The sequence below is a fragment of the Mya arenaria genome, chromosome 3 (assembly GCF_026914265.1).
Source record: "Mya arenaria isolate MELC-2E11 chromosome 3, ASM2691426v1".
Taxonomy (NCBI): domain Eukaryota; kingdom Metazoa; phylum Mollusca; class Bivalvia; order Myida; family Myidae; genus Mya; species Mya arenaria.
In genome coordinates, this window is record NC_069124.1 from 72,553,506 (window position 1) to 72,625,594 (window position 72,089).

Below are 72,089 nucleotides of genomic sequence, written 5' to 3' on the forward strand. Positions count from 1 at the left end.
GAGTAAAATACCTTCCTCAAGCTACCTAGTTCATGTACATAAAATGTCGACACATGAAAGATGGATTTGTTATATTTATTGTAGAACATTCCTCAAAGTTTGAGATGAAAAGTACACATTGCGGATACATTGTAAACACTTAATATACAAATGTTTACAGCTTACAGTGTGTTCTATAGATGCTCTCCTATGCGAGTAACGTTACTCCGAGCAGCGCGAAGGGGTAAAACAAAACACAGAGGTACAAAAACATGATCCATTTATAAACGGGCAAAAGGGACTTGAGATTTAATCAAATTTTAAGCATTTCATTAACCATACAGCGCTTGGTGAGTCACTTAATTTTGAATTACTGATTGACTGACATCGTATCTTACTTATTGATTCGAGCCTACTATAATGGAACGCCCGTTGCGGATAGTAATTCGCCAGAATGAGCGATGGAGGATTACGTAAATCGTTGTTCGGGTTTCAAGTTTAACGCTGTTTTTTGTTCTCAAGCATCCATAAATGAGCATCATGAATTTGATTAATTTCCTCTTTTTTCGGAGGCGTGCTGTGGCACCTCCTAGTGCATCCACCAAACATGATAGTATATGTTGTCCCAAAGTACATATTTCTTTCCCAATTTACGAAAGCACAGGCGGTGGAAAGAAACACTGTTGAAGAGCATGTGTATGGTGATTTGTTATGTATATACGTGTTTTATTCCACTTCGCACCTTAGCTCTTCAATACTGACATGTGTATAGCGTCACTGAATGCTTTGTTCTTGGTGTGAGAGGCAGATTACGTACGCAGTCCGGACGTCACATGTGTGTTTCAGAAAAGGAATAATTAAAGTTCCAATCGCAACATCTGATCCTGAAACCCGACTACCAAAATGCGACTACCTCGACACTCGGCATCCAAAAAAATCGATTATTGTCGCCTGTAATAGCCTACGAACTCATTATTTCGTGAAACTTGATCCCATGGAAGTTTCATGAATAGCATATAACTAATTCGAACTTCTGATAACGGCTGTCCATTGCTAGAATCATTTTACTGCATTATACGCATTTGTGTTTTTGTCCGGATCTAAAACTCCGGTCCAAGGGTACGGGTGATAACTGTGTTTAAAAATATTAAACGGCTTTAGAGAAATTTGTATCATGTTTTTCCGTGTGTATCGTGTCAAGTAGTGTATCTATGATGCTGATCTCTGCCTGTGAGAAAAGCCGAAGTCGAGGACAAATCACGAAAAATAATACTGTCAGGCTTTGCAAGACGGAAACAAGACAAAATGCATATTCGCCTTCCTGTAGACATGCACAAACGACTGCATGTACATAATTGATACACAATGTTTTAACAGTTTCCCTCCCTTCAAAGAAATGTATACGAAAGCAATAACATTCTGGAAATACTACTTTTTCTATTCGAAAATGTAGCAGCATGATTTGTATATATACAGTTTTTCGCATTGAATGAAGGAAGGCGAAAATTATTGACTTTTTTTAGATCAGCGTGAAATTCTTTAAATAACTTCAACTCGCAAGTGGCCCAAAGACGATTCCTGTAAAATTGAATTGAGATAGATCAAGCGGATTAGATGAGTAATTACGGACAATGGGCGAACTTTGGATGGATGGACGACCGACGGACGATGGACATTCGGCGATCATAATAGGTTACCACGAGCCTTTCGTTCACAATTCATTGAATGAATCGTTTTGTATACAAAGGGAGATAAATGGTGAAACCAGGCAATCTTGGTTGTTTTAGAGTTATCTTTTTCATGAATTTGTCTACAAGAATGAAACAAACATTTTTGGCAAATCAGCTTAAATTATCACCGACTCTAGGCTGTTTAAACATGTGTCATTTTTTTACTTTTGGTTCTTTGTGAGATGTTTCTCTTCATTCGTCATCAATTGTAACATAAAGCCATAACAAATGAATATACACTGCTTAAAAATGTCTCTAAATCTGTCGAACTGCCATTAAATGAAAAAGAGGCACTAAACAATTACAAGGGTTACACAAGTAACGGGTAAGGTATTGCAACAATGACGTACCAGTAACCAAGGCAAAGGGAGCAGTTACAACGTCAACGGAAGGCGTAACAACGGCGACAGCAGGGGCAACAATGATCACGACAGCAGTAGCGAAGGCGAAGGGTGACGGGAGGGATCATCATCATCACCATCACCACCACCACCACCACAACCACCATTATTCTTCTAATGATATTATTAATATTATTATTTACAATAAAAATATAGTCTAAATTATAACGAAATTGAAAAGAGTGAAATTCAAAACAAATCGATAACCCTCAAAGCAACTACGATTAACTTAAAAGTTAAACCATCTCATTAAAAGTAGCATTTCAAAAAAGCTACATGGAAATGGATGTGGCATCATTGTTAAAGTAACCTCTCGGCCCGGAGCAATAGTTCACTGGTTCTACCCGACCTCGGCCAACATTTAGTTGACAGGCCAGAGTATATTATTTTATACGAATGTTTATTAAAACTATATAAATTTACAGCTACCGAATATTTCACTTATTTGGAATCTTGATCAATAATTATTCAAAAATTAAACATAACGTTTGATCGCATTTTTCTTGTACCTAGCAGGAGGGCAAGCTTGCAGATTTGCTCGAATGCGATCCATCCTTCATATAAACAGCATAAAACATGTAAAAAGAGCGCAATCCCTAAAGGTCTAGTTTTAAGCCTTATTTTCTTGGAGAATATACCAACTCAACGGCAGTTGATGCACGTCTGCTCCAAAAACAATGACTTGAACGAACCACCGACGACTACTAGATGTGCGAAACGAATGTCTTGCGTATACTGTAACCAGGAGTTCACGTTTGGCCCAGTACAAAGTTAACAGCTACAACGCTATGTGTTCTTGGTGCTGGTCCTTCCTCACCAAGAAGACCTGCTGTGCTTACGACACCTGTCTACAAGAATTTCTGCCATGGTGCTTGGCGGACTTAACATACAGTGAATGCGATGGATCATAAATGCCCTGGAATGGCATTATGCGACTTGCCGTTCCGAAAGTATTGCGATTTGGTCTCGTTGAGGAATTGAGGGGTGTCTAGCCCCTTTTAAAACCTTTATCGCTCAAAGATGATACCTGTACAATTTGGTTGAAATAGGCGATGTATGTTAGAAAAGTAATTGCGGACAATGAACGCACACTGACGGACGAACTACCGTGAATGGACAATGGGCGATCATAATGCACCAGTTAATTGTAACCAGCCCCCCCCCCCTCCCAGGTCCGGGGGTATACCGGGGATAGCCGGGGAAATGGGCAGTGTTTTTACCATCCAGGTGGCCCCGCAGTGCCGGGTGAATGCGGTGGTTTTGTCTTCACGCCAAATATAGCGGGAAATTGGCGTTATCTAGAGTCTCTGGGGTGCGGGGGCATTTGGCGGGGATTTTACCAGAAGTTCGTCCGCGCAGGGCGGAGATTTTGCCCGGGCTTGGCTGGACCGAAAGTCAAAGTCCCCGCTATTCCCCGGGCCTGGGGGCGTGGTTACAATTGACTGGTGCATAATAGTTACCACGAGCACTTCCTTCGCATGACATGAATGGATTTTTTTCGTATACACAGGGAGATAAATGGTGACACCAGGCAATCTTGGTTGTAATAGAGTTGTCTTTTTTTATAATCATGTATCAATTATAAAATAAACAGTTCTGGTAAAACAGTTATAATTAGCACAACCAATGTCATATGTTAGTAATTAATATGTTTTTACTTTCTTGTAAAGTTCATTGTGGCATTTTATAAAAAATTCTACATAATCAATTGTAGCTTAAAACCATAATATTTGAATAAATATCTCTAAATCTCTCACGCTATGGGGTCAAGCAGGGTCGTATGAGGTTGGGGTATAGAGGAATGCGGGTCTAAGTTCACAGACAGACTGTAACGGTTGTTAGAGGTACCCTGGTTCTTGGGCATGTATATTTCAGAACATGATTTAATTTTCATCTCATCAGTTTTCAAAAAAGAATATACTGTAGATTCAGAGGAAATTCATGATTTTTATTCCTGCTTTAGTTCTCAGTACAAGATCTTAACTTCAATGATCCATTATCCGTTCCCTGGATGTCTTTTTTTTACAAATTGTATGACATTTAAAATCTTGGAGCGCAGTCAAACTTGTGATGTAGGTGAAATCGTCAATAAATGTATTTCTTTTTCGTATGCTCAGCAGAAGGGCAAGCTTGACCTTCCGTGAACCAAGTCCTTTGCTTGCGTTCCCTCCTGCGTTTATATGTACAGCATGGAAACACAAACACATGAGATCAATCCATAAAGACCTTGTTTAAACCTTATTAAGTGGCATGAGTGACACTGACCATGAAAATATATTTATTTTTACATCATATGGGCTGTTCAGTACAGCATGAAACATTTTACGGTTCAATCAGAAGTGCAACTTATTTCTAAGGTCAAAATGCATGGCCTCTAAACGCCAGCTCCACCACTTAACGGTGATGCAAAGAAAATGAGCTGTCGACACATCCGTGGTGTAGCTGTGCCCTATGTTTACATGAACACACGTGAGTATGGTTTACATTTTATTTGATTATTTTATAGTAATATAGTGAATTCACTATAGTGAATATGGCTTTATTTTATAAATTAATTCACCAGTCAATCGTAAAGGTCCGGGGATAGCCGAAGAATTGGGCCGTGTTTTTACCCTTCAGGTGGCCCCGCAGTGCCGGGTGAATGCGGTGGTTTTGTCTACGCGCAAAATATAGCGGGGAATGGGCCTAACCTAAGGTCCCTTGGGTGCAGGGGCATTTGGTGGGGATTTTACCATCAGTTCATCCCCGCAGGACGGGAATTTTAGCCAGGGTTGGCTGGACCAAGTCAAAGTCCCCGCTATTGCCCGGACCTTGGGGGCCGTGGTTACAATTGACTGGTGCATAACTGGTTATAGGATGAGTTTCTAATACAGTATGCAATCTGGGCATTCATTATTTTACATGTAATTCTACACACTATCAAAGTTTGCTTGAACACTATTGTAGTTACACGAGCTAACTTGGTGGTAAGCAAGGAAGTCGACCGTAAGATATCGCCGCTTCAGCACGAGAATGCTTCACTCAATGATAGAATCGTGCAACTTGAGCGTCGGATTGACATTCTAGAAAAACAGGACGATACCAACAATCAGTACATCAGACGAAATTGTTTACAGGTCTCTGGCATCAAAGAGGAACAAGGAGAGTCTATCGATGCAAAAGTCAAGTGTCTGTCAACCAAGATCAAAGTCGACATTGATCTTCACGACATTGACAACATGCACCGTCTTCGCAAACCAAAATCATCCCCTGAGAGGTCCTTCTCTGGACAGTCGACTAGTTCCAACAAGCAGCTTATCTCACGTCTAAGAGACATCATCATCAAGTTCCGAGGTAGGCAAGTCGTCTTCTGAAACACTCAAGGACCTTTGAGCATGTATTCGTCAACGAGGAACTTACCAAAACACGTGGTGAAGTATATACCCACGCAAGACGTCTTGTGAAGAACAATCGGGTCCAGTCTGCCTGGACATCCGGTGGCCTGGTTAAGGATAACTCCAACAAAGTGCATAGGGGCGAGTCGATGGGCGAATTATCAAAATTGAAATAGTAAGACGTAACTTTCTTTACATATAATTGTTATATGCTTCGATTCCCAAGTGTTTATACGGATATACTATTTACACCAGAACCGATAGCATACTTGTGTTTATATTGACTATAATTTACCCACTGTTTGACGTGGTGGTGTCGCAATTTATGTCCGAGATGATCTACATGCAATTCAACGAAATGATATTCAAGTTAATGGTGTCGAGGCGGTTTGTGTTGAAATACATGTATGCCAGCGCAAATTACTTGTTGGTGGAATCTATCGACCTCCTAATTCAAACAACACACAGTGGCTTAGCATGGAACATTCACTCGACCAAGCATTCAACCAGCATGTTGACAACATACCTGTAGCAAACGATTTTAACATCAACATCAGCTTAAATCCGTCAAATAAAAAGTGTAGATTGATAGATTCCTTAAATTCAGAACAGCTCATTAACTCATCAATTCACATCACCGAGTTCACTTTTTGACCCCATGTTCATTAAACACTACAATCAAGTTCTTTCAAGTTTCGTTGCAAATCCTTTTGTTCCAAATATTGTCCAGTTTCACTCTCCGAATGTTGCTGTCTTGAAATTCACAAAACCTAAGCAGACTTACTTTCAGCTCCAAATACGGTTATATGATAAAGGCGATTATGTAAAATATAACGATAAACTCAAATCACCGACTAGTCGTTCAACGAAAACAATCAAAACCTAGATGCTACCGCAGACACAATCGCCAACTCAATCTTAAAATCAGCCTCTCAGCGCATTCCAAACAAAAACGTTACTATTCGTTCGGGTGATGTCCCTTGGATAAACAAAGAGGTAAAACAACGAATCAGAGAACGCAACAAATTACACCGAAAAGCTAAGCTGTCAAATAATGCACCGACTTGGAAACAATTCAGAAACTATCGCAACAAAGCAACAAACATAATTCAAAAAAAGGAATACGAACATGAATTAATCAACAAATTTAACTCTGATAACATAACAACTAAATTACGGTTCAAACAAGCTAATCAACTGACTCAAAAACAAGCATATTCACCAATTCCAACTCTTATTGATGGAATAACTAAGGCAGAGTCTAATGAAGAAAAGGCAGACCTTCTAAACTCGTACTTTAGCAGACAACCAACCATAGAAACCTCCTCTGTTTACAGTTGGGAACGTTCCATCCTCTTTCCTCCCAAAAATATTTTTGACAAGTCAGGACGTTCGAGATGCAATTTCCTGTTTTGATCCTAGTAAAGTAAATGGTCCTGACTCGATTACTTCTAAACTTCAAAGAGGGCAAAGACGAACTTGCTCTACATCTCTCGAATTATTTTAACAAAATCTTGGCAAACTCTACTTTCCCTTCCCTTTGGAAGTTGTTTAGCGTCTGCCCCATTTTCAAAAAATCTTATCCATCCAGTCCCTACAACTATAGACCAATATCTCTTCTAATTTGTCTTGGCAAACTCATGGAGCACCCACAAATACCTCTACGATTTCGTCAGCTCGAATAGAATACGTACACCCTTCCAATCTGGTTTCATTAAAGGCGATTCTAGCGTCAACCAGTTAGCTTTCCTTACCAGCGATGTCAGCAAAGCCTTAGATAAAGGGAAAGAGGTACGGACTGTTTATTACGGTGTATCAAAGGCATTCGACCGAGTTTGGCATCATTATGGCCCTATTCATAACCTCATCCAATTTTCGCCAAAAATAGTCTTCAAAAAAGGCAGTCTTTAAACAGGCTAAATAAATATCTTCTTAATATCGACTAAATTCGAAAATGATCTATTTCATTTTTACTCCTATTAAAAGCAAATAAAATTTGTCAATTCTGTTGACCAAACAGCGGCAACACAATCCATTGCCGCTGAAGCCATAAGTTATTTCAATACCTTGGGGCCGGGAACTAGGAGACCGAATGAGACCGGAGAATACGGTGAGAGACCGGGAAATAGTATCACCTTTACTTGTAATCATATTAATCCCCGGTCATTCTCTATAATTTTGAAAACAGAGACCAGATGAGACCGGGCCGGATGAGACCGGGACCGGGAAATAGTATCGCCCCTGTTATTTTTGTAATTATGAACTGAATGAAATATGTTTAAACTAAGGCAAGTCTTTTGTGCTCAACGTTCAAATATATGTGGTTTCGGCAAGCATTCATATTGGTCAATCAAGTACTTTTGTCCGTAGCAATGAAAAATTGAAATCTCCATCAGGTCCCCTGATTTCCACTTATTTCCTGATAATAACTAATAAATTAGTATAGTTTAGCCTTAGCATTTCTTTCTGTCAGTTTTACTTTTACTTCCTTATTACACGCCGTCCTCCATCTTGAATCCTGATTTGCAAAAATATTCTCCCTTTTGTGTAAAACAAAGGTAATTCAGGCGTACTTTTTAATCTAGGAGTAAGTCCTAGTATGTCTTTTGTTGTTACACAAATAGTTGCACCTGTTTTAAAATGCATACGTTTTGTTTTTATAGCACTCTACTGATAATCATTTAGAATTGCTTTTTGTTTGAGTAAAATCTGTCATACACTTCATAATATTGTTCTTTTTAGTATGCTAATTAAATGCATCAAATATACGCAATGGTTTGCAAGAGTGTAAAAAGTTAAGATTTTAAATTGAAATGTGCTTGTTGCAATGAAATTATCTGACTCAAAATTTTATGTCCCAACTTCCTGGTTTAGAAACTGATTCCAGCATTGTGATCTCTACCAAAAATGTTGTGGTTTATCAGGCCTGTAGTGTTTGTGTGCAAGCACAAGCCTCTCAAATAGGTAAGGTGTAAAGGCAAACATGGATTTATGATTTGGGAAATATATTAGCCACAATAATGCACATTCAGGGAGCTTGTTTTACATTTGGATATTCATTTTTTTCCTAAAAGCTACTAGTTCACCGATTCATACCAATGCAAAATATATTCCTTAGCTGTAACTCCACACTATTTAATACTGCATTGTTTAATAAAAGTTACACATCAATTTTTTTTAGCTAATACCTTTCTGATTATGAACCAGTCAGTTGTAACCACGGCCCCCCAGGTCAAGGGAATAGCGGGGCATTTGACTTTCGGTCAAGCCAAGCCCGGGTAAAATCCCCGCCCTGCTGAGACAAACTTATGGTAAAATCCCTGCCAAATGCTCCCTTACCCCAGGAACTCTAGGTAAGGCCCATTCTCCGCTATAATTGGCCCGAAAACAAAACCACCGCATTCACCTGGCACTGCGGGTCACCGGGAAAATAAAAACACAGTCTCTTTCCCCGGCTATCCCAGGTATACCCCTGGACTTTAGGGGGGGGGGGGTTACAATTGACTGATGCATTACACTTAAGTGTTTCATGAAACACTAATTCAGATTGATTTCTGTCAACAAAGCAGCGCTTTTTCAAACTATCCAGCATGTGCGCATTATTCCGCTCATCATACTTAGCGCTGAGATCTGTCATTCTTGGCAAGGAAAATAACGAGTGGGGTATGGGCGCGTAGAGTCACCAAAACAAAAATAGTCAGAGGACTCTGAAGCGGCTGTTTATCCCATTTCATTCTGAGACCCAGTTAGATATGATACCTTGAATATCTGGGCATTTTTCAATAACTGATAAGCCATCTGACTTTATATGACCATTGTGTTGTATAAACACTAATAACTTCTTTATTATTGATACAAGACCCAATAAAGATTACATATTTGGAAAGAAAATAAAAATCTGCACATGTTTATGTAAGTTTTATTAGCAAATGATTTTAAATAAATTATTATTTGCAAGTTAACCAGGTGATGATGAAAAAAAAAAACACCAAAAAATAAATATGCACAAATTGAAAGCAAAAAAATCACACATAATTTTTTTCAAATGTCACATAATCCAATGTATGAAAGTTTCTAAATTAATCTATCTTTAAAATGCAGAAAGAATTATGCAAATATTTTAAATCTGTAAAAAGTTATAACAGTTTATATCATCCCAAGTCCACTTCGGAGCAAATTGGGCGGGTGGATGTTCATCGCTATGTTGGTTGGCATAGCAGTTTGAATCCTCAACCAGTAAGGTCCAGAAGTCTTGCCCCCATAACAGTTTTATTGATAAATGACAGTAGTGCAATAGCCTGGCTTTCTTGGGTCATATTGTTCTTTAGGACCACCATTCTTTGTATTTCCACTTGGAAACCTTGGGGTGATCCTCTTTGTCATTCAATCATTCTAGAACTCCTCAAGATCGTCATAAAAACTCCACCAAATAATGCAAATGTCATAGTTTGTGATTTCTATCGATGTTTTAATATGTCTTCTGTTTGTATCAAACAAATTCACATAAACTTCGTCATTATAACCATCCCAATATCACTATCGTCACTGAGGTCAAAAGTCCCATTCATTTCAACCAAAATTTGCATCAAAATCGCAATAAAAAGCTTAAATTTAACTCGATTTTTGAGTTTTAAAATGATTTCTTCATTAAAATTTTCTGCGCATCTATCTGCGCATAACATCCGGTCATACCGGAAAACGTATAAACCGGAAACAATACAGTCAAAACGAAAGTAAATAAAGTGAAAGTTCAGTACATCAAAAACTACACCTTTTGGTGTATCCCGCATGTAAAGGGTAACTACACCAAAAGGTGTATCCCGAATGAAATGGGTTATATGGACTTGGAAATATGTCAGCCCATAGCTGCAACTCGGCCATGTTACAATGTCTCAGTCACCATGAACTTGACAAATTAAAGAAAGGTTTAGAACTTTTCCTGAAATATATTAATGGCGATAATCACTCATAACAATTGAGTATGAATGGATCACTAGCTATTTGTTGTGGCACTGTATATTTCTTGACTCTTGATCAGATATGAAATCGAAAACCCACACTTGCTCAAGAAGGTTTTAAAATACATGTTTTTTATGCATCAATTTTTTAACTAAATGTTTTAGATGAATGAATGATTCATGTTTTTTTTTATTAAAATCAATTGAAATTTTATTTTGAAGTCAAGGTTTTATTGTTTGGTTTGGGTATGGTGTAGTGCAGGGAATAAACCTGTCCTTTTAAGAAAGCCAATGTAAAAATCCAGCATTCTGAATCTGACCTGTAAAATATTTACAAGGCTTTAAGTCATAATTTTAAATATTTTAAAAAGAAACTCCAAAAGAGTGACCGCCAAGGAACAAGATTGCTTTCTGACTATGGGTTTGCATCTGCAAAACTATAACAACAGTCTGATTCCCACAAGCACAGCTTGGGTCGAACATCCTGTTAAACTCTTGTGTGTACCAATGAAAGAAAATCTCTTTGACAGGACACTTAATATGCATAAATGATGTTGTGCTGTCTGGTAACAAAAGTTCTTTCAGAACCAGAAAAGGAAAAACAAGAACATATTCAAAAGTTTCAGCTCATTCTCTAATACTTTTATATAGACGGAAATGTTCGGAAAATACAGAATTCTGTATGTAATTTTTTTTAACGAAGTGGTTCCCGGCAATCGTGTTCATTAAATATGATTATGAATATACCGAGTTGACACTCTTTTTTACGCTCTGTTTATCATTGCCAATAACAAGAACTCAATTTGTTTTTGCATAAATGTTGTGTCTGAGTTTCACTTGTAGTACAATTTGTTATATTTTATAACCTTTATGTATCTTTAATTTAAAGATGAATAAAAAGAGTAAGATCTAGCTGCTCCATAAGGGGCTTCCATTAAGAATTTGAAACTGGAAGTATAAACTTCCTGTCCATTAATTTTTGAAGTTTTTCACTGAAATGTGGAAGTTTAAGTCTCCCCAAAACGATATCTTTTTCCACTATTTTTCAACTAGTATGCTAAAAGTAAAAAACATATAAATTGCAACCTTAACATACCAAATTCAATGACTTATACTATAATAATTCATTTTACTTAAAGACTGATTGAAAGTGTGACTATAAAAGTAATATCAACACATTGTCTTGATATTTTGAACTTCCAATCTTTCTACTTAGGATTTTTTTTTTCAAAAAAAGAAGTTTTTGTACTTCCAAGGAATCGATTTTGGAAGTTTTAATCCTTTTCTAGGGAGTTATATACTTCCAAACTTCCTTTAATGGGTAGATGAACCGGATATGAGTTTTTTTTGGGAGGAAAAAAATAATGACTTAAGATCCAAAATATTGATTTTTTTGACCTGATGTTTAGCTTCTTTTTTGTATTTTATAATAGTTGGTCACATCTAACCAAGAAGATCTAAACCTGTTATAATGGGAAATTACAAAACTAATTTAAATAAGAGGCTTAAAATCAAGGTTTAGGCTGATGTAACTGAATACTGTTTGTAACATTGCGACAGGTAAAAATCTGGTGCGACAGGTAAAAAAAGTTTTCGCGTTGTCTGTCTGAACAATAAAAATATTCCAAATAAGCATGTTTTCTGACTGTTTTCCCCAATTATCTGTTTTTGCGACTTAAAATCCCAATCTGATGGGTACAGGACCTGTCCCTTAAGAGGTAGGAAAGAAATGCTGAAAAGGGACATTTATCGATAATTTAATGATCTAGATCAATACAAAGGCTTGCCTAATGACACTTGCGAAGTTTCATCTTGTTTCATTGACATGTATTTTTCCCCAAATTGCAAATCAATGTTCTAATAGCTTAAAGATCAAGATGTAGCACACAGGGAATGATATCACAAGATACATGCCCTTCTTTGAGGCCTCACAGTTATGTTGACCTACATTCAAGATATTTATAATTATGCCCCCTTTTGAAAAAAGTGGGGTATATTGTTTTGCACATGTCGGTCGGTCGGTCTGTCTGTCTGTCGGTCGGTCGGTAGGAATACCAAATGGTTTCCGATCAATAACTTGAGAACGCTTTGACCGAGGGACCTCATACTTGGTATGTGTATTGGTCATCACCAGCAGATGAACCCTATTGATTTTGAGGTCAGTGGGTCAAAGGTCAAGGTCAGTGTGACCTTTACATGAAAAACGGTTTCCGATCAATAACTTGAGAACGCTTTGACCCAGGAACCTCATACTTGGTATGTGTATTGGTCATCACCAGCAGATGAACCCTATTGATTTTGAGGTCAGTGGGTCAAAGGTCAAGGTCAGTGTGACCTTTACATGAAAAACGGTTTCCGATCAATAACTTGAGAACGCTTTGACCCAGGAACCTCATACTTGGTAGGTGTATTGGTCATGACCAGCAGATGAACCCTATTGATTTTGAGGTCAGTGGGTCAAAGGTCAAGGTCAGTGTGACCTTAACATGAAAAACGGTTTCCGATCAATAACTTGAGAACGCTTTGACCCAGGGACCTCATACTAGGTAGGCTTATTGGTCATGACCAGCAGATGAACCCTATTGATTTTGAGGTCAGTGGGTCAAAGGTCAAGGTCAGTGTGACTGTAAGCTGAAAAAAGGTTTTCTGATTGTCCATATTTTATTTTCTTATATAGTAGAAATTTATATGTCACTAAATGCATGAGTTGAAGTATCAGTTTTCAGTGAACATCTAGTTTAATTATGCCCCCCTTCGAAGCAGAGGGGTTATATAATTGCTTTGCACATGTCGGTCGGTCTGTTGGAAGACCAAAGCTTGTCCGAGTGATAACTCAACAATTCCCGGACCTATGGTCATCAAACTTGACATGAAGATTAGGTATGACCAGTAGATGACCTGCCTCATATGCATCCAATGACAAATCAGCTGTCATTTCAGTCCATGCATATTTCATTCAATTGTCCAAATATTTCTGGCAACTTGGCGCTCAGGGGGCATAATGTTTGACAAACATCTCTTGTTTAAAATCATTCTTTACATTTGTAAATAACGTGTTAAAGCACTCATCTTTTCCTCCATTCTTTTGTCAACATTTAGCAAAACCTTTTTAGAATGGTGTATTATCTTAGAAAAAAACAATAATTTTTAAGTGTTCAGTATTTGTGCCTTCAATAGCATGAGTTGAAGGGTAATTAACTGTCGTTTAAATGAAAGATTTTTGTCATTGGTAAGAATCAGAACCTGTTCATTTACAAACATTGGCATATTAACCAAATATATTCCATACAAAATTTTCATTTGTGTTCTGAACGTTTCCAGGTGTGTGACTTTTAACTCGCTTACATAGCAAGAGCAATCTTGTCCACATTTGATGGCTCATTATCAAAACACTGCAAAATGTTTACCTTTTTTAACAAACAATTCCATTTTGGAGAAGGGAAACATTTTGAGGGTTATTGAGAGGGAGGGGTGTTGCAAATTAGTGAGGTGAAGTTGATATTCCGTCATCTTTGTGACAGAGTTCCTTTAGTCAGTCACATATTCAGTCTCAACCATACTTATCATTATCAAGCTGTTCACAAGAAATTTGGCGTCTCGTCTGCAAATGATACCAAACACATGGTTGTCACAGTCTTGGACCTAATCGTCTAGCAGAAACAGTCTCTGGCTAGTGCTAACTACAAGGTACTAGCCCATACCATCAGATTAGCAAAAAACTAAGAAACTGTCCATGGCTACAGTCATGGTAATTTAACTGAGTTGAGGCCAGAATTATTATACTAACTAGTACTAAGTCTTGGTATCCAGTTTTTCAACAAGCCCTGCCATTTGAAATGCAGATTTTAAGCAAGCCAAGAAGGCATTTTGCCAGTGCAGGACATGTGGGTTTGCGCTAATCTTTGCATTACACATTATGGATTTCTTTTTATTTAAAATTCTGGTATGTTTAGTCATGCCAAAGGATCTGAATTATTCATGCTTCAGAAGTTGATCTACAGTACACTCAACGAGTTAGAGCCACTTTCCGTTTCCCTCCGCGGATTTTTGCTATCGCGGACTACAAAATGATTTTATCGACTGTCCGCGTTCCTCAGAGTTTGAATTTAAGGCCCTCGGAGGGTGATCAGTCGACTGAAGAATAACAAACTCGGTGTTCCTCGGAGGGGTTAACTCCGCGAAACTCTGCCGACACTAGATAAGAATCTACGCTAAAGTTATATTTATTTTATTAAAATTTTCTACCGATTACGACGGCTCCAGTAAATTGCAATTATTCTTTTTCCTCTGCCGTTTTGCATTAAGTTAGCTTACCACAAGAATGCAGTCGTATTTCACTAGTTGCACATGCATCTTATAAACGTGTTTTTGCTGATGACTGATAAACATATTTCTTCGGAGAAATTCTAGGTTACACATTTTCGGAAAATCAGGAGGTCAAACACGCGTTCCAAGTTCACTGCGCATGGTTTTGAAGGCCTTCTTGCCTCGTTTTCTGTGGAAAATTTCATGAAACGTCATAGCTATTTTTAACCACTAATAATAAATAGTATATTCTACATTGTATTGATCATGCGCTTGACGTCAGAGGTCATGGTTCAGAATCGTGTAAATAGTCGGCTGCTTTATGATGCAATAACTTAGTGGATATACTTTAATGATTCAATGTTTATAATTCAAGACAATATTCAATTGGCGTTTACGGACAAAAATACAAATTAAATGTTGGTACATGTAAGAATCTTTTACGCTTAACAATGTGCATAAGCATAAAAATAAATAACTTCTAAACAAGAATGATTTCTTGCTTATCTGATTAGACTCGGAGTTCCGCCGCAGGATCATAAAATCGGCCGATTCTCAACGCTATCGTTCATATTAAACTCGGCGGTAAGCCAGCCACTCGGAGGAACTCGGGGGGAATTTTAGCGAGGGCAACAGTTTTACCCTCTGAGGAAACCCGCGATCACCGACTTTATCCCTCGGAGTGAGCGAGGAAAGTGGGTCTAACTCGTTGAGTGTACTGTTTCTGAAATTTCATAACAAAAACCCTGACTTATAAAAAATATTGGTAACATTGGTAACATTATGGTATTATTAGTCATACATTATGATACTTGTCTGTGATGATTTATTTTTTAATGATTTTGTTTTAAGTTAATAATTAATCATAAAAGATATAATCAATGGCTTTAATCAGTGTTGAAATTAAAGGGTGGAGACTGTGTATAAAACCTATGGAATAAAGGTGTTGGTCTGCTAGGTTACAGTTTATGGATTGAGAACCAGGATCAATACTGCAGAGGTAGAGCCACTGTCAAGCCACTATGGGCTCTTGGGCTATTGATTTCTTTGTTCACTGGGATTGGAATGAGTATTGACACATTGTATCAATACCTGTACATTTGTCAGTGAGATCTTGTGCTAGAATTGCAAGGTTTCAAAAACTTAATGGTATGCTCACTGGCTCCTGGATATTTCTTTAAAAGAAGGAAATGTTCTTCACATAGTATTTTATCTCAGACTTCTGAGCTGAGACCCCCTGCTTATTTTTCTACAATAACATTGTCTGTACATAATTAGTCTCATTTTCAAAGAAAAGTGTCCTTGTTTTCTGCATTTTTGTGCATAAAAAATATGAGACAGCATTTTGAAAATATTTTGCTATTTTTGACTGGTATTACAACAATTAAATATGGATGAACTTATAATGTTACTTGGGTGAACTTATGACTGACATGGTGTTTAGGTATTCATGCTAGTTTGAAATACTGCCATATTGATTTCAGGTGTATACAGACAATCTCTCTGTGGTGTTTTACAATGAGCATGATCAACATATTTCACAATTCCCACATCCAGCTCAGTGCTCAACAATCTATTTTGTTGAAATGAATCAATGAAGCGCATTGCCCTTCTAATTGATAACATACTTTTTCAGTACCAGATTATTCACTCAGATTGAAAAGAGAAATTCCACCCAGTTTTCTCATTGTTTATTGATGAGAACTGAGAACTACTCTTTTCCCAGTATCATTGTCATAAACCTTTTAAAACTGACATACAGTTATAATGTGAATGCATTAAGATTTTTCTGAAAATAAAACTTTATCTTAGAATATCATCATTGATCCCTTATAAATGGAATTGAAATGGAATTGAATTTGATAAAATTTGTTTAATATTTTATTTTCCTGTTTCGTCTTACTTCATAAGTTAATAGATTGTCTAAAAGCTAAAAGTAATATGTCTAATAGGTATCTTTAAAAAAATCTTGAGATAATGACAGGAGCCAGACCTTTTTTCTGGGGAGAAAAATGGGATATTGGCATACATTTGTAGCCTTGGTGTCTTTAGCTGCAAAATAATAGTACAAAAAAATTAACCACAGCTATAACTAAAAATATTTCACAATTTTCAAATGAAGCTGACTGCAGTTGTCGCCAGAAACAATACACACGTGTAGATGAAGCCCCTTTACTCTGAACTTAATAATTGTTGAATTATGCTCGTTTTCACTGGAAAAAATCAGACAAGCACTTGCGTTTGCTCCGCAACATCCTTTTTCTTTAGTCAAGATACTATTGTTAATGTTTAATGGGTTAATGTTAGTTTCTTTTTCTTATTTTCAGGTCTTGAAGTTGTAGGGTTGGCATTTTTCACCTAGACAGAGAAACCATCTTCATTCAACATGTCTGATGGATGTGAGTAGTATATTTGAATTATTTTATCAGACCAACAAGCTTGTATTTTGGATAAGCTAGAATCATAAATCTTAGATCCTCATCTGGATAGAATTGAAAATGGGTGAAAGTTTTCCGTATTGTGACAGAATTCAGAATTTTCAGCCAAAAAGAGGTCGTTTTTCCAGACCGTATAAATCCAGGGAGATTTTACACATTAGGGAGGTGGTAGAGTGTCTGAGTTTGTCTAAGAGATATTTCATTTTGGGTTCCATTTTTAATTTTAAAAACAGAAATGATGCATCACACACGATTGAATACACTTTGATCTCCGCCATAAAAGCACCTACAGCACATCAATTCAAATCAAATGTAGTCATAAGTAGTAGTTCATTTTGGTATAAATGACCTATATTTTGTCGGTGCTCTTCGACCGATTAGGTTGATCAAGGAAATTGGCTACACATTGGGGAATTGCCCAAATAACTTTACATTTTACGACATACTGCAAATTGGTGGCAAAATTTTAAACATAAAAACTGTCAACAACGCTCATTTATGGACCTTGAGAATAAAGTTTTAGACTTAAAATTATCCAAAAATGAAGTTTCACCCGGTAGGTAAAATATTTATGAACACCCTGAGAAAAATAAAATTGAGGTGGCAGTGGCGCTACAGGAAGTACAGTAGATTCAAGGGGTTTAAAGTGGAGATTAGTGTGACAAAGTATGCCATTTTATTGATGCAACAACATCTATTGAACATACATTTATTTATTTTATTGACTGAAATGTGAGCAAAGTCTCTTTATTCATGTTTCCCCTGATACTTCTATTTGCTGATATGTTTTGTGATTTTTTTTTCTTACCTGTAAGATCACAAAATACCCTTGTGGCTCCCAGCAATATTTACAGTATTTTTCATATAAACCCGGTATATATACTTTCAACCATGTTAGTGTGAATGCAGTTACAGAACAACAACAAAACAGAAAATAAAACATCTTTGGGTCAAACAATGGTGTGTGGGTTTTTTTACCAAGCTAAAAACAGTTCTTGTGTTTGTTTCTTGTTGGTTTCTAAGGATACTGGAAAACTGAACATCAATTTCTTTGATGTGAGTATGCTTTGATACAGAGCCTTTTCTGTCATATTGTTAAACTGCTGAATTATTGATTTGAAAATATTGCTGATAAAATAAGCATTAAAAGGAGGTATGTCATTACAGTCCTTTACTTGCCATTAAATTGATAAAGTATTATAGTTCACATTAAGAGAAAGAAATAGTCATGCTCTGAAGTTAATTTTCATTATAAATTAGCATTTTGTAGCTTTCTCATATGAAGGAGATTATATATTTGATTAGGCGTAAAAAAATATATGTTAGTTTCTGGTTTCCTGACCTTCCCTACTTTTTGCCCTGACCTCAAACATATTGACTGCCTGGAGATTTTTTTTTTCATTTTTGAAAATATCAATAAGAAGTTGGCTAATAAAAAATATTCCTATAATAATGAGATTTTCCAACCTTCCAACCCTATTTTGAGGGAGCATGAAACTGAAAACAAACATTCTGGGGGGATCGGGGGTAGGGGGCTTATGTCATTTATCATTTTTATTCAGGCTAACTTTTTTATGATGATTACAAAACATATTTTTACAACATCATAGCCAAATGGTGGCCTTGTTTTTTGGGGTGAGTCTGGAGAAAACCCACTTGTCAAAATCACAAATCCAACTCTCACGCACTAGGCCAGGATGCCTTGGTAAGAAATTAGTGTTTTGACCACTGCCTACGGGACTAATGATCATTTCTGGTAACCTGAAGCTTGGTGATGTCTGTTTTAATGAAAATTTAAAAAAACATGCATGTTACTTTCATTTTACTGAAACTTGTGTGAAACTCATATTGTGGTTATATGAATGCTATTCAACATTTTACCTTTCTTGTGCTATCTGTGTCTATTTTGATAGACATCCAGGTGCAAATTTGGTCGGACACATTAAAGATGATAGTGCTTGTCTTTTATATATCTGGTCATCAATAATTCAGCTTCATTAAATAGGCTTTTTTCTGTATTGCTTGCTGGCAGAAGCCGATATTGATTCATTGATTGTTTCTACCCTGTGAAAGCCAATAACAATGTTAAGAATAAAGGCTCTAAACCTCATTTTGAATATAAACACCACATGCCATTGTTATGCCTGCATTACTGTCAAGCTGCTATGTATTATTATGTGTTTACCCAGGAAGCTTCTAAGTGTGTTCCTCGACCAATGGGCCAATATTTGAATTACATGTAAATTATTTGCTCGTGTCTGTATGTTTTCCGCGGCTTGCTTGCTCCTGTTGAGGCTTGAATACTGCTGCTGAACATCCACTATCAGCCTCTTCAGTGAGCCAGAGCTTGGTGGCACAATCTGATTGGTCGATTTCCAATTGCTAGGCAACCAGATGTCAACACAAGGTGCTCTGACAGGTACAATATGATGAAAGCTGTTTTTCCATGCCACTGTCTTCTGTGATGCCTATAAATTGGGTGTTGGCCTTCTATGATTTCCTGTAGAGAGTGGTGTATATAAACCTAATAATGATGCTCTCAGTATTAGGAAATTGCTGCGGTAATCTGAGCATTCATTGTCTAATAGTGGACATAAACTTTGCAGGAACTTGAAAATGACTGCACTTAATTATTATCTGCTAATAAAGTACTGTGATCAGATTTCTTGCCATAAAGTCTGCAATGACAGCTGGAAGACATTCAGTTGGGAAACTCTCCAGAGACTAGAGGGAGGGTAGAATCACTAGAGGGAGGGTAGGATCACTTGTGTGGCTTCAGATGTTACAATGATGATCTTACTGGTTTCTAAAATGAGGTAAGCTTTGCTTGTATTAGATTTTCATTTCCATGTGCTGCCCATTTCTTAAGACTAGTTTGTGGTACTAAAAATTAAATGCAATTTAATATATGTTGTATTAAATGCAGTTGCCTTCAAAAGTACATAGTGTTTGCCTCTATTCAACTGAGATTGCTATTTTCATGCTTTGGGTGATTTCTTGTGTTTGCATAGGGTCCATCGTAAAATGTGTCTCGGATTATTTGGTGTGTTCAGTCTGGTCCTCAGAATTCAAACTTGAAAGAATGTCAAGATTTTATTTGTTGTCATTATTGACAGTTTTGTTGTGCAGAAATTCTTATCGCTTACAGGTAGCATTAATGTAAAAACCATCTAATTTGTATTATAGTGACATGGTAAACATGTTTACAATGGGCCAATTGTTCAGAAATTAATTAATGTAAACAACAGTCATGATTAATGACATCGCTGTTAACTTTTAAATATGAAATATTTGATGATGTCCTCAATTATTTGAATAAAACAAGTACAGCTAAAACAGTGTCTCAAATCTTGATAGGAATACTGTAGATCACAAATGTGTCCATTAATCTTCTAGAGCAGTAAGATTTGACAGTTTTAAAACAGAGATGATGTTAACTTTAACGAATCAAAATAAACTGACCAAAATGTCCTTGTCGATCAGATAAAAAAAGCAATGTTATTTTGCACTGAAAAAGTAGTCAGTTTATACCACAATAGCGGCTTCAAGCAGTGACTTTCAGCACTTAAAATAGTTTCGTTAGTCACTGAGCTGTCTTGCGAACATACCTAAAAGGTTCAATTTCATTAGACGTTGAAGTGAAACTAATCCAAACTGCACACGTGTGGATGCTTTGTGCAGGTATGAGCCACCTCCTCAATATTTAGTTCCTGGTGGTACATCCAATTATAAAAAAATCAAATTAAAAGTCAACATTCACAAATAACTCGATTTTTTTTGTCAGGTCAAACATAAATTGCTTTTAATATTACCATAAGATGTACAAGCCAAACTAGAAGCAAATTAACAGTTATCTCTTGAAAATATGAAGGCAAAATTCATAGTTGAAGAGTTTCCTCTGTAAGTTCCAACTAAGACCAGACTATGACCATTAAAGCATTGACTTTGGGGAAAATACAAAATCAGAAAAATCAGGGAAAAAAGAGACATAAATATGTTCTGAAGCTATTCAAATCTTTATCAAATGGATAAGCAAATGCCAGCTATGTGTACCCTTATGATATATTTCATTGATAAAAATAAATTCAACGTCAAATGTGTTTTGTTTTCTATCTGAAACCTTGAATATACTTGAACAGCATCCTTGTCTTGTGGTTTGTAAGACCATCTATGAAAATGAACATGCTTTCTTTAAGTTTTTATATCGTTTTTCTGATTATCTTCATTCTTAACTTGTCTCTAATACTTGAGTGCAATCTATCAAGTGTTGACCAAAACATGGGATTTGTGCCCTGCCTTCCTTTTTAGTAATTCTCCACGGTATAAAGGTGTGCCACAGAGTTTATGAAGAGTTTATCTAGAAGCCCAGATTTATCTAGAAGCCCAGATTTATCTAGAACGGTCAGAAGTGTAATTATGTGGCATCAGGTATATTATCACTTTGATATCAGATTTGTCATTATACCTGTGATTATCTGCGAATCCTTACCATATTTAGCGGAAATCAATGTAATGATGTACACCAAACAATATTAATTTGGCTTCCTAAGCTTCGCATATCCTTTGTATTAGCCTTTGTCCTCTTGTTTGTGATGTTATAATTAATATCTAGCTTCTAATTAAGTGTATAAAGCTGAAATTAGCACCCTTTAAGGCTGCTGTTGATGGTCAGCGGGGTTTCTGAAGAATGACCATCTGATGTGCCAAATTACTGCCACAGTAGGCGGGCTTTACATGGAGAGATGTGGCACAGGCACACGTTACCCATACCTGTGTTTACCAGGGTCATTTTGTACCATGTACTTGTGACTTTGGCTTAATTAAATTTGCTCTATTGATCTCTTAAGCATTATTAAATATACATCTGTCAGTTTCTATAGCCTTAGGCTACTCTGACATTAGTTTATTAAATTGTTGTATGCAGAAAGAAGCCACTGACAGATTTTATATTATCTCTGGCTTGACTGCCTGAATGGAAATGAATGGTGATAATAAAATAAACAGAGTAAAAATCATTTTGGCCATAAAATGTAGTTAGTCTGTTTCAGAAACAAGAGTTTGTGTATTTTTGTACAGATGGGCTTTGTTTGCATAAATTTCAGTATCTGATGTAATTGCATTATGACTGAGCAAACAGTTGAATGTTGAAATATGTTCCGCTGTTTATTCAATGTTGATTGGCACCTGGCTGGGTATTCATGTTGGCTGCAGGGACAAGTTGGGTAGGGCCTTGATAAATTTCCAAATGGATTCAAATTGATATTGTTCATTCTGTTACAATAGCCTTTGGTGGGGTATAAATATGTTTGTTTTACTTGTGATACAGACATAGCTGGCCCCATCTTCTCTGTCAGCTCATCAGCCACTGGTATCACAATTATATATTTACCTGTGTTCATTAACTTGTCTGGCTGTGATGATATAGGATTCAAAACAGATAAGTGAAATAAGTTTTGCAACATAATTTGTTTTTGGTAAATGAGTATTTTGTAAAATTTATTGATTTTATTTAGGAAGAGGTGATTTTATTAATATGGCTTCTTAAATAGTACCTTTGTTGTAATTTAAGCATAGAACATACCAGGTGTATATGGTTAATTTTAATCAAAGAGATAACTTGTAAAGCACACTGTTTTTTGTATTACCTTAATACATGTGTATACCATAAGAATGGGGACCATCGAAGTGTTGTAGAAGTCACCTAGTCACATAATTAAATCATTTTCATTCAGTGCTCATGCCATAAAAAGCTGAATACTGGTGTGGTAAGGTCTATAATTGATTTTCGTTCAATAAACAGCTGTAGGGTAGCTTTTTCTTGGGAAAATGTTTCCGTTGATGGTCTGTTGCAGCACCTGTTCTGATTGAAGGGGTTCGGTTTTGTATTGATCTGTCACCCACCATACATGCTGTGACAATGATAATGTGGAAGGCTGGCTACCCCATGTATTCATGCTCATGTATGCTGTGAAATTGGTCCCACTTTGTGTGAAAAACTTTGTTAGTATAAAAATTGGTGTTAATACATAGGATATGGCATATTGTTATAATGCTGAGGTGAGAATTACTTTATAATGAAACATTGTAATGTTGCAGATAGTCAGTTACTTTTATATAAGAGTTCCATCAGAAACCAGCACCAATATAACATGCTTAAATCTAACAGGGGGAAAATTCATATTGGGATGTTTTGAAATGACAAAAGGAATAATGAAAGGTATTTCAATCAGATATATCCAAGTTTAATAATGGTATGGGGTGTCTGAAACATATTTCATAGAAATTAAATTTATTGCTTGCACCATGATGGGAGTGGTTAAACAGTTGTTGGTAACCAGTCTCCATTGTTAAACAAGTGTGAGTGGTCAGTTAATTATGTATAAGGTCGGAAATGGCAGCTGGCAGGGAGAATTACCTGTAACATTATTATGTGAGAGGGGACAATGACTAGACCAGCTCTTTGTGCATTGTAGAATGATTGTAGTGATATGGTAAAACAATGATTTATTTTGGCTTTGTGAATTAATAAAGGTTAATTGTGAAAGGTATTAGTTGCAGGATTTTCCATTGCAATATGGTATGTAATTACAGCAAGGTGATTGGATAGTATTATTACATAATTAACAGTAGCATTTGAAATGCCTTCATTTGCTACATGTACATAGTAAAATTGTTAGTCACAAACTATGGATATTCTACATAAGCGAGAGACTTTGAATACAGAAGAGAAGAGAAGTGGAAATAATGTTTTAATGGCAGATAGTAGTAATAATGATGACAATTGATTGTGTGTATATTTACAGATGGAAGTCACAAGCGTGAGCATGAGGATGACTATGGGGAAGAGAGTCACGGTGAGGGTCGCAAGCGTCACCGTGGTGAGGGAGACCGGGTCGACCTCCGCATTCTCCTCCAGAGCAAGGTAATGCATGTTGATATATATATACCTGATCTAGTAGTAGATATCTGGTTGTTGTCCACAAGGTAAGTCTTGGTACATGGATGCTGGCAGTATCATCTTAATGACTTTAGAAGGATTCATTTTTACTTACTCTGAATTAATCTTTAAAGAAAAATCATTTCAAGTTGATGTGATTTAAATTTACCTTCTGTTTAGATTAACTGATTTAAAATGTGCCTTTGTGAAAAAACGATTAACGTAAATGTTGAACCTTTGTTTCTTTTTCTCATTATATCACCATGATTCTTTACTGAAAGGTTTTCAGAAAACAATAATGAACTTTGTTTATGAAGGTAAATTGTTCTACGTCATTTTTTAAAGGAGGCTTGAAATTGAATTGGCTAAAGATGTTGGTCATACTGTATTTGTTTGTTCCAGAATGCTGGAGCCATCATTGGCAAAGCGGGCACAAACATAAAGAGGTTGCGATCGGACGTGAGTACGCCTTTGAATTTGTTAGATTGATGGATACATGTATTTTTTTAAATGATGTATCATTCAGTTAAATGTTCCAGCTTAATTAAAAATAAAAAAAAATATTATGGAAAGTACTGTTAATGTCCATAAAAACATTGAAATCTTGTATGTCAATTGTTTGTATGATAAAAAATTAATTTGTATTTCGGTATTTTGAAGCGCTGATTACGATTTTTTGAAAATATTACATACATGTACCAGTTCTTTACAAACCTTATCACACAGACCGTCCTTGACATCTGGCCATTGCCCCTGGTCTGAACAGTTGAACAGAGCCATGCAATACTGTGATCTCTGCTCATTATATTCCTGTGTCAGTTCATTTCAGTTGCCCAGTTGAAATAGCAAGTGTTGAACATTTTTGTATGCTAATCATAATGTTGTTTCCATGTTTCCTCCAGGAAGCCGCCATATTGCTGTATTACGTTTACAATCTGTTAAATACCTTGTGCTAAACTGTTTATTAAATTTTCCTTCCCCATATGCCCATCTCCCTGTGGCCTTAAAAAATCACGAAACAACCCTGACCCCGATTGAAAACGGCCTTAAATCTCCCCGCCCATCGGATGTTCACCCACTTGCGAACGACCGTGAAGTACAAAGCAAGCGTTACAGTTCCCGATAGTGACGGTCCCGAACGGTAAACCATCCCATAAATAGAGTATTAATTGTTTTATCAAAGTATATTTTCATTGAACACCTGTGTTTAATGTTCTTAAATCTTGAATTAGATTGACTCATCCCTACAGTATACTGTGATGTATGTATGCAGTCATTCCGGGGGTTCTAATGTCAGTTGAGTTGGTGCTCTGGTGCGTGATCCCTGAATGTATGCACTGTTATCCTTAAAACATATTGCCAATGCTGCATTGTTAAGCAATGCCCTTTCCATTCCTGCAGTTAAACTTTCACAATATTTATAAGTGAAGCCATATATCTAGTCTAAATTCAATAAAGCTGGAAATGAACTTATGAGCTCTCTATACACAATCCTTTTCTGTTACTTGTATTTTTAACCCACCATTTTTGCAATGACTTTCCTTTAGTGTTGAATGCATTTATGGTTGAATTAGCTCACTATTCTTGCCTGGCCTTTTCTGAAATCCTTAGCTGGAGCACCAACTAACCTACAGTAGGCTAAAATATTGCGTCCATTTTGGTCCATTGTTTCTACAAACAAACAAAAAACCATGTCAGATTGAGACTCTCATGGATATATTTTGTGGGATGGGGAATTGTTGTCCAAATTTTAAAATCTACATGGTCCAGAACCAAAAGAAGGTTCACAGTATAGTGTGCCACATTTTGATCTCACACCCAGTATACTGCCAGTATGTTGTCATGCTCTTTTTGAAATGCCAGTGTAGATTGTGTGATTTAACTTATAAGTTGTTATCAGATTAATTGCTCTCAGACTACAAACTCACCCTCTTTTGATGATAAAGTAATTGACATAAAACCATCTACATAGGAAATACATTATTGTATTGGAAACTCCTTTATTCCATAATCTAATTCCAAGATCAAATTTCCATGAAAGCAAAAATGCCTTTGAGTAGCCATGATCCATTCTCTGTCCATGTCCATGACCCTGCAATTAGTTCATCATTTTAACAGAAAATAAAGGTGTATTCTATCATTTTGTAGGATTTTGACTATCAGCGCTGAGCTTGGCACTGCATTAGACTGCCTTCTGGATGTCATTCCAACCTTAGAAGAGGTGAGAAAACACTATGCAGTAGATTGAATCAAGATCAGTATATTGTATCAAGATGGAATTCTACATTTTATCAAGATCAAATTTTACATTGTTTAAAGCTTGATTAACTGAAGTTTTGGATTGGAAACTTTCACAATTGTTTTTGTGTAAAATATACACATTTATAATGATAAATAATGATGAGACATCCTATTGGCAATATTTTCGCATAAATCCTCTGATGTCCCAGTCGCCACTCAACTTATCAGCATGCCCCATTATGTCCACTACAATGTACGCTGTTTCAGTATCAGAACATGAAAAGTAACGACTTCCAGTGTGAGATCCGCATGCTCGTGCACCAGAGTCAGGCTGGCTGTGTCATTGGCAGGGCAGGATTCAAGATCAAGGAGCTCAGAGAGGTAACATTTACTTTGTTATGTTATGCTGGTCATCAGTTATTGACTGCACAATGTTGGTGACTGTAGGCAAAACTTCATATGAGTGTTTGATTGTAGATAAGCTGTTCAGTTTTGATGGATGAAAATATGCCAAGAAATTATTTATAATGAGAACATTTCCAAAGAATAAAAAGCTAAAGGTAGATTGTCTTCAAATGTTTGCAAAAGGTTTTTGATTCTATTTAAGATTAAATTTATTTGTATTTAAGCTAAAACTCAGCATTAAATCATTTATTGGTTCACGTTTAAAGCTGAATTTTTGTTGTTTTAAGAAAACTGGCACAAACATCAAGGTCTACTCTCAGTGTTGCCCGAATTCAACAGAGCGTGTGGTGGCAGTGGCAGGAAAACCAGAATCCGTGGTCAACTGTATTGACACCATCTATGAGCTTCTTGAATCTGTGAGTATTGGAATATGATTATAATAGTTCTGAGGAATGGGTCTGTTATGAACCCACGTGTTAGAGTAATAAAAAAATTGCGCCTTGTGTTTTAGTTATAGATATTCTTAACTTCCAACTTTTCCTAGACAGTATCATATGGCTATTAATAGTAATTAATTTTGAAAGACTTATACCTAATTATCAGCTAATAATTTAATTTTATTAAATCTTCAAAGCTGTACAATCGCAAGAGTATGATATCTTATCCCCCCTTTGAACAAACTTTCCTACAATATGACCTAAAATTTCAGGCACCGCCCAAGGGACCTAACCAGTATTATGACCCCAACAACTTCGATGAGTACTACTGCCAGGAGTATGGTGGCTACACAATGGCTGACGGTCTCCGTGGCAACAAGGGAGGTCGTGGTGGAGGTCGCGGGGGATTTGGAGGCCGAGGTGGTGGTGACCGTGGTGGATTTGGAGGCCGGGGAGGAGGGTGAGTGCAGTGTTCTCTCAGATGATACTAAAGAGGGTCCGGTCAACTTGTTTTCACTATGGTGAATGTCATAAAGGAAAAACGGAATAATAAATTTGCCTGAACAAGCAATCTTAACCAATGTTGCACAACACTTTTGTACAGACAGAAATGACGAATATGTCAACAGTGCATAGCTATGAAGAAGCATTGAATATAGAAAATTTGCCTTAATATGAAAACAATGCTTATTTATTTGTTTAATTATGGATCTTGATTTGCTGTCATATACTGGTTTTGTTACTTTGTACCTTTTTTAACCTAGTTATGATTATCTTATTGTAAGAACATTTTATTAATGTGTACAAACTGAATTTGTGATTTTCCAGCTTATTTTGTTGAATGATAGACCATGATTTTACTTACAAGCTTAAAGTTGTTAGTTTTAAGTTTGTTATTTGTTGAGAAATGAAACTATAACTATAATGGGGTACATTGTGTATATTTTCAGTCGCGGTGGACGGGGTGGAATGGGTGGTGATCAGATGGGTGGAGGCGGTGGTGGTCGTGGAGGAGGCATGGGTGGGGGATTTGGTGGGCGAGGGGGCGGGAACATGGGAGGTGGGCGTGGTGGCGGTGGAAACTTCGGAACCCCTGCCCTTACAGACTTGAATACAAATATGGGCAGCAGCAACATGGGTGGAGGGATGGGCGGTGGCCGTGGAGGTGGAATGGGCGGCGGGATGGGAGGAGCCAGAGGTGGAGGTGAGAACAAGGCATTTCTCTGTAAAATCTTTGCGAATTATCTCTTAGCTTTTGTAAGATTAAAGAATAAGTAGTCTACATTCAGCATCAATATATGTGCTGTGAAAAGATGAAGTAATAAATTACATTATGCACAGTTTTACAGTGTTCAACCTGACTGTATGTGTGTTTATTATTCCAGGTATGGGTGGTAACATGGGTGGCTCCGGTCCTCGGGGTGGTATGGGAGGTGGAAACTTTGGTGGGCGTGGTGGAGGAGGCGGTATGTCAGGTGGGCGTGGCGGTATGGGTGGTGGCATGGGAGGCGGCATGGGCGGCGCAATGGGAGGGGGATTAGGGTAAGTTTGGATTAGCTTAGTACATGTTTATATGATAGTCGTGGTTTTGAGTTTATCAACATATATTTACTAATGAGTTTATTTTAGGGCTGATTGCTCATTTCAAACATGATATATGTACGTTGAATTTGGTATGCAGAGGACATCTTGATTTAAATTTTTGGCATTTTTATTATTGGTAATAATAATATAGATTGATTTAGTGTGAAATGATAACCAATTTCTCTTTCAGGGGAAACATGGGTAACCAGAGTGGGTTCGGCAACAACCCAGGAGGTTTTGGGGACAATATGGGAGGATTCCAGGATGACAACATGGTATATTAAGTTTGATTATCTACATTTATATTATATTAGTAGATGGTCAGGTATGCTTTTGGACTATCAGTTTTCAATCCCTTTTTTTTACTAAAAAGTGTTAATTTTCTTTGGTGTGATACTGTCTTTCAAATGTATTGAAAAGTACATATTATCTACAGACAATATAAAATCCACGCCATATAGCAATCTCATTAAAACTGTCTGATATTATATGTCACTCTAAAATATAGTTGATTCCTACTTCTATATGTGGATACAAATTAAAACTGTTATTTTATGCAGATAGCAAGATGATTGATAGAAACTTTCCCAATTTTACTAAAAAGAGTTATTTTATATAGTACTAAGTTCAAAATCATGATTGTCCAAGACTAATAAAACACAGAATAAGTATTTATGAGGTGAAAACTCAGAGTCAGGATTGTCCGAAACTAATAAAGCACAGAATAAGTATAAATGAGTTAAGCCGGGATTGTCCAAGATTAAAGGCAGAATTAGTATTTATAAGATGTTTGACTTTTTGCAGGGAGGTATGGGTAACCAGGGGATGATGTTTGGTGGCAATGATCCGACAACCAGCACACAGGTTACCATTCCTAAAGATGTAAGTTATATGATTCTCATTTTCCCTGAAAAATATAACAAATATATACACCCTTATTTCATGAAGCCAAATTAATCATTTAAAGTTTATTTTACAAAACAAAACAATATATTTACAGTCTATCTTGTTTATCTTAAGTTTCCAATTTCCTGTTAGTCTTCAATCTCGTTATAATGAGAATATTACACAATTTATACAAAAACAAATGCAGTGTGCTTCTAATCTTGATTCTGGAGCTTAAGATTGTGCGTGATAATGGGGCCAGATTTTCAGAGGATTAATAATGCAATTATTACTAAATGTTGTTTGTGCGATATTTACTAAAAATATATAAGTTAAATGTTTTGCTTGTTTTTGGTATTAATAGCAACTTAATTTCTATATTTGTAGGAGTAATAGGTCAATGTTACTTATCTTATTAAGATGTGTATCTTATATTTCTTACAGTGAGGGTTGTTAACTCTTAAATCAAGTTGGTGATTGTTCATTTCTTGCTTCCTCTGATTTTGTTGTAACAACATGTTGTCATGTGTTTGTTGTCATGTGTTTGTTGTCATGTGTTTTCCAGATGGCGGGTGCCATTATCGGGAAAGGTGGATCACGAATCATGGAGATCAGGCGACAGTCCGAGGCCCAGATTGTGATTGATGAGGCCCTACCTGGGTCCAACGACCGCATCATCACCATCACAGGCTCCGAGGAGCAGATACAGAATGCTCAGTACCTCCTGCAGATGAGGTGAGCTCGAATATTCATCAACCCAACTCATGGGGAAAACATTCATAACCTCCAGATTTTGTGAAGAGAAAGGGTTTTTAAACATTAGAATTGAATCTTATTTTTAAGATATACTTTCTTGAATATGTTATTTTCAATTTGATCTAAAAAAATAGTTGATGCAAAAAATAATATTTTTAATGCATTTATCGTTTTTAACTCATTTAACTTAAATGATCAAAATAAAAAATGAATGATTTAGGTACAATTTTTTTGTTTGGGTTTGTTGATATATTCTTTTAAGAGAAGCCAGCACTTTTCTTAAAGACAAAATAGATATACTCAGAAGCTGTTTGCAATATCTTTTGACCAAGATAAATAGAAATGTTTTCGATGAGCTATGATTTTCTCAACATTCATTACAAATCTTGATCATGGTTTAAAGTAACTGTCAATAACTAAATATTTTATCTGCTGTGAAATGAATTACCCCTTCATTAAAGCCTGGTTTTGTTAAATTGTAGTGCAAGAGAGCTTCAGGCCGGAGCAAGGGCCAAAAATCATTAGATGGGTAAGTACTCCTGAACTTTATAACACATCACAAGGTGTACTTTGACATATGTAGAGTAATACAGGCATTGATGTACATGCATCATGTTTATAAGGAATGTGCTTGTGTTGGGATGGATGGTGAAGGTTTTTAGGGTTTTAAAGGGTGATTTGTTTTATGGTGCAGAGTTCTCAATCATCAGTTTTTCGTGGACTGCACCTTTAGATCTCCAGTGAGCCATAATACATTTAGTATGGTTGTGGATATGTACAGATTGGGATGGAAGGCAGAGAAGCGAGGGATTGCAGTGCAGCTGATGCCTAACATGGCATGAAAATCATTAGTCTCTGGTGCTTGGAAGGCATGTTGTAAATTACTGTAAATTACCTGCTTCTGAAAGTTGAACATCAATTATGGGAAGGTTGAAGAAAGCCTTTGATCTCAGGAAGAAAGACATGCAGGAATGTTTTAGGATATTAGAAGATGAAAGACATCAAACAATGGTTTTATATGAGGGAATATGAATGAAATATGAGCATCTGATTGGAAAATGGGCTCTTAAAGGATATTTGCCTGTATAAGCCAGCTTGATGCATGTATAGCAAAATTTAGCATGAATAAACTAACCTAGAGTAAAAGCCTACTATACTAATCAATATCTATACAATAACTATAGAAAACACTAATACAAAGAACTTGTATGAAGTTAGTTTTTTGTCTGCTATGCTAAATGGAAATCTTGTATTCTTCTCCCCAACCTTGGTGATGGAAATAGAATGGCACCTAGCTTGCACTACCAACATAAAAGGTATTGGGGCTCTTCCATAATTCTCCACCTAGCTGAGCACGGGGACCCCAGGGAGCTTGCTACATAACCCAGGCCTTGGGCTCTGTGGAAGACTTGTGATTTTGTTGTTGTGGCACTACGTTAACAATGAAATACAGTCCTCCATAGGGCCTTGGCTGCTTGCTTCTTTACTAACCTGGCAGATAGTTTAGCTTCTCTACCATATAACCAGGAATGTAGCCTACTTATTAACAGGAGATTAGACTATTTTGATGCACTTTGCTAACAGCTAGCTTGCAGGAAGGACAACGTTCCAGGAACACATTGACAGAAAACAGGATGGAATCAGTATGCAAAAAGCTATGAATTTTAATTGCTCTAGAGAACTGGTGCATGGTCAAACTAAAATGCTTTGATTTATATATAAAAAGACAGCAAAGAACAAATTAAAAAGTACTGTTAACCAAGATAATACAAACAACAGTTCATTTCTATTCCAATTTTAAAATATGAAGGTGGAAATTTAAAACAAGTCACCAGACACCGGAGAGGCCATGGAGAAGTATAGAATTTCAACTTGCCAATAATGGAGGGAGAAGAACATAGGAGTTATCAGGATGTAATCAACATGAACTGCACTTATGTGCTGAACTTGCATGAGCAACTGTCAGGGGAAAAATTCTTCTTGCAAACATGAACAGAAAACATGTCGAATGAGATCATCAATACGCGCTACGCCACTTAAAAATCTTGATGTTGAAATGCATCCTTAAAATGATAAGCAATTGTTGCCTGTGATCATGAAATTAGTTAGATAGTCTTCAATATATTGTAATAAACAGATGTTATGTCGGAAATACATAAAAAAGATTAGTTTTTATATCAGTATGTTACATTTATTATTCCACCATATACCTGACCTTGTGATCTGTTGCATACTTATGATTGTCTTCATGTTCTACTTTTCAGTGTTAAAAAATGCAGCAAATAAAAGGAGAAACAAACAATGTGAATGGTAAGAATGATGTGATGTTTTACTGCGTTCTAACAGTTAACAAACTAATAGAATATCATATAGAATGGAATACTAGTCTTTACATTGATTTTCTCTTGGAAACTCTTCATTAGAATCATGTTAACTGAAGAAATATATCTTAATTATGAATGTGAATTAAATATTTTATACCATTTACTTTGTCTGGACTTGATTTATTTTTTACCTTTCTTATTTAGACTGAACTCTTAGTCACTACTAAATCAACACTAGTACCTAAATTACTTCCTTCTGTTGATGCACAATGTCTATGTTCTTGTGACATTTAACATATGTTATTTTCAGCTTGTATAATATTGCTGGTTTCAGGGACTCGATAACCGTTTTCAAGCTGGAAGATGTCGTGGAGATGTCTGATGTGCATCAGAGGATCATGTTTATACCAAGCCCATCAGCTATTTTTAACCTTACATTACATGGTGCACTATTATCATTTATTTTTGTGGAAATTACTCACTTTGTAAATTCATTACATTTTAATACCTTCAAAATTGTTTCCATTGAAAGATTCTCTTAAAAAAAAATTGTCAGGTTTTGTGTAAATTTTTCAAAGAATCATGTTTCATGTATTTCACAGTTTTAACAGTCAAATTGATGTTTCCATTTTACTTATCTACCATTTTGTATATATAATCCACATGTTGTCCAAATGAGAGAAATGTATCATTTGTATAATACTAGTTTTATTGCATTGTTACGGTCTTGTTTTCTGTTGTTGTCAGTAGGGAATAGTTTGGTGGAACAGAGACATACTTTCAGTTGTTCATCAATTTGTATAGATGGGTTTTTATCACAAGTACTATTGCAAAATATCGTATCCTAACTTGATGTGAGTTACATAAGTACAATCAAGTATCTTTTGCCGGTTATTTGGACTGTGAACATTTTGATCTGTGGGGATTGGTGTGAAATTTCTGCTACTGTGTGAAATTAATTTCACAGGTTAGGACTATAAACGATACCATTTATCACCTGTGTTTTAAATGTGAGAATTCACTCCAGTTACTGCCGAGGATGTTGTAGCTTTCCTGGAATCATGATTGTTTTCCAAAACACTCCGATTGTATAGGAGTCATGTACACTTCAAGTGATCCATTTTGTATCCATTGCAGAAGAAAATGCATCATGTCACTTGCAAATATTTTATGGTTTGAAACGAGAACAAAGTCTCTCATATATTCTGTCTTACATGTCATTTTATAGAATAAAGTATTTTGCAAAAAAATGTGTCCTATTATTTTGGATGAGTTTATAGTGAATAAATGTGGTCACTTGAAAGTCCAGGCTACCCATGAGGTTTTTGCGACACTTGCAGATGAAGGCATATAAATGTCTGACAAAAATGATTTAATTGTACACTATGAAGTCGAATGGCCATTACTCTGAAATTTTAACTTGAAAAAAGCCTTTTAACATCTTTTTTTGACTACTAAATACAAACGTTTTTCTAGGGTTCTTACCGCGGATAATTGTCCATCCTGTAAAATGTCCGGGGTCTGTTAAGTAGGAGAGATTCATACCAGAAGCAAGCAGGGTCAGGGGGCCCTTTTGAAATTGTTCAAAAAGTCATTTACTTTTCAATGAATCTCCTACCGTTTTTTATGCAAATAACCAAGCCTGTTTTAGAAGCCTCTCTTAACAATAGTCTGAAGTTCATAGCCCTCTGTACAAAAAGCAGTCAAAGCCCCTTTGCCCTGATATGGGTATAATTCCCACCTATTCAAACAGACACCAACCAGGCTATTTTTCAGGATTGACAATTATCAGCTGTTGAAACCTGTTTATATGACCCGACATTGGCGGAGAAATAAAAAAAATGCCTGAATATGTTAATAAAACTTATAATAATAGAGACAAACTAATGGTATGGTCCCAGCAGTCCGGTCTCCTTGGCAATCAAGCCAATCATTACAGGCAAATAACTGGCAATATGGTGTTGCTATATAGAATACAAGGATAATTGGATGAATGTACCACCTGTCAGATGAAAGAAGCTGTGATCACATGCTTCCAGGGAGGGGATAATTGGTGCGGTATCTAAAAATGACACACAAGACAGGATTGTATCGTCTTGTGGCATATGAACTACAAAAACACAAGACAAGCAGTTTTTTTAATTTATAGTTTTATTTATAGAAATACCATGAAAATGCATTTGCAAGATGTATTTTGGATCTAAACCCTGACAATGTAATGAATGAACATGAATACAGCCATGATAGAAAACTTGACAGTTCAGACTAGACTGGTTACAAAACTACATTCATGATGATGGTTACTGTTGTTTAACTAAATTAAATACTGCTGTATTTTGGCATTATGGTATATACTTGATCGTTAAAAGGTTTTTAAAAATCTTATAATTTGATTTTAGTCTGTGGAATAAGCTTAGGTTTTACAGTCATATGAACAAAAGTGAGCGGTTCTTATTTAAAAAAGAGGGTATGACTCAACAATTATTGAAGCCTTAACTATGGGCCTTGTATATGTGCGTCTTGTCTCTGGCAATAAGATTACTGAGTTCCCTTTGAAAATAATGAAAGGTTATTCAGTTAAGGTCAACGTTTTTACCAACAATAGAACCAATTATTTTTTTCAAAAACGGGTGAGATAAAAGTTTTGACAGGAAGGAAATCAAGGAAATATCAACATGCAGATGCCATAAGTTGATGGGCATGGAAGTGACATACAAAATGTGGCACTCGTTTTTATACCAGCATATCACAACTTGCTCGACACTCAAATGATGGCAGCAATAATGAATGGTGATATAAATATCTGGACATCAAACATAATGGACGGAATTGGAATGTAAAAGTTGCTTCTGAACTAACATATTCTATCTACAACACACAGGAAAACAAACTATATAGCATGTATATTACTATGGCTAAATGATATGGTAAAATACAAATGTATAATGAACTCGATGCCAAAAATGTGTGATACAATATCAAGGTTGGCACAAACATGTTGCAATTGACAAGAGGAGTGTCCCAACTAAAACATATACGAAATAAAATAAAAAGTATCTTTGATATAAATAACATTGGTAAAATTTACTTGCATGAAAAATACAAAACTCTTTGTAATATAAGATGACATAGAAACAGCTTTAAAAGATAAATCGATAGTTCTTGCAAGTACAACTTGATAAAAATAACTGACCCCATTTACAACAATAACTTGATGGTATGTAAATACAACATGCCATAAAGATTCCAATGTAAAACAACACGCGTATCACAGTGGAAGACGAGACTAACAAGTAACAAATAATGATTGTTCTACCTATGGGTAAGTTCATCTGGACCCCAATATTTACATATCATGCAATTCTATTTCACATGTGCCATGTAAAACAACACTTGATGCATATTTCAGCCACAAAAACTGTACCCGGGTGCAAAGAGCCAATGCAATTCTGGGCACCTGAATCCAAAAATGTACAAAATGTGGAATACTATTTCACACAATTCATATGTGCCATGTAAAACAACACTTGATTATATTTCAGTGACAATAACCAAACTTCGGTGTGATGCTATTTGGCATATTGTGACATCGAACAATAACAGCTTGAATGTTGAAGCAATTCTCATAATTTTGTGAAAAAAACGTATAACTCAGTAATAATGATCCTATTACAGTCATGGAAATTAGACCTTCTTACACTTGTGCTTTTTACCTTGGTATTCAATTTTGCACTCTGGACAAAATTTATACTTAGTGATTGATTCACTGGAGGTGTCAGTGTTGGCTATGGCAAACTTCTCTTTAAGTATTATTAAATGATTCAAAATTAATAGAAAACAAAATACAAAAAAACAAATACAGCATTAAAATTGAGAACAAAGGATAAGCTCTTGAAAAATCTTCAAAAAGAACTAAAACAAAAATATGAGTGAATTAAGATTTTTCATGCATTTCCTACACAAATGAACACACCGTTGTAATAATGAGCACATGAATCCTTTTCTTGAAAAAATCTTGTTTTATCGTTATTTAAGAATACTATGTCTTGCATTTTTTAAATCCAGAATAAAATAAACATGCGTCTTAAATTGAATTGCATCTATTCTTAACACAAAAGTTTGTTGACAGCACATTTTGACTGAATAATTATCATGTAGCTTGAAATATCTTAACATTAGAACAAATCAATGAAGTCTTGGAGGTGTATGACATATTCTAATTTTGATTATATTTGACTACATAAAGTTAACATACTTTTGGCAATTTCAATAAAATCTCTGAAAGTATTTAACCCTGAGTTTTTAACAAAAGGTAACTAAAACAAAAGGTGCTAAAAATATTGTTAATCTGTAGTGCAATACCAATCACTATAGCATTAATATTTTGTTTTTTATGAAAATACTAATTTATACATTTATTTTTTATTTCATTTGAGTAAAAAGATGTATAACTAGTAAGAAACAACGAGTGATGTTTGTCAAATGATATGCCCCGTGAGTGCCACTTGATCAGAAAGATATGATAATTCAATTCAAAGCATTGACAATTAACCTTAGACATATTGACCAAAATCATAGGGTCATCTGCAGGCCACTGAATTTCCATGGTCATAGATATCAATAAATTGTCAAGTAATTTTGTGGACAAAGACTGTTGACTGTGTTCTTGACCTTTAACCTACGGTAGTGATCCCAAAACACAAGTCATCTACTGGTCAAGGGCAACCTGCCACTAAAGTTTGATGGTCCTAGGTCAAACTGGTCTCCAGTTAGTGCATGAACAGTTAGGTAGTGCAAGTTTTCAATAGACTATTGACCTTGATTTTTGACCTAGTGACCCCCCAAACAATAGGGGTCATATTTGGTCAGAGGCAACCAGCCACTGAAATTTTATAGTTCAGAGTGAATTATTGTGCAGACAAAATTTTGTTCAGAACATACAAATGGAATGACAGACAGTGCAAACACTATATACTATCTAGAGGAGCATAAAAAGAATTTCATTCAAAGTTTTGGACTCCATTAATAAGCTTCAACATTATCTTGCAACCTCATAATTCAATTTCCAGAACATACTTCTCGTGCTGCATTAATCAACCAAAGATCCCTTTCACCCCTAGACTCCCTCCCCTTAACTCTCACACCCTCAGACCAGAACAACCATTTTTCGAATCTGGCTGATCTCCTTGCGTAGCTGGTCCTCGAGGAGTTTCCTCTTGCCCTCCATCACCGTCTTCATGTTGCTGATGCTCTCATGCACCGTTGAGAAGCCGTCTCTAGTGTCACGTTTCACCTTGGCAATTTCGTCGTGCTGCTGGCGGATAGCCGCATCCAGCCTTGTTATCACCTTGTTCTCTATGTGCTGGAATCATACAAGCATAATTACTTCCAGTGGCAAACACTGCCTCAATTAGGATGATTTTTATTTTTGCATGACCAATTATGGTAACTGGTTGTAACACACCTACGCCTATGGTATGAAAAATCATGGTGTTATTTAAGCTGGTAAACTATACAATTATAGGAAGTAACAAAAAGTACATTTAATATAACAGTTTTGTATACGTGTTTAACACCAGACATACCTAAAAAATGAGATGAAATAATTCTAACACCTATGTACAGAAATTCACAGTTGATTCCCAATATATCTAATAACTGCTATATGTCAGCATGATTTCACATGGAATCTGAACAATACACCTCAAAACTGATACCAAAATTAGACAAAACTGTGGAAAATATACAAAATACTGGTATAAAAGACACTGCCAGGCCAATGCATCAGTTCTGTTAATTACCTGCTGCATTTCGGAGAGGCGTTCACCCTCAGCACGGATCATGTTGTCAAGTTTGTTCATGCGTTCCTCCATCACATATTGTAGCTCTTCCAAACGACCATCAAGCTTTTCCTGGAATGTATACAGTTAACATGTTTGTAACCCAATATGTAATGTGAAGTCAACTAACTTCTCAGATTGCTAATACTTTGTTTCAGAGGATATGACTGGAGGATAATGGTACATGTAGAAATACAATACAGGATTTATCATGTAGCTGCTCACTAATTAATACCAGAAATGTACACCATTACCCTGGCATCAAATAGTCCTTGGATGTATATCATCATATGATGTGCAGACTTATCATTTTATAACATTTAATAAACATGTAAATTTATTTCATCATTATGTGACACCAAAACCAATATCCCCATACCACTGCCTGGTTCTGGACTTGCGCTTGACTGTCCATCATGGCAAGCAGCTTGCCTTCAAACTTTTCGCGCTCCACCTCTGCGTGCTGCTGGAATGTATTGATGCTGTGTTTCAGATCGTCTATCACCTGGCGAGTGCGAGCATCAAGTTGCGCCATCTGCTGTCCTGCGTCGCTCTCTATGTGCTGCATCTTCATCTTCGATTCCCCATGTGTACGCTCCAAACTTCCCGTGAGTGACACAATCTGGAAATAGGTAAATGATATTTTTATATGTCCTAGTTCAAGTAAATTCCAAACATTTGCTGAAATAGTTGACCATACATGGCCGGAGTCAATGTTATGTGATAAAACATGTGACAGTTAAATACATAACTGTGTTTGTGGTTTTCTTTAAAAAATACTTCATAACAACTGACATTTTTAAAAAAAATTATGATCAACAATATATTCCATAATAATTGCAAATATCGCAGTATTAATGGAAATATCATGTATTCTGGAAATATCAGCAAAACCCAGCTCTCAGCAAAACTTAGCCCTCAGCAAAACCCAGCCTTCAGCAATACCAAGCCCTCAGCAAAACACAGCCATCAGCAATACCAAGCCCTCTGCAGAACCCAATCCTCAGCAAAACACAGCCATCATCTATACTCAGCCCTCAGCAAAACCCAGCTCTCGGCAGAACCCAGCCCTCAGCAAAATCTAGCCTCAACAAAACCAAGCCCTTAGCAAAGTTCAGCCCTCAGTAATACCAAACCCTCAGCAGAGTTCAGCCCTCTGGCTCAGTAATACCAAGCCTTCAGTAATAGCCAGCCCTCAACAATACCTAGCCCTTAGCAGAACCCAGTCCTCAGCAGAACCGAATCCTCAGCAATATCCAGCCCACAGCAGTACCCAGCTCTCAGCAGAACCCAGTCATCAGCAATACCCAGCCCTCTGGAAAACCCAGCCCTCAGCATACCAAGCCCTCAGTAATTACCAGCCCTCAGCAAAACTTAGACCTCAGCTATACCAAACGGTAATTATAGTAGAATTATCTTATATCGTCATGTAGTTCATAATTTAGGCCACACCAAGTTGATAGTTCATTCATAGAATTTGCTGCTCTTCCTTTTTTTAAAAAATGCATAAAAATAGTGTTTAAATGACAAGATGGTTGACCAGCACAACAGTTACCTTTGACTCCATCTCATGTATTCTGTCCAGAAGTCTGTTCTGCTGGTCTGACTGCCCCTGCCCCACCTGTTTGACAGCCTCGAAACACTGCCGGATCTCCTGCGAGAGTTTTGCGAGAGAGGAGTCACACCGCACAACCCGCCCCCTTAAGTCGGTGAGGGTAGCCACGTGGTGAACCTCGAGATTCTTGACAGCTGAGTTGGTGCCCACGGCGGCATTGTCTCGGGCTTTTATCTGCTCCTCCAGATTCTGTTTTAATGACATGATATCACATTAAGCATATACAACCTGACATATGTATGTTTATGAAAAACAATGTGCATTGCACGGTGTTGGAACAGCATTGTGACATGCTGGTATACAGATATTTCTTTTAATTGCCTAGTTTCAGAATTTAATACAAACATTTAGTTAAATAATGAGTTTTTAATGATCATACATGTGTCTACAGTGCAGGTCCCCGTTTCAATAACATATCTGAGTCAAAAACCTTGAGCTGCTTAAGAGTGCTCGGAAAAACTTTATGGACAGAGTCTATTTGATAAATGACATAATGATAAATATGGGCTTACATCTTTAGAATCCTTTGCCTTACAATCTTCACTGAAATGGGGGCTAGATAAAACAATCTGACTGTTGCTGACATGTTCTCTGGCTGGATTTTCCAATCCCAATTGCAAACACATGGTATTAATTTATCTTTTGTAGCTTAAAGCCTTGGGGTCACTTACGGAAATATCACCATTGAGCCTGTTGACAACTGCCGTGATCGTGCGGATGTGTTCCTGTAACATGGATCGGGCATGTTTCTCTTCCTGCCACGTCCCGTGTGTGTAGTTTAAACTCTCAATCACATCTTCTTTTGTCTTGAATGCTCGATCCATCACGGCTTGTGAATTCTTCTCTTGTTGCGCAATCCTGTCCTCAAGAATGTCCAATCTTGATGGGTTCCTGGATGTCCCACGTGAACGAGGAAGTTCCTGCACGCGAGGTGAGTTGTATCTTGTGTCATACTCGGGAATACCATTCTGCTGTCTTTTAGGTGGAGGAAAGGAATCATAATCATCAGTTGTGTCATAAGGGGCACGTAACTGTTGCCTGTGTCTTCCAGCCATGGCGACTCTGACCTCAATAATACCTCCTCAATGCAGTCACTTGCACTCTTGTTAAGGTTTGTATGTATGTCTCCACACAATGATGTATAATAATATAATTAAAGTGTCCAATGCTCTCTGAATACTCGAGTCAATATTTCACATAGTTGTGCAGGAGTTTGAATGTCTTAATAGTTGAAATTTATCTGAAAGAAATTGAATAGAGAGTTTAGGTCCTTGAGCAAAATAAACATTATATATTGTTAATGTTTAGAATCTATTGAATAAGAAGAAATCATTCAATTGAAATCTTAAGTCATACATAAAGAAAAAATATTCCAATTTGCACAAATCTCATACGGTCATGTAAACTTCTATTTTCTCATGTACACACATTGTATGGCACTTCAATGGATAAAATGTCAAACAAATTTACAGGTGACCATTCTTCATTGCACAGAATTGCATAACAGCAATAGTAAATAGTTCAACTTCTGAGTTCCTTGGAGAAAACTAAGAGGTGCTTAATATCATTGAAGTATAATTGATCAATTAATTACACTGAAAGAAAAACATATCTCCATGTTAGTATTTTCAACTGTCACCATGCTTAAACAAAATAAAGCAACCTTTGGAATGGATTAATGATGTTTTTATTATACCTCATTTCAATGACAACTAATAACAGCTACCTTAATTACAAACATAATATAACATCATAAAAAAATACACTGCCTCATGTAAACACTCTTGAAACTTCCATGTAGGTTTGTCCCCAGAAAAAAGTACCAAGCTTTGTCATAAATAAGCATTTTAAGAGTGGCTTTATAGTCATTTCAAATGCATGTGTTATCTGTATATATCATATATAAATGAATGTATAAATGAAAGCATAATTTAGGGAGACTTTTCACTGCTAAACATTATATGGTAGATGTAGGTAGGTGGGAATATCTTCTTCTAAAAGTAAAGTTGATTCTCAGAATACCATTTTCAGATTGAAAATCCATCCAATTTTTTCTGGGTTCATTTATGCATTTATACCTTGCAAAAAGCTACTGATATAATTTATACAAAAATAAGAAAAACAAATAACTATCAGACTTTCTTTTGTCCATGGGCAATAAAACAATTGGGATCAGGTGCAAAGAGTTGTGGTACTGATCCAGTAAAAAAACAACAGCCTTGTCGTTCTGTCTGTGTGCTTTATATTTTATGACCACAAAATTGAAAATTAACTATTTTTTTCTGTGTTTTTTTCTGTTTTAAGTGTCATAGATTTGTTCCCTGGATTTAGTATTCATGAAAGTGAAAAAACACCTTAATAGACTGCTTGAGACATGAAAGCAGTGACCCTTTTCAATCTGTATTATCTGTTATTAATGTAAACAAGATCAAACTATTCACAACCATTATGGGTTTGAAGTGTGCAGAGATTATCAGATTCAAATTTGATCATTTGATTACCATTGATCACCATAATAGTGCATTCTAATGCATAACAATGGTTATAAATACCTATTTCAAGAGGAACTGCCAAAATACAACACTCAATTTCCATTTGCAGACCATTTAATAAAAGAGGAACTTATATTTCAACATCAACTTTAATTGCTTCTAAATGCTGTTTTATGTTTACATGAAAAGCTTATGTGAAGTTCAGACATTCTCATTCATCAGAGGTTTGATAGTGATAAATCTTAATGTTGTAAACATAGCATCATCACTCTAATGTGCGAGAATGAGTTCCGACAGCTCTTTATTAGTACACGAAACTATATTGTATGAAATTTTATGAAAAAAACGACCCACAGCCAATTGTATAAAAGTGGTTAAATCTTCAGTTTTTGTCAAAGTTGACTAAAATGTTATATGATTGGTCAATATTCATCTAATAATTAATATAAACCAATCAAATAATTTAGATTTACTAACAAGCCTACTAAGCTGCTGATTGCTACATTATAATAAAATATCTAAAATGCAAACTTTTAATACTAGTTTTCAATATTAGTCATAATCTCTTTGCATATTGTAAACTAACTAAAATAAATCAATTTAGATACATCTTCATAGAATTTCAGTGAAATTCAGAACTTTTTTTTTTAAATTGAAAATCAATTTGGCAAACATTAGCAGTAAACATCAATAAAAAGTACATCAGAATTTTAATGAATGCTCATCTTTCAGACAATTTTCTTTCAAAACTTGAGACCCAGGGTATATCTATTTCATATTATTTATCTACATTAATGCCACATTCAACAGCTTTCTATTGACTGAAAGCGTCAAAGGAGGGCTTGAAAAAATTGTGGGGCTCTCTCTATATATTGGCTATTGAATATCTCTGAAAACGTGTAAGCGTTCACTAGTAAACATCCGTAAATAATATGGATCTGTATCTTGGATTGACTAGATTGAGAAATTGAAAAGTGTACTTTAACAAACTTATCATCTTTTATTATGGTTAATTTTATTTTAAATGATAGGCAGTTTTAAATCATATTATTTCTCTTTCAGCTATAACAGAGTGATAAGACATTAGAAGGTAAAAAATGTAATAAAAAATAAAAGTATCTTTTGTGTTATTGGAAAACTGAGCATGGAAAAAAAAATATATATATGGTTATTTTGAGTTCCTACTATGTTAGATATTATTTTCTAAAATAACTTTATATACAATATGTAAAATATATCTATAATTTGTGGATTTACAAATTCTGTTTAGTTTGTATTTTATTTTATTTTTATTTTTGTTGAAAACATCAAGTTTTTAGTATAATAAGAACCATTTGTTTTGCTTTTATATAAATTTGTTGCTGTTTTCTTTACCACTGATGTTTGTTAAAAGGTCTTTAAGTATCAAAATATTAGGATAAATATTCTCTGGAATAGAAAATCCTTTAGACGTCAAACCAGATTTCAGAAATCAAAAGTCATTAACAAACTTAATGGATTAAAAAATGGTGATAAAAATATATTTTATTATACATTTATTTTGGTAAATCAGTACTCTGCTGTTATTGATTTTAATCATGTGAAGCCATATATTTAAAAAGAGGCTGGGTTAGTGAGCAAAATATGATCTCGACCAGTTAGCTGGTGAAAGGGTTATAAGAATATGTATATGGTAAATAACAAAAATAAATGTTTGTCACATTTAACAAATGTTTTGGTGAATATATGCGCATAATTTTTAATGATTATCTTATGTTTTACAGGCGACAAAATTGGTAAAATGATAGGCATTATAAGCCCAATTATTGGCTTATTTGACAAGATTATCAAATGTTATGTACATCAAAAACCTCATTTATTAGCTTTGGGACACAATTACATTCCCAACTATGGTAAGCCAGAAATAATCAGGATTTGTAACCCACACATTTCAAACTTATTTCAAATATAGAGATTTTCAAAGGCAGAAAACAAGTGCAAACAAAATCAAAAGTATCACAGAATTATTACAATGATCATTTGTCAAAACTGTATAGTATGCAAACTTTAACAAGGTAGGAAAGTACTACGTTTACAAATAAAATAAAAAGTGTAAATTGTTACTATAAACTTTCAGAGAACTATTTGTTTTCATTAAGTTCTGCCAATCATTATCTAATAAAATCATACAGAAAATGTGTCACAATTATATGTGGCATGAACATTGAATTATTTTTAAAATTGATTGCTGAAATTACAAAAAATGGCTGTATGACAATTTTAAATAATGATGACATCATTACTATATACAGCTAGCCAATCAAAATGAGCTACAAGACAAGCAGCAGCCAGGTGTTTCCCCATATTCCCCAGCAACCCCAGAACAACCAGCAAGTGAGAACGCGCATGAAGCAGGACTTTACAGCCATACAAGTGGGTGACCCACATGCAGACCAAGATAGGGACAGCCCAACAGTTCATGTCCGACAAACCCCACCCCACAGGAGATCCCAGCCTGTGGACAGAGATAATGGGACACAATCCAAGCTGGATGCTCTCGTGTCAAGACAGGTACACAGTGAGTTTGTTTTAGGAGATTTAATAGAATTGAAAAATGCTTACAAAGAATCCAAGCAGACAAGCAAAAAAATCATATCACTTTTCTAGGAAATGCTTGTTCAATTTGAATTGTTACTGTTACATGAAGTATTAACTTGATGAAGAATAGTGGTTCAACATCAATTATTTAATGTAATATATTTATTTTATTTGCAAACCTCTCAACTACAAAACTCTTTCTACTAAGTATGAATTAATTGCAAGCAAAATAGTTTACAAAAGCAAAAGCCGGCAAGCCCTGCACAAATAAAAGGTTTGCAGGGCTTGTTCAAATTCTAAATTTCATATACCCCGGTAGCAGAATTTGTTTTGATTTTTATGCGAAAAACTAATGTAAAATTTTGGGTCTGTTCATCAGAAATAATGATACTGACTGTATCATCCTCTCTCATTTGCCCATACTACTAAATCCGTGCGTCAGTTATTCAGGGAGGTTTCACACTACCATTTTGATTATATACACATCATTATAACAATTTAAGTTTAATTATAAACTTAATAAACCCGGTCATCTAGGACCAGCTCCTGCAACACCAAGAGCAAGTGTCACACAGGCAGAATGAGATAGCGGACCACCTGCGCAATCAGAACCAGAAAATGAATGAGGCTCTAATTAAACAAGTCCTTGCCAACAAGGAGGACATGATTGCAAGGTTCAACCAACAACAGGTACTAACTTAAAAGTAATAGCCAGACTCTAACAATGACAGTTACACACTTTGTTGTATTATAGCAAGGTTTAACCAACAACGGGCACAAACTAAGAAGTAATGGCAAGGTTCAACATACAACAGGTACATACATGTTCTTAGCTGTTAATGCAACTATTGCAAGGCTCTTCCAAAGACAGGTACAAACTGTTTTGTAAGTGCCAGACTCTACCAATGACAGGTACAATTTTAGTTGTAAGTGCCAGACTCTACCAATGACAGGTACAATTTTAGTTGTAAGTGCCAGACTCTACCAATGACAGGTACAATTTTAGTTGTAAGTGCCAGACTCTACCAATGACAGGTACAATTTTAGTTGTAAGTGCCAGACTCTGCCAATGACAGGTACAATTTTAGTTGTAACAGAATGAAAGTGAAACCTCTCTGTTATCGTTGTTGTTCTAAAATGGAACACTTTATGTACATCTGATTATGATTATTGTAGTCATTAATTTTTTAAATCTTACTTGAAAAACTTTGGGATAAACAATGACACTGATATTAAAGTTGATCACATGACATACCTTGTATGAGTTGAATACCACCATTATGTATTACACTTGTAACATAACTTCAAATGATGTCATTACGCCCTACTTATTTAAGGTCAAGCTTTTTACCAAGAAAAAAATTAGTGTCATTTTTGGTAATACAACATATACAGAATTTTATGAAACTTTTTCTGGAAATGTTATAAAGCTTGCCAATTTTTTGGCCAATTTTTCCTTCATTTTGTTGCATATTTTTTATAAATATTTATAGTAAATAGCTTCTTCATCTTATAATCCCTAGGCCGATGACTGGGACTCGTCGTCACGGGATCTTCTACAGCAGCACATCAAGTACATGGTCGCAATAATCCGCCGGCTCAACACAGACATTGAGGTGGGTAGAAACGTATATGGATAGAAATATTGCTATAAATTGCCACAGTAATAAGAGGGACAAGGAACTATATTTGGCATAGTATATAATTACTGCATTCCTTCTTTATTCAAAAGAACCATGCTCAGATTGGCAGCAAGTTTTCAACTTAAAAACTCAAATTTCCAAGTAATGCAAAATTCAGTGAATGTCATGTTTTACTATCAGGGGCTGGAAGCTGAACTACGAGGTCGAGATATTGCAGTGATCGGCACAAATGCAGCAGTCAACAAGCTTGAGGTCCACCATGTGACCATGTTACATGACCTGCGGGGACGTATCGTCCGCTGTGACACCTCGATCGCCAAACACACAAAGGACATCATCATGGTAATGGAAGAACTACGGAGATTAGAGGGCCTCATTTTTGGTACCAGAGAGAAACTGACAGCCGACATACACCGCCTTGAGGCTGAGGTTGGTTTCTTTGCCCTTGAATCAGTAACTACAAATACTTTTATCAGAATATCCTAATAAGAATCCAATGAACAGATTTTCAGACACCATCTCTTCATAAACAGATACAAAGTGACACAATCTCTTCATATAATGATACAAAGTGACACCATCTCTTCATATAAAAAAAGTGACACCATCTCTACATAATAAGATACAAAGTGACACCATCTCTTCATAATAAGATACAAAGTGACACCATCCCTACGTAATAAGATACAAAGTGACACCATCTCTTCATAATGAGATACAAAGTGACACCATCTCTTTCTAATAAGCTACAAGGTAACACCATCTCTTCCTAAAAAGATACAAGGTAAATATATAAAGATACCAAGTGTCATCATCTCATCATATAAAGATACAAAGTGAAAGAATTTCATTTTCAGCTACTCATACAGAAGTTCTGTTCGAAGAAATTAGCAAGATAACTAATGATACTGATTGTCATTTAAGGTAATGTCAATGACGAGTGAGCTAGAACGTCAGAACGGGGAACAGCGCAGTGAGATGAACCACATGAAAAGTGACACAGCCCACAGAATTACCATGCTGGAGGATCGACAGAAGGCTCGGATGGCGGAGATTCACGAGGCCATTGACGGTAACCGGGACAACATTGACCACTACTTGGAGAAGATGGATGCCAAGTTTAAGGCAATGATTGACAAGGCAACAGCTGGGTGGGGAGATATGATGGTAAACAGAATGTTAACAACTTTTTGTGTTATATTCACACATTATTATACTTTACAATAAAATGACACTTAATGCATGAAATGGACATATCATTGCATAGTGTTTGTTTCTTAAATTAGCTTTCTCTGACCAGAATGAATATAAGGATAAATTTAATGACCAGTAAAGCCCACAGAGTATTGGTAAAATTTGATTTGATTTTCCTGTGTTATCTGATGAGTTGTAAACATGATAACCCAAGACAATATGTATAACAATCAAATTAACACCACTAGTCGAGGGTAGATGCCAGAACTGACCAGAACATGATGTCCATCTTGTCCCGACTGAAGAGACTGGAGGAGCAGATGACTAGAGACAAACAGAACATGAAGACCGTACAGCAGGTACGAAAACTCTGGGTAAAACTAGTTAATAAAACTACAGGAGCTACCTCCCTTTGTTTCATGGAAAAGTATAGTAGTTGCTCCCCAATTGAATTACTAACATTATAATTGAGATAGTAATTAGTTCCAGTATTACACTGTATGTGATTCAATTCTATAAAACAATATTCTTATCTTAAAAATCAGTAATTCATTTTTTAAAATAATATGCAATCATTAATGCAACATCATCAATCACATTACTTTACAGGCAGAAGAAACAAAAATGGTATTGCAAAACATGGAATATGATCGTATTGATCATGTTATGAATTGATCATGTTATGATACACTTCAATGTCTTAATTGAACACTTTATTACTTAATTGAATCACAAGATCATTTACAACAAAACTGATTAGAATCCACTTCAATAATCACTGGATGTGTCACTCTATTGGGAGACAAAGATTAAAGAATATTTTTTTTATTACTGAATTTAAAAAAATAAATAAATCTCCTGTAAAAATCCTGAAGAAAGATTCCAGTCAGTTCCATCACTCACAGTTTATGCTCACTGTGTATAGTTAAATGTATCTATATATTTTCATCTAACGTATCAAAACACTTCAAATAAATTTGAGGGTCACAAAAGCACAAGATGGTGTAAACATTGTATTTTGTTCTATAATTATTGGTGTGCATGTTAATGTAATGAGAAACAATATGTCTCCACTTCTAAAATATATCATGAATGGTTTTTTTTCAAAATTGAGCAATACATTAGTTAAAGGATGCTTTTGTTTAAATGTATCCATCATTTTACTGAGTTTTGCCAGGAGACAGAGAAGGGAAAATGTCCAATCTTTTACATTAGAGTCTATAAAGAAAGAAAGATTCTTTCAGTAATTACAGAGAACGAAATATTTGAATGTTATTAGAAATAGCTTCTGCAAATACATTAAACATTAAGTCATTAAATTTTGTTCGGAAAAATGTTACAAAAACTTACTTGAAAGAAGAACACTGTTACACTGCTGTGATACATATGTTTCTAACGTAATTTCAGAACATTGAGGGCCAAGTGATTGCCACAATCCAAGATTCCCTCGAGTACCAAAATGCCGAGCTTGCCAAGGCTAAGAATGAATTCCGTAATGGATTCACAGAGCTGCAGGACAGCCTTGCAAACATGAAGCGTGTTGTTGAGGGTCGACGGAAACTGATGGGACACCAGGTGAACAAGGAACTTGGGATGGTGAAGAAGGCCCTTTTCATGGAGATGCCGCCACAAGAACAGCCAGGGACAACCTTTGTGGTGAAAAATATTGACCGGTCTATGGAGTGGTAAATCAGACCAGTGAAATACTATGTGTTAAATGTTTGGTACGGTCAATCTTTTCTCCCTGTTGGTGTTTTAAGGGTCTTTTGTTTTATTTATTTAATTAACCATTATAAAGGTGTACAAAGTACTTTCTTATTTGGTTTAGAAGTGAAAACCAATATAAAATTTTACTGGGACATGTATATATTGTTTTTGTAAAAGTGTAAAAAATGTGTTAGAAAACTATTTCATTACTTTTTAAAAAAAAGTACAATACCCTGCAAAAGATGTTTGTTAAGTCAGTGATTTTCTTTTGTACATGTAATACTACCTTATTAGGATCAATTAAAATGAGGATCAACTCTTGTGTACTTGATTGTGTATAAGAAATGAAAGTGTCTTAGACCTACTGGAATTATTTCAAATGGCTTTTCAAATGGCTTGCAAATTATTAATCGTAAAATTTAATATATATATATATATGTAGTTATGGTCTCTCTATTTTTGATATAACATGTTTGTTCAACTGTATTATTAGACATTCATCACAATTCAAGGACATTTTGCAAGCATTTATCTTGAGGGTCAAATCTTCACTGTCATGCTGGAATATAAATTAACTTTTTTGATGGGAAAATGGGGGCTAAATTTTGGCCCTAAACATCACAGATTGTGGGTTTTGTTGAGAATTCACATGGTGAGCACAAACAGATCTATACTGATTGATGTACAAATCTGAACAGGATACATTTCCCTAACACCAGGTAAAACAAGTTTTTTACAGTGATGGATAATTTGATGATCTAGATCAATACAGAGGCTTGACTTTCACAGTTTCATCTTGCATCATTGAGTATTTTTCCAAAAAAGCAATTCAATGTTCTAATACGCTTAAAATTTAAAATGAAGCATGAGTCCAAAGAATATATTAGAAGATGTTCAGTCTTAGAGTCACAAAATGAATGAAAATCTTCATGACAGTTAGGTCAATATCAACAGTTTTAAGCATTTATGAAAAGAAATTCTGTTCTATTTTCTTGACAACGACGAATTTTTGACTAGCTTTCGGTCTGCTTCTACATAAACTGGTTCACGTGCATTTATTATTAAATAAAGCCTCAAAATGAAAATATATAATGGACAGGAAAGTATTTCAAACTTAAACATAAACACTGCCATGTGGTCGAGCCATAAGGCACACAAACTTACATGATTTCTGACGTTACTAATTGATTGACGCCATGTTTTGTAAACAAGTTTGTGCTCGACTAGGTCACATTTATTTGTATACAGTCGATCGTTTATTTAAACCAAGTGAAAACCAGTCGAGTCAGTGGGCGAGTTCGTTTAACAAACTTACCTAGTACGGTTACTGTCCACTATTACTAACGCGTCAGATCTAAAACATATGAGAAGCATTTCGACATATGGATCCATCATTTCTAGCATATCCTTTTTGAGTTATATACAGTCTTTTTTTAAAAAGAGATAATGTATGGCAATAAAGTTTTCTTGTTAATATCATCATTATTTCACATTCTGTTATGATGACCTCGTACACATGTTATTACTATTCAATTAGTTATATATTTAGGTGTCAGTCAGTTCTGGCGTGCATTTTGAAGTTATAATAATATTTCAATGACGAACATTTGAGTGTTTGATTATTATCTTTTACTTTTGTAAAAACTAAATATGTGTTTATTATAATGAAAACACGCCATAGTCAATACATATGATGGTCATATATTACACAAGAAAATGTTGATATGAGAGCCCATTCGGAACACGTATCAGTTTTGTCCCGTATCGCATTATATCGGTGTATCGCTAATATAGCAGACCCCTAATTATAATCCAATTCATATTTGACTTTAGCGACAGGCCAGAGACTGGCTCCAGAGTTAACGCGTGGTTTTGACCTTCAGGACAGGGTTATTCCACCAGGTCGCAGATGAAATGGGCTTTTAGTATCACAAATATGAAAAAGAGATGCTAGGAAAGACGTGGCAATGGACAACACGACAGTGGGGCGTTTTATGGAGTGATCAATGTGCCATACATAGCACGATACTGGCAATAACAACAACACTAGTAACATTCCAAAGAGAAGACCACCCGATTGAGAGATGGCGATAGTGAAGATGAAAATATGCATGCTATACAAGACATTTTGTTAAATTTTAAGATTTCATGAAGGGGAACAGTTGTTGTGTTTTGCTATACACTGGTGCATGTTAAATAAACAGGCTTTCTCTAACCAGGGTTACATTTTTTTCCGTGCACTATTTTCCAAAAGCCTAAAATGACTTACAATCTTATCGGAGCACTCGCCGAAAGAACATTGCTCCAGAGAGAGTATAAATAACTTTACACACCCAATACCAATATTGCACTTCCAACGAGTCGACAAAGATCGCTCCATTTGAGTTGATGTTCGATAGGAGACCCACACTTTCAATGGTAACATCGAATGATTTTAACATAAATGACAAACAAAGACTCGAGCAGAATACAACAATGCGATGGCATAAGGATGAGGGAGAAGATTGTACTACAGTTATAGTGAAGATAATATAGGCATAGTATGTCAAGCACATATAAATGACCTAATTAAAGAAGATCTATACGAGCTGATGGAACAGGCAAAGAACGGGCATACTGGAGTGATAAGGAATGTGAAAACAATCCGTGGAAATAATCTATATATTCCCCGCCTTGGTCCCGTGAGGCGTAAACTATAGGTATGACATCGACGCGTTTGATGTAGACATAGAGAACATTGAGGAGAAGGAGGACAATATCAATGTTGACGAGGTTAAGGGAGTATAGGAGAATCGGGGATCAGAACTATTGATGTCACTATAGATGACACAGATTACCTAAATGCGAGTATGGGGACACCAGGATACATGTAGAAGAAGTAGCGGAAGAAGAGACAAAGATAACAGAAGATATCAACACTGCAAACGTAGGAAATATGGAATTTTGCTTAGCACCCCCTTTAATAACCAACACTTGGATACGATCGGAATTATTCCCCATATACCCTACTCAGACTGGGATACTTTTCAAATCGTTTTTATCGATTGACATCATTGTACTGACTGGTTAAATATTTGGCTACCCACTCGACCTTCTTTTATTAAAAAAACGACTTTTTTCCTCCGGCTTAACAGTCCTAAAAATGATCTTTAGCATTCAATTTATTTATTATCGTTCATTCATTGACCGATATTATATACTTGATACGTGGACTAATGTAGAAAAATAAATAGACCAGTATTTGGTATTGACAGTATCATTGTGTACTTTCAATAGCTTATATGCAACAAAAGATGATTCCCGCTGCTGCAAGTGTATTTCACCGGCTCATGTTGAGTGTAAGTGGAAAGGAGCGGGCTGTGGGCTGCTAGAAAAAATCGAACATTATTTTCCGAGCAGCAAATTGCGATTAATCTATTAATAATCTAGAGTCTAACATCATTGTCTATTGAAAATCCTGTAAATAAAATGCCTGAAAATTAAAATACACTTCAAACTAAAACTAGCGCGATATATGTAAAAAGTATTTGCGACAACTAGAGAACAAAACACCTCACCTTTAATTTATCTATCGCCTGCTCGCGTTGTCGGTGCGAAAAGCGAACGGACAAAAAGGCGGAAAATTGCATACCGGTAATTCAACTTCCATATAGTCTCGTATAATGGATATATCTGTTTTTGAACCAAAAAAATCACCACACAAAAATACATTACTTATACAGATTATATAGGTGTATGATTATTACAAATAATTGGTTATAATTACTGAACCAATCTTTCACATTTTGCTTTCAATATGTACAGGCATGCATACTATATATTTACCCGTCATATAACCCGAAGCGGTATTGTATTCGGAGCATTTAGATTATCTCAATTATTGACTTTGCAACTGCAATTTTCGCTAAACTCGGTTCAATTAAAATAACATGAACTTTCTACCGAAATTGAGATATTTATAAACAAAAAGTAAAAACATGTTTTCATATTTTCTAAAAGAATTAATTTAATAACAAACATTTGCCGGAAAACAATATTAAAAAGTGACTACAACAAAAACATTCATCAACAATCATACGTTTATAGTGACTTATTTCTTAAACCATTTTAAACAGTTAAATGCGTATTTTTGTTGCATAATATAGCAGTGAAAATAGTGTTATTTTACTGTATGATACAAATTCATGGTAGAACAGTGTATCCGACATCAGTTACGGTGTATCAAAAAGTGTTTTGTATAACCCAAACTTATTTTTACAGCAAGATTATTTAACAAAATTGAATGAATACATTTCAGTAGAACAAAACTTTGTAGTAATATACAGTGTGTGTATACCACGTGATAAATTACGTCATAAATGCTACGTCGGAAGGCAACATTTTGCTTAAAATAAACACTTAAATCAAAGATAACTTTTCTTTTACTACAGCATTTTAAATAAACAAATGGCAATCTATGCGCTTAAAGAGCTCCGCCTTCATGTTATTACAGGTGTTTGATAAGGTGATTAGTTTCATCAAACACATCGACAAACCTGTTTCCCAAAAAATGTTTTGACAGTGCTCCGTTAGACGGCCGTATTGTGAAAAGGTTTGTCGAAGTGTTTTAAGAAACTAAACCCTCAATCATACTCTTGTAAAAGACCGAAGACCGGGTTCCGTAAGCGGCGTAGACTGCGCTATGTTTCATTTAAAATGATGAAGAAATAGTAAAGTTATCTTTGTTAAACAATGTTTAAAATCTTCATCCGAAGCAAAATAATGCCTTTCGACCTAGCATTTATGACGCAATCTATCACGTGGTTTACACACACTGATATAGTGAAACACATCGTTCTTAAATACGAAGAACGCTTTTAAATGTTCTCTCTGTAGACAGGAACATAGCCACGCCTCCTCAAAATCAATTTGAAAACTGGAATAAAACCTAAACACTTCTAGAGACGGCAAGCAAAACAGAAAGCATATCGGAGCAACACGACCAGCACTTGGGACTCATAGCAAAGTAGAGGCTGTGATATTGTGCTCATAGCTCAAAATGAAGATGTCAGTTTTGTGCGCAATACTGGTACCACTTCTAGCTATGGTGGGCTTAACTCATCAGATGGACGCGGACATACAGACGATGAAACAGCTGTACAAAAACACCCTTGACGGCTACGACACGAGAATCCGACCCATTAACAACCAGTCCGCGGCGGTTTTCATCAACACCAAGTTCACTCCTCAGAGCCTGCTGGAGTTTGACACCTCGGAACAGAAGTTTTCGATGCTGGGCTACTTCAAGATAAACTGGGTAGATGAAGTTGTGCGCTGGGATCCAACCACCTTCGGGGAAACCAAGGAAATCAAGGTGCCCATTAATGAGATGTGGAAGCCCAGCCTCATCATCCTCAAGGTAAACATTTGTGACAAATGCACTTTTACCCCCAAATAAGATTTATTAAAATTAATAAAATTGTTTTGATATTCCAGAAAGGATGAATAAATGTCGAAAACAATGTTTCTTATGAAGGAATTTAATTTGAAAGAAAGGTGTGAAAACACGGTATTTCTAACTTAGACGATAGTAGATCACAGTAATCTTTTTGCACTCACCAATCATTTTATATTTTGCGTTTTCAGCTATTAAATACACGGTTACAAACTTGTTATCAGTAATAAATATTTTCCACAAATGCATTAATTAATAAGTAGTTGATGGATTTACACTGCAAATTTATGTGTGTTATACATGTTTATGTATTGAGTTTTGAATAAGACTGTCACTTTATATTAACAATCTGAAGTCAATGATTCTTATACTTATTATTGTTAGGTGTTCACGATGATTGCACAAACGTTGCAAATAACCATGTAATAGTATATATAATTAATGAAAAAAGGTTCTTTTGATAAATTCGGCATTCTCATTTTTTAACACAACTTTGTTACTATTTTTGTTTTTAAACTACTTAGTTTTACTCGCAGTCAACGAGCACCAAGAACGGAGCGGATTATGGTAACGAGAAAGCAATGTATAACATGTTCAGAGCATTTGCGCAGAATTTAGTAATAATGTTTAAAAATTTGAATTAAAGGATCTTAGTCCTACTACTCACTTAATTTTGAATCTGTATAAACGTCACAAGTGGCAACGTGTTGATTGTATTGTGTGTAACAAGTCAGTACATTTATACATTAATCGTTCTCAATGTCACGCTGTTACGCGAATGTCTGGTTTTGTGTTGTGGGTGAAACCGGTGTACCCACAGAAGGTAAAATTTGCATACGCTTAGGCCGAAACTCGAACACGTCACGCCTTCCAGACAAGCAGCACTATGTTCAATTAAAGCTAACAGTCACTCACAATGTGTACCCCTGTTGTACAAGAGCACAAATACTGCAAGCTGTGACCGAAACCGCAAATCGCTAATGTTAGCAGTAAGTAACTGAACTCAGGACGAAATTGGCTACGCGCGAGTACGTGTTTAAATTCAGATGCAATGTCACAGAGCAACAGCGGCAGACTACGCTTGCATCATTATATCTTGTATCTTATCAAGTCACAACAACGCGAAAAGAAAAAAAATCGTAATATATATTGGATTAGAGGTATGTCTAAACAAATAGTTTACATAAAAAACAAATATTCACTTGTAGGCGTACGACGGTCATGGAGTGGTGGGGACCAGCACGGATCTGGCCAAGGTCCTGCACAACGGCTTCGTCCACTGGGAACCGGAGGGCATCTACAGGTAAACGGATAGATACATGGTGAATGCTAGCATACTTTCTGTGTCACGTTTAGTTTAAATATTGTCTTCTTTCATTGTTTTTGTTAGTTTTTAGTTCTCTTTTATATTAAATCCAGCCTCCAACTATTGTTGTTTTAAATAATAAAATATTTGCGTTTGAGTTACATATTAAGATCTGAAACGGTTCATGCAAATAATAGCAATGCACAGTTTCTTTAACGAACCAGTAATTAACATATCCTTCTTTAATTTTACTATTTATAATAATAGTGTGTGTGTGTATTGTACATACCATGATATTTAAAGGAGATAATAAAAACAACTTTGATTGTTCAGTATATGAAACACATAATAGATACATATCTTCTTGCTTACAGCGTCGTGTGCAACGTGGACATTCAGTACTACCCATTCGACGAACAGGTATGCGTCATAACATACTACGTTTCTGACGAGACAATCAGGACGGTGGTGCTTGATCACTACCTGAACGTGGACATGAGCGAATATTCGGAGAACTCCGCCTGGACCATCGCTAGCACTAGGAGGAGCAGGTACCTAATGTACAACACGTACCACATCGACATCGAGTTCCGGCTTCAGCGACGCGCCAACTTTACAACGTTTACTCTTATCATGCCCCTTCTCATGTTGGCCTTCCTCAACATCTGCATTTTCCTGGTGCCGATCGGATCTGGAGAGAAAGGGTCCTTCTCGATCACGATTTTCCTGTCGTACGGTATCTTCGTGACCATCATCAGCGACACGTTGCCCCACAACTCGCTCCAGGTATCGTTCTTTGTCCTGTTTATCGTCATCCTTCTCATCCTCAGTGTCATTTCCGTCTTCTACACCATCATCCAGGCGAAAATCGTAGCGGCCGTCGGGGACAAAGAATGCCCTTGGACAATCTTCAAACCAGGCCGGCGGGCAAAAGGACCGGATGAGGTTGAACGGATAAAGGACAACAAGGAGAAGGAAGCCTTTGAGACGTTGCCAGAACAAGAGGAGGAGGAGGAGGTGTACACGTGGTCAATGTTCCTGGAGAAGCTTGACATCGTATTGTTTGTCCTCTTCTTCATCGTGATTATCACCACCACGGCCGTCTTCTTCTGGATGCTGCTTCGCCATGCCTCTCGCGATAATCCCGAGCCCGAGGACCCGTCTCCGACCCTCGCATACCCGACAACCACCACAGCTACAATGTAAAACGCTGTCAGTGGACCCTACCCGACAGCTGCCTGCTTAACAATCTGTACCCTACAAATAAATAAAGAATAACTACTGTGTACTGGAAACGCAGTACCTGGCGTCGAAAACTTATTCACACTTAACATAAACATAAAGCGATCAAGATAACGAAAATAAAACTTAATTTACCGAAATGAACTTCTATTCCTGCCGTATGAATGTTTATAATCATAAGTATTTATTGTCAACCAAAATGGGCGGAAAATTTACCTATATCGCAACCATGGCAGTTGTTTGTACATGTGCTATAATGACCACCGTGAATTTAAAAAAATATATATATTCTTCTTTTCCTTGTACAATTGTTTTGTATGTACTTGTTTATTAATATTTCGTGTTTATGTCTACGTTTTTAAACTGTTTGTCTTGTTGTATAATGCTACTTTTAACTAAGTGATACATTCTGAGTAATTGTATTTAAACAAATTGTCTGTTGAAGAGCACTGTTATTTTGGCTATGATAAGACATTCATTGATGATAAGCCATTCATTGAGCAAAATATTAGCAAGAACAACAAGGGGGACGACTCAAATTGACACTATTTTTCACTGTCCAAAAACTGGTAACAAAATTGAGGGATTTTAGTGGGTTTCATTTACGCCATTTTAAGGTGTTAAAACATTAGTTTGAAGCAAAACAAATGACTGATGGTTAAAGTTCATACTTTGATCTTGTGGTGCACGCTCAAATAAAAAAAAATGCAAAAAATACTGGAAAATTATTGTTTTGAAAATTTTAGATTTTTAACAAAATGGGTTAAAGATTCTGCACCAATGCAAAAATATAATAGAAGTATAGTTTAATACCCATTCTTTAACGAAATGCAAAAAAATCCACATTAATGGACTGTAAAATATTTAAAAAAAAAACATTGTATAAACCTGTTTGGATGCATTATGATAGGAGAAACCATATACTTTAGGCATATTAGTAAATATTTTTGTGTATAATAAGTATTTTTAGTGTTATAGTTTGCATATATTGGTTTCTTTACTGCAGAAATGCTCAATATCTATATGACCTGAAAATTCAAGTGTGTATATATTTCAGACGTCAACTATTTCGGACGAATATTTAAAAGTTTGCTTTAAGGGATGTGTTTTAATTTATCTACTTTGTTTTGATTGAATGTGATACTGTTTTAATTTTTGTAATAAATTGTAAGTGAAATAATGAAAAACTTTATATTAGAACTATATAATTATGAATGATGTTTTTAGTTTATAGATAAAAAAAAAATTGTAAAAGAACCAGTATTCTAATTCAGTAAAATAAAATCAAATATGTTAATATTTTAGATTAATGGAACTTAAACATTAATGCTTTAACTTTCAACAAGTGTTATTCGTTGCATCATTCTGTTATCAACATTAAATGTATTTAAAGGACTTAGTGTTTGGTTAGTAAAGTAATAACAATATTGTGGCTAAGATTTCAAAATGACATATATCATTTTATATTCATACTACAAGCAGCAAATTAAATAATTATGTGATTCAAATACTTTTTTTTTCTCTCTTTTTAAAGATACACTAACATTTAAGATCAAAAATGAAAAGCGCAAAGTCCATGTAAGCTGCAATTACATGTAACTTTCATTTCCAAGGTGACAATTCACCAATATTCTATATATAAAATGGGGCCTATAAAATGTATCATTTAATACTTTTCATAGACAAATATCTTCCAATTGATTTTTTCCAAAGATGGTTGAATAGAATTTATTCTACCATGATTACATAAAAGAGTTACAGAAAACATTTTAACAGCTGGTCAACAACATCTTACAGATGTTTTAGGCCAATTTACCAGTTTTCGGGTTGAAAAAGGCTTTTTTATTAGAATGTTGGTAACGATTTTTAAAAATTCATTTTTTGGTCAAATTTGAAAATTAAAACTGTTCTGAACTTCTCTTTAATTGAATAATAGCTGTCCAAAATTTCATTAAAATATTGCAATATTTAAAAAATCAATGGTTCATGCTATTCAATACAAATATTGTACAAACAGAAGAATGATATCTCAATAATTAAAAAGAATATATGTTAGTAAATATTGTGTACATTTTTGTGTTGTTTGTTTTAATTTTGTTAAATAAATGTGGTGGCAATAACTGTTGTAGTTGTTTATCCATTAATTTAAGCATACGACATGTTTATGAAATTGAGCTTCGCATAGAGGTTTACCAGGTGTATCGAATTTGTCATTTGCGATGATAGTAATTCTTAGAGACGACTGTTTAAAGTTAATAAAAAAAATCTTGTATTAATGTATTCCTTCGGAAGCACAAACACCAACCAAAAAATGGAACTATACAGTACTATCAATGCCCCTTAGCACGAGTTTAAGAGTATTTTAGTAATAGCATGACGCGAAGCAAAATCTTAATAATTAAAAATGGGCGGAGTAAGCGTAGCGAACGAGCCCTTAATTATCATTAAGACATTTCGCTTCAAAGTAAGGGGCTCGTGTTAAAAATGTGTGCGCAAAAGTTACGCCCATCTTACATAACTTCCTTTTCCATGGTATTGCCCATGTAAACCCACTCATTTTGGGTGAGAGACTTACGCGGACGTCATGTCCTCTTAGTTTTGTCTAGTATACCTATTGACTGCTATTCAAATGTCGCGAGAGTGCTTTCCCGTGGATAAGTCGAAGGATACCAGCATTTGGTTTCCGTTCACATTACTGTAAGTGTTACCTACGCAATGTATCATTATCTGCTGATTCCCTTTATAATATATTCGTCTTTATGCTGGCGGATGTATTCGCTATTTGCATTGTACACAAGTAGGAATTATTTGATTTCTTTCTTTTGAATATAATGTTTGGGATAGAAAATGGAAATTAAGTTCGCGCTTGTCGGTTCAATAATAATACGGGCAAGATTCTGGAGACCTTCCATATAGGGCAAAGTTTGTCACACACAACTATTGGCCGTGATGTTACGCCCATTTGTTCCTGTACCCGGGCAGCACGAGTTTGTTTAGTCTCTTAACATTCATTGAAATAGTCTTTTTCCAAGACTGTTTTCAGGGACATCTACCACTGCTCCGATCCAAAACATTTAAAACATATGCAAGATTGTTTTTTTTTTCAGAAAGCCTAAATATATCCGGTACAAAGCCAAGCAAATTCGCGTTTTCAGCGAAGCGCGCCAGTCTTTGGACAAATATTTTCTAGCCAAGAAACTTATCTGGTAGCCTGTATAATTGACCAAATAACTGTAACTGCCAAAAGCAAATTCAGTATTTGTGGGTGCACTCAACTGTTGAATTTGTTTAGTACATTTTCTGTGTGCAATTTCCAATAAATGCATCTCCGTTCTCGAATGGTTGGACAAAAACGGAGAACCATAAAACGCCTTTGAAATAACAAAACGTTCATAAATTTTCTTTAAAGTAAGAGAATCGAGTTCAACTGTGTTAAAATAACTGTGCTTAATTGAACTAAATGTATCCCTCAACTTAGTGTACGCTTCCGCGATGATCATGGGCGATCCAGATGACATGTGGCTATCGCACACTAGCCAGAGATGTGTATAACTATGTCTCAACCTTCTCTATGCGTTCTGGGCCTAGCATCCATAATCGTTTCGTTGCATCGCGACGCTTTTCATTAAAAACAATCACCGCACATTTTAATGAGTTGTAATCGAAGCGCCACTTGCAAGAATACTCATTGCATATTTGCAACATTGTCTGTAACGCCGCATTCCTTGACACAGCAATCAGATTCATATCGTCCGCCACTGTCGGACTGCTGAGACTAAGTCCATGCATGACGAAACCAAGTAGTGACTGTTCTGGTTTTTTCTATGAGCACGTTTATGTATAAAAGATAGCATTGCGTGGAACTTTTGCCACCCTGGCAAGTTCCTTGTCGTACCGGGAACCAATTCGATGTCATACCACGATTTTCCCAACAACTAGTCATGAGCAAAGTTTCATGAATGAAAGCAGCGACGTACAGTCAATTTTGGAACACGTTTGTAGAAGAGGCCATCGTGCCATACCCTATTTAATGCCTGCACAGGTATATTGGAATTAATTATGTACCGGTTTGTGCTAAAAAGTATCCAAAACTTAGTAAAAGTGGTCAGGTCTCGCTTAAAAGTTAAGCAGTACCTAGGATTCAATGGGGAATGTTTTTTGCCCACATAAAGATATGTTAAAAAAGAAGAATAGAGGAAGCTCGGATAAACTTACTTTTCTGGTTAATATCCGCCTTGTCTATCGAAAACAAAAATCTGGAAAAACTTATTTCATTATATCAAGCCGATGATATGGTGATGTGGGTTCGAACGACCACCTCAGATAGTTATTATTAATATATAAATAAATAAATAAATAGAATGGTATGTCGTCGCTTGAGTTCGAAACTGTTCTTACTGTGTTTTGCGGTCAAATAGATAAATTTATCTTGTAGTTGGAATTAGTACAGTCAGTTAGTGAAATTAAGAGAGTTGTTCATCATTCCATTTTGTTCTCATTCAAAATCTCTCGCTCACACAACTTCCAGACTGTTCTAAGTCTTGTATTGGCCAATGAAATTACGATAACACATACACAAACTGTTTTATCTCAGTTAGAACAGTATCGAAATAAATGTTTTACACAATTGTTCTCATTAGAAAAAAGTACAGGCGAGATATATCTATAAATATTTTCTCTATTCTAAGCTTAAAAACGCATGGCGAGGCGAGCATTGTGTTATGAAACATTTACATCATTCGTTTTTGTTTCAAATTGAATTTACTAAGGTTACATTACTTTAGGTTATAAATTAAAGTAGGACATCTAGTACCCTAGCCAAGTACTTGAATATCTAGACTAGAGTTTCATTTGATATTGTTTTGTAATGTTTCACATTAATTATTCACTTCTGTTGGTATGTTCAGTCAATACCTACAAAGAAATGTCTTATTTCAAGAGCCATTTTGGATACACAACTGAATTAAATACAATTTAAGGCAAATATAATTATTGAATTTCTTTCGCTCTCCTTATTGATGAATCGCGATTTAATTAATTAAATATATGTAACAAAAGAAATGTCTTGCTGATATGTTTAATCAATCGACTTTGAAATATGAGAGTAAGTAATACAAAATACCAATATTCTTGCCCGGTCATTGTCATATGTTTGGTTAACCGCGTTTGATGATATCAGGTCAATGCCAGCCACATTAGCAACTGTTTGGAAGAGATCAGGTTCAGCCAAACTTGACCTGTTAATTAATTCTTTGAATTTGTCTTATATTATTATTATTATTATTATTATTATTATTATTTTTATTTTTATTATTATTATTTTTATTATTATTATTATTATTATTATTATTATTATTATTATTATTATTATTATTATTTTTATTATTATTATTATTATTATTTTTTTATTTTTTTTTATTATTATTATTATTATTATTATTATTATTATTATTATTATTTTTATTATTATTATTATTATTATTATTATTATTATTTTTATTATTATTATTATTATTATTATTATTATTATTATTATTATTATTATTATTATTATTATTTTTATTATTGTTATTTTTATTATTATTATTATTATTATTATTATTATTATTATTATTATTATAAAACTGTTTTGATGTATACACTAAACTGCTGGATTATACAAACTATTATGTATAGTTTGACCTCTTATTGAGCTGAATCCCTTGGTCTTGACATTAATTAAACTCTCATTTAGCCAGTTGAGCTGTTCAGAAATTTGACTGTGAAGAGGAGTTGAAAATAGACGTTTATGAAAACAGTATGAAAATGAGAATTTGAAAAGAAATTGAAAGGTTTGGCAAGAGAAGTTTCATGATTGCCGTGTGTTGCGGTGTTATACGCCAAAAACAGTAAACTATCCAATTTTCTCTCAGAATAATTATATAAATATGGAACAAAGTAATTACTGAAAATAATGTTTTAATATATTAGACATCTAAAGGCATGCTTGGAATCGAAGTTTTCATAATATACTTGGTATAGTAGTTTCCTCCAAAAATATTCAGAACGGACATTTCTAAAAACTAACTATTTTTTCTCGAAATGTGTCCTTACTTCACCAGGTGCTCAAACTGAATAATTGTGAAGGAATTTTAATCGATGGATATCTTAAAAGTCGGAACGCGATTCAAATACTTAGTCAGATATAGAGAAATTGATTGATTATGAAAGTGGGAAGATACTTTTGGATTTCGTAGACCTGTCTCTCTCGATAATGTGCAATCACATACAAATATCCAGTATTTGTTCTACTATGGTATTTCTAAACAACTATATGTTTTCTTATTGTATTTTTAACACCTTTGATATTTTTTTCAACGAAAGAAATTCTCTAGGTAAAATAAGTTCTTATAACAGTCCATTCTAGATATTCTAGATGTACTCTCAGGAAACCTGCTTGTACATTTTCTTTTTTCAACAATCGGTAAAATTCATTGCTCTCTGCTTTGTACCATTTATTGTATTAAACACGCCAAAATAATACAATTTCGGTTTGGTATAATAACAGTAACCTAGTAAGAACAATATGCACCATGAATGTGGATCGAACTAACGACTTTCGATTAAGAATTTATGTGAGTCAACTGCTGATATAACTTGACAACTTGCGTGATGTTATGGCCATCCATATAATCTTATTTAAAAATTCAATTTCAATTCAGTAGTTTGCAATTTACAATAATTAAATATCTGTTAATTCCCTAAGTTATCTACATGTAATTACATTAGACAACGATGGAACATCGTTACTTTATATAATCGTCCAAACCTTAAGAATATCATTTCCTAATTTGTGAGATGAAGGTAGGTTACAAACTAATATGAAGCTATTTATTTTTGCCTTCGAAATTCGAAATTCCAAATGTCATTGTTATTCAAATATCAGTTGTGTAAATAATGTAGCGCTCCTTATATGGGCATTGTAGTTTGACCACTTAAAAAGACCAAGCAAGTCACACGGCAATACATTCGGGGACTGACCAGCGGATGGCCAACATTCAGTAGTAAAAGAGAAAACAGAGGAAGCGCATTGAAAATGTTCCGCGTTATACATTGCTTTCTGTTCCTGCTGAGCACTGGGCAATGTTTAGCCGGCGCGGACATTCAAACCATGAAATCTCTGTTCAACGACACGCTGTACGATTACGACACACGCATCCGACCCATCGACGACCAGACGGACGCTGTCTACGTGAACACCAGGTTCACGCCTCAGAGCCTGCTTGAGTTTGACACATCGGAGCAGAAATTCTCGATGCTGGGCTACTTCAATATTCACTGGACGGATGAGGTGATGCGCTGGGCCCCCGGTAGCTATGGAGGGGCAGACTCCATCAAGGTACCCGTGGATCAGGTCTGGACGCCCGGGCTCATCATTAACAAGGTACAAGGAAATACGGTGGCTCATTTTTTTTAGATGGTTTTGCACAAATTTAGGGTTGTTTTTTATTTATGTACTCAGTGTTTGGAATTATATTGTGGAATGGTTTATTATTATGATGTGTTTTTTTTCTTCTAATGTTCTCGTCTTTATTATTTTGATATAATGTGACACGCCTGATCAGTTCAAATTCATGAAGAAATTGACACTTGTGATGCATCCTATTTACTTTTATTACATTTCATTTCAGTTTTAAACATTGACACATATTATCCGGTTGTATTATACCAGACAATGTTTTAGTGTTTGATTAATGCTGCTTCGATTTTGTTTGTATAGAAATGGAAAACATGCTTCATTTAAATCAATCATTGAGGACACTACAATTGATTATATCTGCTTTTGAAAGTAGCTTTTGTATTCACATTTTGTTTGTATTTGTATAAAAATGATTAATTTAAAAACAGTCTGCAGACCTGTACCTCGAAGTCATTTACACAAACCAGTAATTAAGTATAATGATATTGCGTTGAATAATTAAATTTAACAAGGCCAGTGTTGTATTTCATTTCTATATCAATAGCAAACTTTAAGAGCGAATTGGAATCCTGAAACTTGAAGTCCTGGCTCCTGTATCAGGAAACAGACCTCACAAATGGCATTATTCATTATCAAATTATTTTACAATTATACGTTTTCTTCTTTTTTAAAAATCCGATAACTCATGGATTATGTGATTGTTGTGTGATATTTAAGATTGAATGCAACTTCTTATTCTTTAGCAGTTTGCTCAATTATACTTTTCTTTCTTTGTTTGTTTCTAAAACATTGACCAAACACAATGTGTCATATTAAAGATGCACTCATATTTCCAAATAAGATTTACTACAATTAATAATATTGTTTTAATATTCCAAAAAGTATGAATAAATGTCAAAAACAATGGTTCTTATGAAGGATACAGAGATTAATTCGAAAGAAATACACATAAAACACGGTATTTTACCTTATGAGTCTATAGTAGACCACAGTAAAATATTTTAGCATTCACCAATAATTTAATATTTTAGCGTTTTCTGCTATTAAATACACGGTTACAATTTTGTTATCAGTAATTAATATTTTCCATAAATGCACTATTTAGCAAGTAGTTAAAGGTGTATCAGTCAAAATTGATGTTTGATATAAATGAGTATGTATTGATTTTGAATAAGAGTGCCACTTTAACATTCTCCCAGAGAGACGAGAAAAACACATTTTGGATCATGGTAAATTAAGTTGAAACGATTTAAATTGTTTCTTGATATTGGGGATCAGTCATTGAAACTACTTTTAGATTTCGTCTTAACAGAATTAAAACATCGTATTCCAATGGGTTGTTGCATCCAGCGTGTCAATGTGGTACACCGAGCTTTTACCAATGGCAATTGTTTCATAGTTATGTAATGTATGTTGTCTTGGAATGTATAGTCAGGTAGTGTCTCTTGTTTTGTGTGTGTTTGGTTTTTGTTTGACATTGGTTAAAGTTAAGGCTACCGTGCTTGTCCCTGTAGATTTTATTGTTTTGTCAAAACATCATTTGATACGTGTGTATCGAACAAGAGCGGTCAACGTTTAATATCTTTACAATACTATTATCTTGAAATTATTAATTTATACTAAATTAAAGCATTTTAGCATTTCCTGTACAATTTAATCAATTTTAGACAGAATTATGACCACAAAAAAATGAATCCAAAGTGAGTGGGGTAATTTGACCCCGATAAGAAAATTTCATTGAAATTGAGTTGTTTCTGGTATTGAATTTATTTAGCACAAAAAAATTTAATTTATATATAAATATTAATATACTGAGTATATAAAGGTCCAACTTCAACACACTAGTTATTGCTCAATACATATTATTTTAATTTATTATTAAATTATTCATTTATTTAACTGTTTCTAGATTTTCTGAAATAGTTCACCCTTATATTACTTAATTGCATTTGTCTTATGCGTAGAACAGCTAAGGGCGAAGCACTGAACCGGACCCAAGTCGAGTCTTGGACTAAGCGATATAGTAAATACTACTTCCTGATAGGATAATAGGATTTCCGAAAGCAAAACTATCCCAGTCTTCTGACTTTCACTTTATTGTCCTTTAATACTTTTGTCTTAAAAACGCGTTCATACAAAAATACTATCTAAATGTATCTTGCATAACATGATTGCATGGGGATTTTGAGGTTTCTATCAAGGAAAACTGTCAACATTTCTAGTGAAAAAAATGGTGAATGTTTAGCGTATTTTATTACTTTTCGTATCGATATTGACATAAAAAGTAAACATAGGCGATTTTAGATTTCAAATAAAAATATGCATACTTTTAAAGAAAACAATCTTAATATCGTGATCATAGGCGGAGATCACCCACCTCCGAATGCAATCTATACAAAGCATATTATCGATGTATTGATACTTAAACATATACTTACGACTAAATCATCGTGTCCGTCGTATTTCAGGCGTACGATGGTCATGGCGTGATCGGGGGCGATGCGGACCTTGTGAAGATCGAAAACACAGGAGCTGTACAATGGATTCCGGAGGGAATCTACAGGTACGAAGTCATATCGTGTCCAACATGTGACCGCTTACAATGAACGAACGGCAGCACGTAAAAACAATAAATCTAAATAAAAAATAGCGGTTAGAATACACGCTCAATTTATGTGTGCTATACTAAATATTTATAATATTTATTATTAAAGAGGGTATCAAACCATTTATTCCCGTTTTATTTTGTAGTTTTTTTGTAAACTTGTAGTTCTATTGGTAAATTAGTCATTGAATATTTTGCAATACCGCACCTATCTTATATTTGAATACTATAGCGTGGTGTGTGATGTGGACATCCAGTACTACCCCTTTGACGAGCAAGTGTGCACGCTTACCTACTACGTTTCGGACGAGACCATCAGGACGGTGGTGCTTGATCACTACCTGAACGTGGACATGAGCGAATATTCGGAGAACTCCGCATGGACCATCGCAAGTGTCACCAAGAGTCGCTACCTCCTCTACAACACCTACTTCATCGACATCGAGTTCCGGCTTCAGCGACGCGCCAACTTTACCACATTTACCCTTATCATGCCCCTTCTCATGTTGGCCTTCCTCAACATCTGCATTTTCCTGGTGCCGATAGGGTCTGGAGAGAAAGGGTCTTTCTCAATCACGATTTTCCTGTCGTACGGTATCTTCGTGACCATCATCAGCGACACGTTGCCTCACAACTCGCTCCAGGTCTCGTTCTTTGTCCTGTTTATCGTCATCCTTCTCATCCTCAGTGTCATTTCCGTCTTCTACACCATCATCCAGGCGAAGCTTGTATCCTCTATCGGAGATAAGGAATGTCCATGGACCTGCCTCAAATCAAAGAAGAAGAAGGTGAACACAAATGATGACGACGTGGAGAATTTCGAATCTGACAAGGAGAAGGAGTTTCTCGGCGAACAGAATGAGAAAAGCGAAAAGTCCGGCTTCTACGATGACAACGCGGACGACGAGCTATACACGTGGAGCATGTTCCTAGAGAAGCTTGATACCTACATCTTCGCTTTGTTCTTTGTTCTGATCGTGGTAACCACCGCCGTGTTTTTCTCCATGCTTCTCTCACACGCTACTGGAGCGACGGACTCTCAGTCCAGTCCTCCTCCGACCACGGCCACACCCTAGCGGATCATGGAAAAAAACAATCTTACCCGAGGCTGAATAACGATTTACCTTATTTTAGAACTATTTCATGTGGTTTATTTAAACAAACACGTGTAGAGTTAATTAGCATATGTATTTCGAGAAACTATTATCTTTACAGTATAAGTTACTTCATTGTTGCATTTATATGCACAGCACTAGCCTCTTGAGGAAGATTGTCGCCGGGGGGAATTATACCAAATAGTCCACATTTGCCTCTTTGTTTTTATAGAAATAAAAAACCAATAGTTTGTACGAACAAAGGATACATGACAAAGCTTTTTTAATGGCCTGTGATATATTGTTAAATACAAGTACCTATATTTTTATACCTATAAATATGTTCAATATATTATTATTATTTTATCGTGTTGTAGAAATTTCGTTAAAGTGATATAAAGTTTCAAACATATTTTGCTTAACTGTAAAAAAATCAGAAACTGTAGCTGTTCATGGTTTGTTTGACTATTAAGAACATCAAAAGAAAAATAATAAGAATCAGTATGTTTTAAAAATTCAAAAGCTAAATGGAGTCTTGAAGTCCATTTTGAAACTTATATATGTAACAAGATAATAAAATATATGTTTGCAACTGTGGTAGCTTTCGTTTTGACTATGTTGCCCATTTGCATGAGAGCCATAATCCCTCTTAGCACATTAACTTTAAGGACGTAATACTAATGTGTGTTTTAAATGCATACAACTGCGTCTACAAGCCGTGTTGGATGAAGATCAACTGCTTACAAGAAGTTCTAGACTGTATGGCGGACCAATCTGTCATCACAGTAACTGTCATAATGTACGCCATGGTCTGTTCGTCTGGATAGTTGCATAGACGAAACCTTGTGATAACCGCATTCCCCCTAAAAGTGTTTCAGTTGACATCTTTCTGTCGATATCGGAGGGGGAAATATGAATAAATTACGCTAAACGACTTAACCACTTTTTTTCTTGAAGTAGGACCCGCAAACCACATTTGAATCATACATGTATCGACTCTTGAGTAGGGTGTGTACGTTAGAAGTTGCGCCGCTATTGTCTTTTATAAGATACCAATATCATCATTCAGAATTAAGTATAAGCGGTCTATCAGAGGGGCAATGCTCACGTATCTGTGAAATATCCGTATAGAATATGGATTCTCGTTTATACCCGTGTAATGTCTGTCCATGTTTAGTTGTGGCTAAAGACCGAAGCCATTTGCATGCCATGTTAGTCTGTTACCATTATCAGTACCATTATAAAGATGTATAATTTAGAAACAGCCTAAACCTGGAACCCTGTGAGCTATAGATTAAATGTGGGCGCCTTTTCCAATGAATCTCAAAAAGAGGTTGTAAAATATCGATACAAATATATCATAACTATCACTACCTGTCTGCCATCCCCAACACTACTCTATTATTAATAATTCTGACAAAAGTCATTAACGAAGGGTTACAATGAACTGCAAACACTATTCGCACGCATTGTTCTTTTATTATTGACATGATGTATTCTGCATGGATGCACCGGTAAACAAGAAATATGAAAATACAATGGTCTGAATACATGTACAGTATGGGAACACACGAATAATTTGAATGAAGCAAGGATGGAATTTAAAAATTAAACCAATACCACCTTTGCGCAATCTGTATACAGAGTATTAAGAATATTAAATTCTCATACCAGAATACAATCATGCGAAAAAAACACTAATTGAAACAGACACATTACTAAACTTTCGTAATGGTATTGAAATAAAATAAAATTCCCAAGTAGTCAAACAAATATAAGTTGCTGTTGGGCATTTTCATGACTCGGTGACAACCATTTTAAAACAAAACACTAACGAAGGTTTTTGTTAAACGACTTATTGTTTTAATGAAATGCTTTTAAAAATGTCAATAAATGATTTGAATTTTCTTTTCATTAATATGTATGGGTTCAGAATTATGTTATGGGTAATGCAAAACACTGTTGATATAGTTCCCGAGTCAGAAGGAACATACAGACGATCATCGACATGTCTGTCTCTCCTATAATGACCATAATGGTTCACAGAAGAACGTCCAGTAAGCTATTTCGAGCTTTTTAAGCTAATCGAGGTGCTATGATCAATAAAAGGAAAACTGACAAGAACAATTCGGTTCAGCACCCTATGAACAAATATATAATTGACAACTATGCAGGCATGGCTTTATCAGCTTGCGAGTGCCGAGACCGTCCAAACGTTATATGAAACAGTTGAACATGGTCGGTGGGTAGAGGTATTCCGTGAAAGGAGGGGAATAATCTGTTTTTCAGCTTTCCAATTCATTTCAGGTTAGTTAGCTCCCTATCAGTATTTAACATTATTGAAGCGAATTTCTTTAGAATGTTTGTCTTTGCACTGCCTTTACTCAACTTTATAGAGTATAGCTTAAAAACACACTAGAACTGATACAAAAAAAAATAATCAAGAAACAAAACTAATATTAATAGTCAAATGTCATTATTACATTACCCATCAACCCTGTGAATTGTCGAAATGTTAGTATTATCTAGAACGTATGCAAATATTTTAAACAAATAACCAACTCGCACTGGGTGTTGTTTCCAGCGGGAAGGATTTGGCTCGTCACCTGGCTTGGACTGAAATACTAAGTAACATATATAAAGTTTGTTTTTCTTCATATACCCGGAATGCATTACAGGTGCTCTAGTAATATTAATTGATGGACAAAAGAAGAAAAAAAATATTATTTTAAATCAGTTAACAGTTTACTCTCAGTGATGTTTCAATAAATACGTCAAATATAAGTCAATGTGATGTGATGTGGAAAAATGATAAATTACATAGTCATAGATAAAAAAGATCTACCATGATTTTCACATTTGTTTTTCTCCCCGCTAACATGAAATTGTAGAACTGTAAACAATTGCATAGTTTGCGACGAAAACAGCTCTAAATAAAATGTTATTTTTTCAAGGGATTTATTGCTCGGTTCAGGCAAGCACAACAGGGGCTTTAAGATAAACAGTGGGATCTTGAACCATTTAACTTGGACCTTGTGATACAACCCCGTGGGAAATATGGTATTATAGATTTGTTTGGTTTAACATACATGGTAATACATGATCTTTTATAAATGAAACATCCAAA

General features: G+C 35.4%; 5 protein-coding genes across 8 annotated transcripts; 4 read left to right on the plus strand and 1 right to left on the minus strand.

Moving 5' to 3' along the window:
- Window positions 1-7,946: 7,946 nt before the first annotated feature.
- Window positions 7,947-34,007, plus strand: LOC128227929 (heterogeneous nuclear ribonucleoprotein K homolog). 2 transcript variants are annotated; one of them, XM_052938879.1, is made up of 17 exons: window positions 7,947-8,042; window positions 17,075-17,146; window positions 23,989-24,107; window positions 24,525-24,581; window positions 25,220-25,263; window positions 26,271-26,343; window positions 26,631-26,744; window positions 27,056-27,184; window positions 27,478-27,665; window positions 28,156-28,409; window positions 28,591-28,747; window positions 28,980-29,064; window positions 29,594-29,671; window positions 30,240-30,409; window positions 30,913-30,959; window positions 32,695-32,740; window positions 33,089-34,007. In XM_052938879.1, exons 2-15 carry the CDS (start codon window positions 17,134-17,136, stop codon window positions 30,953-30,955), a joined length of 1,524 nt encoding a protein of 507 aa, XP_052794839.1. In that variant the 5' UTR covers window positions 7,947-8,042; window positions 17,075-17,133; the 3' UTR covers window positions 30,956-30,959; window positions 32,695-32,740; window positions 33,089-34,007. The 2 variants fall into 2 exon arrangements, with proteins under 2 accessions (XP_052794839.1, XP_052794840.1); XM_052938880.1 differs by having other exon boundaries at window positions 26,637-26,744.
- A 733-nt stretch (window positions 34,008-34,740) lies between these two features.
- Window positions 34,741-51,351, minus strand: LOC128228527 (protein FAM81A-like). 2 transcript variants are annotated; one of them, XM_052939882.1, is made up of 6 exons: window positions 50,987-51,351; window positions 40,881-41,449; window positions 40,150-40,398; window positions 38,974-39,216; window positions 38,556-38,666; window positions 34,741-38,116 (listed from the first exon to the last, which is right to left on the minus strand). In XM_052939882.1, exons 2-6 carry the CDS (start codon window positions 41,262-41,264, stop codon window positions 37,901-37,903), a joined length of 1,203 nt encoding a protein of 400 aa, XP_052795842.1. In that variant the 5' UTR covers window positions 41,265-41,449; window positions 50,987-51,351; the 3' UTR covers window positions 34,741-37,900. The 2 variants fall into 2 exon arrangements, with proteins under 2 accessions (XP_052795842.1, XP_052795843.1); XM_052939883.1 differs by lacking the exon at window positions 50,987-51,351 and adding an exon at window positions 42,762-42,849.
- LOC128228526 (protein FAM81A-like) lies at window positions 43,611-50,140 on the plus strand. 2 transcript variants are annotated; one of them, XM_052939879.1, is made up of 8 exons: window positions 43,611-43,791; window positions 44,993-45,251; window positions 45,816-45,968; window positions 46,802-46,894; window positions 47,102-47,350; window positions 47,846-48,088; window positions 48,364-48,474; window positions 49,523-50,140. In XM_052939879.1, exons 2-8 carry the CDS (start codon window positions 45,006-45,008, stop codon window positions 49,802-49,804), a joined length of 1,377 nt encoding a protein of 458 aa, XP_052795839.1. In that variant the 5' UTR covers window positions 43,611-43,791; window positions 44,993-45,005; the 3' UTR covers window positions 49,805-50,140. The 2 variants fall into 2 exon arrangements, with proteins under 2 accessions (XP_052795839.1, XP_052795840.1); XM_052939880.1 differs by lacking the exon at window positions 45,816-45,968.
- A 3,492-nt stretch (window positions 51,352-54,843) lies between the features above and the next one.
- Window positions 54,844-58,637, plus strand: LOC128229383 (acetylcholine receptor subunit beta-type unc-29-like). The gene is made up of 3 exons (XM_052941272.1): window positions 54,844-55,220; window positions 56,465-56,559; window positions 56,937-58,637. The coding sequence occupies exons 1-3, from the start codon at window positions 54,861-54,863 to the stop codon at window positions 57,766-57,768; spliced, it is 1,287 nt and encodes a 428-aa protein (XP_052797232.1). The 5' UTR covers window positions 54,844-54,860; the 3' UTR covers window positions 57,769-58,637.
- Window positions 58,638-64,879: 6,242 nt separating this feature from the next.
- LOC128226254 (acetylcholine receptor subunit alpha-like) lies at window positions 64,880-68,944 on the plus strand. Its single transcript, XM_052936137.1, has 3 exons — window positions 64,880-65,227; window positions 67,732-67,826; window positions 68,101-68,944. The coding sequence occupies exons 1-3, from the start codon at window positions 64,880-64,882 to the stop codon at window positions 68,942-68,944; spliced, it is 1,287 nt and encodes a 428-aa protein (XP_052792097.1).
- The last annotated feature ends 3,145 nt before the right edge of the window (window positions 68,945-72,089 follow it).

What these genes read in the sequence shown, in the direction of transcription:
- LOC128227929 (XM_052938879.1), top strand. An exon ending in GCATTCTCCTCCAGAGCAAG is followed by an intron (nt 24,108 to 24,524) that starts GTAATGCATGTT and finishes TGTTTGTTCCAG; the next exon opens with AATGCTGGAGCCATCATTGG. An exon ending in GATAGTGACGGTCCCGAACG is followed by an intron (nt 25,264 to 26,270) that starts GTAAACCATCCC and finishes ATCATTTTGTAG; the next exon opens with GATTTTGACTATCAGCGCTG.
- LOC128228527 (XM_052939882.1), bottom strand. Translation starts at nt 41,264, where the DNA reads ATGGCTGGAAGACACAGGCAACAGTTACGTGCCCCTTATGACACAACT. An exon ending in GGCTCAATGGTGATATTTCC is followed by an intron (nt 40,399 to 40,880) that starts GTAAGTGACCCC and finishes TCATTAAAACAG; the next exon opens with AATCTGGAGGAGCAGATAAA. An exon ending in TACATGAGATGGAGTCAAAG is followed by an intron (nt 39,217 to 40,149) that starts GTAACTGTTGTG and finishes ACCTATTTCCAG; the next exon opens with ATTGTGTCACTCACGGGAAG.
- LOC128229383 (XM_052941272.1), top strand. Translation starts at nt 54,861, where the DNA reads ATGAAGATGTCAGTTTTGTGCGCAATACTGGTACCACTTCTAGCTATG. An exon ending in CCAGCCTCATCATCCTCAAG is followed by an intron (nt 55,221 to 56,464) that starts GTAAACATTTGT and finishes ATTCACTTGTAG; the next exon opens with GCGTACGACGGTCATGGAGT. An exon ending in GAACCGGAGGGCATCTACAG is followed by an intron (nt 56,560 to 56,936) that starts GTAAACGGATAG and finishes TCTTGCTTACAG; the next exon opens with CGTCGTGTGCAACGTGGACA.
- LOC128228526 (XM_052939879.1), top strand. Translation starts at nt 45,006, where the DNA reads ATGAGCTACAAGACAAGCAGCAGCCAGGTGTTTCCCCATATTCCCCAG. An exon ending in GGCTCAACACAGACATTGAG is followed by an intron (nt 46,895 to 47,101) that starts GTGGGTAGAAAC and finishes TTTTACTATCAG; the next exon opens with GGGCTGGAAGCTGAACTACG. An exon ending in ACATGAAGACCGTACAGCAG is followed by an intron (nt 48,475 to 49,522) that starts GTACGAAAACTC and finishes ACGTAATTTCAG; the next exon opens with AACATTGAGGGCCAAGTGAT.
- LOC128226254 (XM_052936137.1), top strand. Translation starts at nt 64,880, where the DNA reads ATGTTCCGCGTTATACATTGCTTTCTGTTCCTGCTGAGCACTGGGCAA. An exon ending in CCGGGCTCATCATTAACAAG is followed by an intron (nt 65,228 to 67,731) that starts GTACAAGGAAAT and finishes GTCGTATTTCAG; the next exon opens with GCGTACGATGGTCATGGCGT. An exon ending in ATTCCGGAGGGAATCTACAG is followed by an intron (nt 67,827 to 68,100) that starts GTACGAAGTCAT and finishes TGAATACTATAG; the next exon opens with CGTGGTGTGTGATGTGGACA.